Source organism: Ranitomeya imitator, chromosome 6 (assembly GCF_032444005.1).
Source record: "Ranitomeya imitator isolate aRanImi1 chromosome 6, aRanImi1.pri, whole genome shotgun sequence".
NCBI lineage: Eukaryota > Metazoa > Chordata > Amphibia > Anura > Dendrobatidae > Ranitomeya > Ranitomeya imitator.
The window spans coordinates 477,813,633-477,874,580 of record NC_091287.1 but is presented as its reverse complement, the minus strand read 5'-3'; the positions used below and the strand labels follow the sequence as shown (position 1 = coordinate 477,874,580).

At 43.1% G+C, this 60,948-nt stretch overlaps 1 protein-coding gene across 1 annotated transcript; it reads left to right on the top strand.

Moving 5' to 3' along the window:
- The first annotated feature begins 327 nt into the window (after positions 1–327).
- LOC138642938 (serine/threonine-protein kinase H1-like) lies at positions 328–40,133 on the top strand. The gene is made up of 3 exons (XM_069731568.1): positions 328–634; positions 15,056–15,722; positions 39,465–40,133. The coding sequence occupies exons 1-3, from the start codon at positions 393–395 to the stop codon at positions 39,771–39,773; spliced, it is 1,218 nt and encodes a 405-aa protein (XP_069587669.1). The 5' UTR covers positions 328–392; the 3' UTR covers positions 39,774–40,133.
- The last annotated feature ends 20,815 nt before the right edge of the window (positions 40,134–60,948 follow it).

Genomic DNA, 60,948 nt, shown 5'->3' with positions numbered 1-60,948 from the left:
CAATTTAGAACTTTTTACTGCAGTTGTACCAGGACCATAACTTAAAATCTCCATATTTAAACGACTGAACAAAACAACGTTATACATTTTTCTGCAGCTGGAGATACATTGCATAAATACATGTAGTAACAATTATCCTGTGTGAAAAAGTTATTTCGGTTAATGAAGTTTAAGCTCCATCTAAGGTTAGCTACGTTCTGCTCAACTGCCTCCCCCAACTGCAAGTCTATGTGTCACACACTATGTACTTAGCTATCAGAGGTTGTCATGGACAGTGTGTAGGAGGAGCTGATTTTAGCTGTTCAGGAAAATCTCTCTTTTTGCCTTAGGCAACTGGATGGTGATGGGTCCCAGTCTCCTCGTTTTACTCCTTTTGCTCCTATCTTCCTGAGATGGGGTGCGTAGTCAGCAGTAAGGTGCTCCCAGAGCCCATGGAACCTCCTCTCAAGAAGAACCCTTACTATGTCAAGCTGATCCGTGCCATGGTCCCTGTTCAGTTCTGTGGGGAACCAGTGAAATGCAAAGCTGAATTTTGGGGATTGCAAGAAGAGCCTAAAAGAGATCGGGAAATTGAAGAAAAAAAAAATCAAGTGGCCAGATACCGTGCAAAGTTTGACCCCAGAGTGACAGCCAGGTGAGTAACTTCAAGATGCTATGAAAACTTTGTATTGTGTACAAATACTTGCATACTCGTCTCTATATGTAAACTTGCATTAGGTCATCTCTTGATTGCAAGTCAGATAACCACTGTCTGATCTTTTTTTTTTAGATTTTAGGGCACAGTTTAAACCAGTATGACCTGAAGTCTAAGCTTGAAGGCTTTTATTCATGCAAGTGATATGTAAGGTGTTCCACAGCATGCACAGCAAGTGTTCCTCAAGTTGGTTCAGGACATGTTATGATTTTGCTTGACCTGGCCCACTTTAAAAAGAACCATACTTAGCAAGGTCTATGCTGAAATCACACACTCAGTTTTAGATGCAGATTTAAAAAAAACAAAATCAGGGATGGTTTCAAAAGAAATGTAAAATAAAAAGGAAAAACTCCCAGATTCATTGAGAGGTTCACAAACAGGGAGTTTGACAATTAATTTTGTTGTCCTAATAAAACTAAGCAAGTGGGTTCCAGTGCACCCTTAAAATAGTCACTCAAACATCAAGCACATTGTTGATGGCTCATAAACATCATGTATACTGTTGCTAAATTTCCTTCTAGCAATGATGCTGGAGAGCAGGCTTTATGGTCCGTGACTCAATTAAAATAGTTTTCATAGTTTCTGAGATTTATAGAAATATGGTTTACTTTTTTAACCAGTTTTTATATTTTATGTTGTATTTCTAAATTAGTTTATAGAAAATGGTTATCTATTTAAGAGGCTAACTTGCTATCCTTTAAAGCTAGTGGTTAAAAACCAAGGCTTTAACAAATTTTTTAAAACCAATATTTCAATAGGATCAACCTTCCTAAGCCATCTGCAAGGGCATGCAGGTAATAGAAAGCTTAATGAATTGATACCTTTATAGCTGTGATTCGATGTCTTATTCCAGAGAAGTTCAAGTTTTTCTTAGTATTTAAATGAGCTGTTAAGATCTATGGGTCAGATACAGATCTCCCTGAGGATCTGCTGCTAGAGCTTATTTTAAATAAAGGGGGGAGTTACCAGTGTGAGATAAGTAATGATTGTGTCTGCACTCTTGATCTCATTGCAGAGCTGTGTATGATTATAACTAACACAGTACAGAGGACTGAAATCTCTAATTATGAACAGATTTGCAGCTGCAGTTGTACTCTCATAGTGCTTCAGTTTCCATCTCACACAGCCAGTGTGGGGTGAAGCAAGCACAGCAGAGCTAACAGTACTGTGAGAGGACAACTGCAAATGTGTTTGTAATGAGACAAAGCCCAGTTTTCCTGTTCTATGTTATTTGAAATCAGGCACAGCTCTCCAGCATAGCTGACAACACTATGAGAGGACAACTGTTGCTGCAAAGGTGTTTGTAATGAGACATTTCAGCTCTGCTGTACTGTGTTATTTGAAAACAGTCACAGCTCTGCACTGCAATCAGGAGAGCAGACTCAGTCATTACATGTCTCACAATGGTAAGTCCCCCTTTCATTTCAAATAATCTCTGGAGGCAGATTCTCAGAGAGCTCAATGTCTGGCCCATAGATCTTAAGAGCTCATTTACATATAAAGAAAAATGTAGGTTTCTCTGAAATAACACATTAGATCAGAGATATTAACCCCTTTCTGCCATCGGACAGGATAGTACGTCCGATGGCAGATCCCCTGCAGTTTTGTACAGCTGACATGTGCCCACAATAGCGACGGGTGGAATCGAGATCCACCTGCAGCTACTAAGTAATTAAATGCCGCTGTCAAAAGCTGACAGCGGCATTTAACAAGCGCTTCCGGCCATAGGGCCGAAATTGCGAGCATCGGTGACCCCATCACGTTATCGGGGGTCATCGGTGCGTTGGCATAACAACCAGAGGTCTTCTGAAGATGTCTATAGTTGTTGATGCCGGATTGCTGTGAGCACCACCCTGTGGTCAATGCTCATAGCAGTGCAGTAAATCTGCTACATAGGAACGATCTGAGTTTTGCTCCTATGTAGCAGAGCCGATCAGGCTATACCAGCTACTAGCCTCCCATGGAGGCTATTGAAGCATGGCAAAAGTAAAAAAAAAAAGTTTTAAAAAATATGAAAAAAATAAAAAAAATATAAAAGTTTAAATCACCCCCCCTTCGCCCCATTCAAAATAAAACAATAAAAAAATTCAAACATACACATATTTAATATGTGTCAATAAAAAAAAGAATTAACCTGATCGCTAAACGGTGTAGCGAGAAAATTTTTTAAAAACGCCAGAATTACGTTTTTTTTTTTGCTGTGACATTGCATTAAAATGCAATAACGGCGATCAAAAGAACGTATCTGCACCAAAATGGTGTCATTAAAAACATCAGCTCATCACGCAAAAATTAAGCCCTGACCCGACCTGAGATCCTGAAAAATGGATATGCTACGGGTCTCGGAAAATTGTAAAAAAATTTTTTTAAAGCAAATTTTGGATTTTTTTTCCACCACTTAGATAAAAAAAGAACCTAGACATGTTTGATGTCTATGAACTTGTAATGACCTGGAGAATCATGATGGTAGGTCAGTTTTACCATTTAGTGAACCTAGCAAAAAAGCCTACAAAAAACAGGTGTGGGATTGCACTTTTTTTTGCAATTTCACCGCATTTGGAATTTTTTTCCCCTTCTCTAGTACACGACATGGTAAAACCAATGGTGTTGTTCAAAAGTACAACTCGCCTACAAAAAATAAGCACATGGCCATATTGACAGAAATATAAAAAAGTTATGGCTTGGGAAGGAGGGGAGCGAAAAACAAAAACTCAAAGCAGAAAAAAGCTCCGGGGGTTAAGAGGTTAAAATATAATTTTATTCACCTTTCTATGACTTGCATGCCCACACAGGCAGCTTGGGAGAATTGATCCTACTGACATTCCCGTTATGCAACTTTTCAGAATAATGTGTCCGGTGTGTTCATGAGGAACAACACAATTTTGTCCATTATGTGTCTTATCCTACTTTCTCAACAGTTCCCCCTCTCTGCATGCTCTGTCTGTAACTTGCAATCTACTCGGAGCTGGTTGGGGTAGAAGAACTGCAGTGATTTCTCCTATAGACATTACAGCACAGAGAGGGGAATCCCTGCTCTTCATTCACTTTTTAGCTCATAGACACAAGCTGCAGCAACATAAAGGACATTATACAGCAGAGCTGAGCCGTCATAATCTGAATCAAGCTCTGATATGAAGTAAATCACTTGTTACACAGCTCTGCATCATTTGTTTCTGTCTGACTCTGCACCCTTACCTGCTGCTCACTCCTTCTCCTCCCTTCCCCCTCCATATAGTATAATAGGCTGTGTGAAATGCCAGCTGCAGTCCATCTTCTCTGAGCAAGATGGATGTGAGCTGCTTTTTCACAGTGAATGCGAAGTTCAAGAGGTAGGGGGAGGGGTAGAAGTGTCTGGTGAGTGGAGAAGGAAGCTGATTTCTTTGATAAGATACATGACAAAGCTTCTTATAATCGATTTATTAATTAACCCCTTCATTCCGCGGCTCTTTTTCGTTTTTGTGTTTTCGTTTTTCGCTCCACTCCTTCCCAGAGCCATAACTTTTATATTTTTCCGCCAATATGGCCATGTGAGGGCTTGTTTTTTGCGGGACGAGTTGAACTTTTCAACGTCATCATTGGTTTTACCATGTCTTGTACTAGAAAATGGGAAAAAAAATTCCAAGTGTGGTGAAATTGCAAAAAAAGTGCAATCCCACACTTGTTTTTTGTTTGGCTTTTTTGCTAGGTTCACTAAATGCTAAAACTGACCTGATATTATCATTCTCCAGGTCATTACGAGTTCATAGACACCAAACATGTCTAGGTTATTTTTTATCTAAGTGGTGAAAAAAAATTCCAAACTTTGCTAAAAAAAAAAAAAAAAGCCATTTTCTGATACCCGTAGCGTCTCCATTTTTCGTGATGTGGGGTCGGTTGAGGGCTTATTTTTTTGTGTGCTGAACTGATGTTTTTAATGATACCACATTTGTGCAGTTACGTTCTTTGGATCGCCCGATATTGCATTTTAATGCAACATCGTGGCGACCAAAAAAACGTAATTCTGGCGTTTTGAATTTTTTTCTCGCTACGCTGTTTAGCGATCAGGTTAATGCTTTTTTTATTGATAGATCGGGCGATTCTGTACGCGGCGATACAAAATATGTGTAGGTTTGATTTTTTTTTATTGTTTTATTTTGGATGGGGCGAAAGGGGGTGATTTAAACTTTCATATTTTTTTTATTTTTTTCATATTGTTAAAAACATTTTTTTTTTACTTTTGCCATGCTTCAATAGCCTCCATGGGAGGCTAGAAGCAGGCACAACGCGATCGGCTCTGCTACATAGCAGCGATCTGATGTTCGCTGCTATATAGCAGAAATGCAGGTGTGCTGTGAGCGCCGACCACAGGGGGGCGCTCACAGCAGGCCGGCATTAGTAACCATAGAGGTCTCAAGGACCTCTATGGTTACCATCCTGATGCCTCGCCGACCCCTGATCATGTGACGGGGTCGGCGATAACGTCATTTCCGGCCTTCCAGCCGCCCAGCCGGAAGCGCCGGTTAAATGCCACTGTCTGCGTTTGACAGCGGCATTTAACAGGTTAATAGCGGTGGCAGAGGTGTATCTAGGTTTTCTGGCACCCGGGGCAAGAATTCAGTTTGGCGCCATCCCCCCCCCCTCAGCACATACGTGATTTGTACACTTGGTCACGCGCCAACGAGCTTCTCTCCCTAATTCTCTCAATGTTCAGTGAAAAACTGAGAGAAGCAGGATGAACACCTCATTGTCACATGACAGCAAATATGAAAATCACATATGAGTGAAGTGGCCATGTGATGGTTGCTGGAACCTGAAAGCAGAGCTTAATCCTGACAGTTAGGATATTACACGTTGTTTGGACTGGCTACAGGGCTTCATTTTATAATTAAAGGGTGCGTCCAGGTTTGAGATGAAAGTCTGCAGTCATTCTATGTGACTGCAGGCTTCTGAATTCTCACAGCGCAAGCACTGCACACTTTTAGGATTCTCCCTTGCCGGTGGCCAGAGTGGACAGTCATGCCAGCACAAGTATGTGATTTGGATAATTCTGGCCACATTCTAACTAGACGTGCCCGGCCTCGCTCAGTTCATTTTCATTGAATGAGGCCACACATGTCTAGTCAGCAAGTGACCGCATGTATGCAAACCGCCAACATCAGAGAATTATGATAGCAGTGTGCACTGTGAGAATTCAGAAGTCTGCAGTCACATAGTATGACTGCAGACTCATCACAACCTTGGACATCCCCTTTAATGTTCCTAACAAATAAAAATGAGAATTAGTATCACAAAAAAAAACACATTTACATCCAGGTACCTGATAGATGACGTTGTTTGTGGAGTCGCCTCTTTCTTTTCATCTTCACCTTGTCCAGATGCCATGATGACTCTTCTCATCCACCGGCAGAGCTCGTTTCTGCAGACTTCCATCGTCTCCTGTCTTCTGCAGCACATCCCGACACAACACCCTTAAAGATAGCAGTGTTATTATAATGCTCTGGAATAAAAATATCTGCCCTAGGCTGAGCCCCTGAGTAAATAATTGCCCCTCACTTTATTCCCAGCACATAATATGACCCTCACTGTCCCTCTTATGGTACATGCCATCCACACTGCCCTCTCTCTTTTCCATACTTCACACTGCCTTCTCATACTGTGTCCCTCCTAGAGAGCCCAGTCTCTCTACTGTGCCTACTTGGCATACTGTCTCCTCCTGGCTGTTACCCTCACACTACTCAGTATCTATTCTGTGTCCACTCACACTTTCATCCCCCCATACTGTCTGCACACATTTCTAATAGCCTCGTCATGTACATCCCCCCCCTGCTAACATACCCCTTTGCTCTCCATATTTCTTCCTCACACATTCCCCCGACTCCCCATACTGTCCTCACACATCCCATCAACCTTGCTCCCAATACTGTGTCAGCACACATTTTTCCCCTCGCTACTGTGTCCACCCCCATCTCCCCACTCACCCCCACAGAATATATCCACTCCGCTTCCGATAGAATAAATCCATCCCCTTCCACACAGAATAAATGCACCCTGCCCCACACATGCTAAATAAATTCCAGCCCCCCCACATACACACAGAATAAATCCCACACACTGAATAAATCTCCCCCAAACACACTGAATAAATCTCCCCCACACACACTGAATAAATCCCCCCCAAACACACTGAATAAATCCCCCCCACACACTGAATCTCCCTCACACACACTGAATAAATCCCACACACACTTAATAAATACCCCCACACACACTGAATCCCCCACTCACTGAATAAATCCCCCCCACTGAATAAATCCCCTCACACACACTAAATAAATCCCCCCACACACACACTGAATATCCCTCACACACACTGAATAAATCCCACACACACTTAATACCCCCACACACACTGAATCTCCCCCACACACACTGAATAAATCCCCCCCCACTGAATAAATCCCCTCACACACACTGAATAAATCCCCTCACACACACTGAATAAATCCCCTCACACACACTGAATAAATCCCCCCCACACTTAATAAATCCCCACACACACACACTGACTAAATCCCCCCCCATACACTGACTAAATCTCCCCACACACTGAATAAATCCCCCACACACATTGAATAAATCCCTAACCCCCCCCCCCCAACACACTGATTAAATCCTGACTCCCCCAAACACTGAATAAATATTCCCCATAAACCCACCCCACGCTGAATCTTCGGTGTCTTCAGCTCCACAACTACAGGAGCACTTACCACCAGGTCTCTTCTGTCTCCTGCGCGCCAGATAGTGACGTCAGCAGCGTGATCACATGATTTGATCACGCTGCTGGCGTCACTCTGACCCAGCGGTCAGAGCCTCAATTGTACTCGCAGCTGGTAGATGTCTGTGAGTACAATTGATCTCTGGGAGCCGGCGCGCTGCAGCTTCTCTGTGCCGGCTGTCAGCTTGACAGTCGGCACTGAGAACAGCTGACTCCCAGTGCGGGGGCGGCAGAATGCGCCCCCCTGCTGGCTGCATCCGGGGCACATGCCCCGGCTGCCCCCCCTAAATACGCCACTGAGCGGCGGGTGAATAGCGATGTCACCCGCCGCTACTGCACGCACATGTCAGCTGTACAAAACAGCTGACATGTCAGGACTTTGATGTGGGCTCACCGCCGGAGCCCACATCAAAGGGGGTGGCACGACATGCGCAGTACTAGTACGGTGAATGTCGTGAAGGGGTTAATAATCGATTGATTAATGCAAAGATTCTTGAAAGTACAGATCCGTTTTAAGATTCCTCAGAAACAGGTCAGGGTTTCCTTGAAAAACCATAATGGCACAAGTCAAGAGCTATCACATATTCTGTCCGAGCAAAAAACTGATGTTAAATCAATTGCAAATTTTTGATATAAAGGCTGGCAGGCAGTCAGCCACTCTCTTCCAGATCATACACCGATCAGTCTGAGCATTAAAATCACTGACAGGTGAAGCGAATAACATTGATTATCTTGTTACAATGGCACATGTCAGGGAGGTGGAATATATTCATCAGTAAAGTTGATGTGTTGAAAGCTGGAAAAAATGTATCTGATCTGACTTTCAAAAGGACCAATTTGTGATGTCTAGAAGACTGGGTCAATACATCTACTAAATTGCAGTGGATAGTTCCAACCAAAGGTGATCCAAAGAAGGATCATTAGCAACAAAGTCATGGTTGCCCAACGCTCACTGATGCATGTCTGATCAGTGGGGACCCTACCTTGGTGCTTATTACTACAGGACATCTTTAGAGGTTCTGTTGAGTTCGAGTCTTGGTGGGTCTGAGCTGACTTGGTTAGGTGGCATGTGAAGGACCTACCAAATATTAGGCAGGTAGTTTTATTGTTATCAGGACTGATCAGCGAAAAGTTGGCTAACTATAAAATTCCCACCATATACACAACTTCTTGCAAATAGTGGAAAGAGTAAGAGTTATTACTTAGGAAGATGAAAACATTTGAAACACAGGTTTAAGATATATTTTACCAGATGAACAGTCCTTGGTTTATCTTTTCTTTACTAGCTAAAGTTAAGAGTTACAGAGTTACAATAAGACACAGCTTGAAGATTTGCAAATTAGAGTTAATCCTAATTTCTTTTTTTTCGGGAGGACATCTGATTGCAAGGGGAGATGGGCGGGGGGCAGGTACTCTTGACTGAGGGACATCGTTGGGCTGCTGACCCAAATCGTGCACTGCCGAAGCTCCAATGTGAGGCAGCTTTGCCTCTGGACCAGCAGAAGCGCCTGACACTGAAGCTGGCCGGGATCAGGAGCTAATATCTCCCTCTAGCGATCGCAGACGGCCTCTGGGCAGTTCTTCCAAGCTCACTGTGAAAGAGCTCATGGGCAGTGGTCGCTCCCCTTGGCAACAAACAGTAAATTGCAAGGTTTTTGTTTTTATAAGCAGTTTTGAAATTTAGCCATCGTAGAAGATGGGAATGACCCTTTTAAGGCAGCTAAACACCAATTAAAGGGGTTGTCCGGACAAAACTGATAAGTCTGCAGTCATTCTGTGTGACTGTAGAATTAGGAATCCCCCCGACACACGCACTCTGCGGGTATTCGCCGGTTTCAGGCCTGGAACCAGAGGGTAGGTATGAGGTATACATACCCCTGTCCAGTGGGCATGGCCTCACTTTCTATATGCTTGTATGGAGCAAGGCTGCGCCCTCTAGTTGGCCACGCATGCTAGCCGTCCATGTCAATGGTCAGGGCACGGCCTAGACTGTATACAAGTGTATGGAGCAAGACCGTGCCCACTGGACGGGGGTATGTATAACTCATACATACCCTTTGTTCCCGGGTCTGAAACTGGCGAATCCCCTCAGCGCACAGCAAGATGGTAATAATGGTAATGGTGAGGGTTATTACCTGGGGTTAAACCCCCCACAATTTTTAGGATTTCTCCAATGATAAAAAAATAGAAACACCAGATGGACGAGTCCTTTGTTTGTTCTTTCTTTTCTAGTTAAAGCCAAGAGTTACAGTAATGTACATAATACAACACCAAGCCAGAGCTGTTTCTAACCACAGCAATTATTATCCATTTCACTCTTCTGTATGGCTCCATTTTCTCTACCTTTTACCTTCAAACAATACTTTTTTTCATGTTTATTTATTCTCTTCTAAAACAATTTTTTCTTCTGTATCATCAATTTTTGCGATCTCAGCACTTTTATCTGCTCACTTAAGGGCGATCACAGCAGTATTCCACACCCACCCTGCACTTTAAACATCAAGCATACTGTCTACGAAGTGACAACTTACTTACACTTCCTAAATACCTTGTTAGCACCCCTCACTATCTGAAATGATTGTTTCACGTGATCCCTAGTGGTTTGCAGCATTGTTACACTCTTATTCTTAGGTTTATGGCAACCTGAATTCTAGGACACCCGTCTTGTCTATCTACTGTTATTCAATGGTTCTGATCTGTGATTGTTCATGAGATGTGCTTATCTATCTATCTATCTATCTATCTATCTATCTATCTATCTATCTATCTATCTATCTATCTATCTATCTATCTATCTAAAAAATATGAATGAAGGCAGCACTCCATGGTCTCCAAAGTGAAAAACTGGTATATTCAGACCCACATGTCTGGGCGACGTTTTGGCTCACACTGAGCCTTTCTCAAGCTTGAGAAAGGTTCAGTGTGAGCCGAAACGTCGCCCAGACATGTGGGTCTGAATATACCAGTTTTTCACTTTGGAGACCATGGAGTGCTGCCTTCATTCGTATTTTTTTGTCTAACTTTGGGCAAATATTGGACTTTTTTGCCTAGGAGGCCTGGCACCCGCTAGTAAGCATTGTGCTGTTCCAATTTTCTGCTTATGTATCTATCTATCTATCTATCTATCTATCTATCTATCTATCTATCTATCTATCTATCTATCTATCTATCTATCTATCTATATATATATATATATATATATATATATATATATTTTTCTACTTTGCACTTTAATCCTTCTTTCCTTACTCACAGTTTATTATTTCTTTAATTCTTGCCTGTTTTTTCAGTTTACTTTATGTTGCCATTTCACGCTTCTCCAGTTACACTTCACGCTCTTTTATACACTATCAATACGTATCTTTCAACTTCTCACATTTTAGTAGTCTTTTCAATAGTTTTTTTTCACATTTGTTTTCTTTTTCTTTTTACTTCATTAACAAACAAATAAACACCTAATAAACAAATATAAAACTTTATTAACAAACCGCAGAGGTATTTTTTGTTCTTGAGCTCTTTTTGGCACTCAGTTTGAAAATACCTAGAGGGGCTGTCTGTTTGGTCCAAATTGATAAGCCTGCTGTCGCTCTGTGTGCTGTGATAATTCACTAGTTTCTGAGCTGGGAACTGCGGTGATGTATGTGATATACATACTCCCGGCCATAGCCTATGTAGAGGGCGGAGCCTCGTAACATACACTTGTACTGAGCATGCCCACGGGCAATAGACCGCCGCACCCCTAGCTCAATACAATTGTTAAGCCCATATTCACTATTCTTTGTGTAAGTCTGGTTTTTGTCTTAAAGGGAATCTGTCACCTACTTTTTCATATATGAGCTTCGGCCGCCGCCATCAGGGGCTTATCTACAGCATTCTGTAATGCTGTAGATAAGCCCTGAGGTAACCTGGAAGATAAGAAAAACAAGTTAGATTATACTCACCTGGGGGGGCGGTCTGGTGCGGTCCGGTCCGATGGGCGTCACGGTCCGAGTCCGGCACATCCCTTCTTCATGCAATGACGTGCTTCCTGTCGCAGTTCCTGGGCAGGCAGCGCAAAGAACTGCAGTGCGCAGGCACCAGGAAAGCTCAGAAAGGCCCAGCGCCTGCACACTGCAGTACTTTGCTCTGTGGCACCATAGAGTTCAAGTCCTCTTTTACTCTGAAGAGGCAATTTGCATATTAAATTACCTAGAGGAGCATGGCCGGGTGAATAAGCCTCCTTACCTTGACAAGTCAGATCTGGTATGTCACTCTCCACAAGGAGAAGCGTTACCCTTTAGACCCCAGTCCAGAGCCTCTCACATAGCCAAATTAGTTCTCATGCTTCGCACTGACGAGGGCCAACAGCCCGAAACACCGTGTCTGCGAATTGAGATACTGATTTGGCTTTTATCCTAAGTCATATTGCAAGACTCGCTAAAGGGTTGATTGTGACTTGTAGGATCGCCACTTCCAACAGGTGGTGCTATAGAGTTCAAGTCCTCTTTTTCTCTGAAGAGGCAATTTGCATGTTATAGTTACAATAATGTACAGCTTGAGGATTTACAAGTTTATTTATTTTATTATTATTATTTATTTATATAGCACCATTAATTCCATGGTGCTGTACATGAGAAAGGGGTTACGCACAGAGTTATAGATATTGTTTACAGTAAACAAATTTACAATGACAGACTGGTACAGAGGGGAAAGGACCCTGTCCTTGCGGACTTACATTCTATGGGATAATGGGGAAGAGACAGAAGGTCGGGGTGCAGCAGCTCTGGTGGTGGTGAGGCGGCAGCTCTGGTGGTGGTGAGATGGCAGCTCATGTGGTTGGTGACGCGGCAGCTCAGGTGGTTGGTGACGCGGCAGCTCAGGTGGTTGGTGATGTGGTAGCTCGGGTGGTTGGTGACGTGGCAGCTCAGGTGGTGGTGACGCGGCAGCTCGTGTGGTTGGTGATGCGGCAGCTCAGGTGGTTGGTGACGCGGCAGCTTGGGTGGCTGACGCGGCAGCTCGGGTGGTGGTGACGTGGCAGAATGTTTATTGCAGGCTGCAAGTTAAAGAGTTAATTCTATATTCTTTTTTCGGGACCTCACCTGATTACAAAAGGACGTGGAAGGGGGGCAGTTACTCTTGATTGAGTGGCAATTCAGGCCAGCAACATCGTTTTGGAGAGAATGCAATATATTTTGTGTCCAGTCATATTGTAAAATGAAGGTGTCTTAGGTCACTTAACTGAGACCTTTTCTTCTTTCTGTTGTGAAATCGTGGAACCATGAAGGGTCTTAAGATGACAAAAGATATTTTATCTGCAATCGGTTGTACAAGTCCAGACACGTAAAAGACTGTAGAGCACTTCATGGTCTATATATATCAGTGCAATATGGAAATGAGTCCAGTTCACTTTAGTTAAAGGGTTCCCCATCATCAAGTATCTTCTCAGATCTCAAGTTTTGCTGCTTCACTTCTTTTACAATGGCAGTTTTCCCAATGTCAATTTGATAAAAGTGCCGTTTTTCATGTCACTGCACTTTTGGCTAGATTGTAGTCATATCTTCAATATGTAAACCTGTGAACATTTGCTACACAAACCTGTGATGGACAAACTGAACTTTCGTAACTCAAACCTAAGGACCCAACCATCCTACGGCATGGTTATAAGCAGACACGTCAATAAAAAATAGAAATATGAACAATTAATATATTTTGGATGTAAAATGGACTGGTGCACTCAATTAAAATGTACTCTTTTTTGGGAATCTTTGCACACTAGGCCACCCCTTCTTCTCTCTCAGAGCCACTCATGTCCTTTGCCTCCCCTCCAGCCTCCTGCTCAGGGATTTTAATTGCTGTTTTATCTTTGTTTTCAACCATCAAAGTAGTTTTCTCACAAGCAACGTATATAATCTATCCATGGGATTTTATTGCAGGGGGTTCAACCAATGGAATCCCCACTGATGTTGAGAATGGAGATGCCAAATGCCCATGTCTGATTGGAGCAGTAGTGAGCATGTGCAATCGCAACTAATCACTGTTCATAGGAATAATGCTTTCTACCACTCTCTTTTCACAGACAGCTTTGCAAATAAAGTTTTCCTGCAGGTTGATTAAAGTAGTATTACATTTAAAATATGGAATGAAGTTCTTACAATAAAGTGTATCTGTAAGTAATTATACCAAAAATCAGAGTAAATGCAAGGTCTTGCTGCCCTTATTTCCCACTGCTTTTAGCTGAGTATATGCAGGAATTGCCCCAATTCTCCAGTTCTGCAACTACTCATCCAGTCTTTTCTAGTGAATGGTTTCTCTTCAATCAGCATTTTGTCAAAGCTATGGCCCCTTTTCATTATTACCTTTGCACCTGTTTTTTGGTCTAGTTTTGTGTATTTTGCCTCTTCTTTGTTTGCACCCAATTCATTATCTGCACATTTTTAAGTCTATTAAGTTTGCTTTTTGTTTGTTTTCTGGTTTGTGGGGGTTAAGCAATTCCAGAGGTTTTAGCCCGACTCATCAGTATCTACTTTTTTTCTGACTGACCGTTAATCAGAGGTAACGGTCCCAAGGTCTCAATGTAAGTCTATGAGGACCTCGTTCTCGCCTTGTTCCAGCTCTCATAGACTTAAGGTACCTTCACACTGAGCGACTTTACAACGATAACGATAGCGATCCGTGACGTTGCAGCGTCCTGGATAGCGATATCGTTGTGTTTGACACGCAGCAGCGATCAGGATCCCGCTGTGAGATCGCTGGTCGGAGCTAGAAGGCCAGAACTTTATTTTGTTGCTGGATCACCCACTGACATCGCTGAATCGGCGTGTGTGACGCCGATTCAGCGATTTCTTCACTTGTAACCAGGGTACACATCGGGTTACTAAGCGCAGGGCCGCGCTTAGTAACCTGATATTTACCCTGGTTACCATTGTAAATGTAAAAAAAACAAACACTACATACTTACATTCCGGTGTCTGTCGTGTCCCCCACCTTCAGCTTCCCTGCACTGTGTAAGCGCCGGCCGTAAAGCAGAGAGGTGACGTCACCGCTGTGCTCTGCTTTACGGCTGGCCGGCGCTGACACAGTGCAGGGAAGCTGAAGGCGGGGGGCACGACAGACACCGGAATGTAAGTATGTAGTGCTTTTTTTTTTCCATTTACAATGGTAACCAGGGTAAACATCGTGTTACTAAGCGCAGCCCTGCGCTTAGTAACCCGATGTTTACCCTGGTTACCAGGGGACTTCGGCATCGTTGGTCGCTGGAGAGCTGTCACACAGACAGCTCTCCAGCGATCACACAACGACGAAACAGCGACGCTGCAACGATCGACATCGTTGTCTATATCACTGCAGAGTCGCTTAATGTGACGGTACCTTTACATTGAGCTGTGACTCACAGATATCCAAACAAACACTGGACCAAAGCTGCGCCGATAGAAGAAAGAGAGGCTGGTAAGTCTGAGACTAGGGCAGGTAAAATTAGATTCGTGGCGCCACTGGAGCAGTAAAACAAAAGAAAACGCTGGAATGGGGCTTTAAACAAGAATAATTATTTAGGTTCACAGTTGTCATTTTATGCATGAGATAATATTTCTATTGGGCAATAATTGTTCTGAATACATTTTTTCTTTTAGATATGATATCAAGGCTCTTATTGGAAGGGGAAGTTTTAGCAGAGTGATAAGAGTTGAACACAGAGCTACTCGCCAACCATTTGCCATCAAAATGATTGAAACAAGAGCTAAAGAAGGCAAGGAAGTCTGTGAATCAGAGCTTAACATCCTCAGGAGAGTCAGCCATCATAACATCATCCAGCTTATTGAAGTGTTTGAGACTCATGACCGAGTGTACATGGTGATGGAACTAGCCACGGGTGGAGATCTCCTCGACAGAATTATCGCTAAAGGATCATTCACTGAACGAGATGCAACCAAGGTGCTTCACATGGTTTTAGATAGCATAAACTACCTCCATAGACTTGGTATAACACACAGAGATCTCAAACCAGAAAATCTTCTGTATTACCATCCTGGGGCTGACTCAAAGATAGTAGTTACTGACTTTGGCTTGGCAAACGCTGGTAACAAAGGCGGAGACTGGTCAATGAGGACCATATGTGGGACTCCTGAATACATTGCACCAGAGATTATTCTGAAAAAACCTTATAGTAATGCAGTGGACATGTGGGCTCTTGGAGTCATGACTTATTTTTTATTAAGTGGATGCATGCCCTTTGAAGATGAGAACAGAACAAGACTTTACCGGCTAATCCTTAAAGGAAGATACAGTTACTTAGGTGATGTAAGTATCCTGGGTGTGTGAAGACATTCGGTACTCTGACATGTACCTTCACATTGTGAAGGAATGCTGTCAGCACAGGATGACTGTTCAAACCAAGTACAGGTGCTCGGTAAACCCTTAGGGTGGCCAAACATTTAAGTGCATCTTCCCACCTACTTTATAAAGGCGGCGATAGATGGAAAACAAGTGGGTAGGAACGTGCAATTAAATGTTTGGCCACCCTAAGGGTGCATTAATTGCCTGTACTTGTTTTGAACGGTTATTGTGTGCTGAGAGTCTCAATTCAAAGATGTCGAGTAGACCACTACTTACACCGGTACTTGAAAGTTTGTAAACCCTTTAGAATTTTCGAAATATCTGCATATATTTGACCTTAATTAGACAAATTTTCACACAAGTCCTAAAAGTAGATTAAGAGAATCAAATCAAGCAAATGAGTCATAAATATTGGACTTTGCCATTATTTTTATTTAGAAAATGATCCAATATCACATGTCGGTGAGTGGCAAAATTCTGGGAACTGTTAGTCTGTGTTCACACACAATAGTCATGCTGCAGCATTAAACACAAAAAAGAGAAACGTCTACAGAGTTGCTTTAACAATATATTTATTGTGGTTTTTAATACAGTAGTACTATTATGCTTTAAAAATTATGTGGATTTGATCTTGTGGAAGCTCTTCAATCAAGGCAGTTTTAACCTATCGTGTAGGCAATTATAATTACAATCTATCTATATAATTGTCTAAGGTCCACTTCCATCTGTTTGTCTGTTTGTCAGTCTGTAACGGAAATCCCGCATCGCTGATTGGTCGCGGCCGGCTGGGCGAAGGCACCGTCTGGCCGCGAATTGGCTCCTCCCTTCTCCCCTCCAGTCAGTGCCCCCTCCAAACTCCCCTCCAGTCACACCCACATCGTGTTTTAGCAGTCCGTTAAACAGACTGTGTTACGCCGCGGCATAACATGGTGTAACGCAGTCCGTTAACGCTGCTATTAACCCTATAAGTGTGATCAACTTTTAATGTTAAAAATGATAATTAAAAAAAAAAATCATTATATTCTCATCTTCCGGCATCCGCGACAGCCTTTCCCGCTCCTCGCGACGCTCCGGTCCCAAGAATGCATTGCGGCAATGACCCCAGATGACGTAGCGGTGTCACGAGACCACTACATCATCACGGGTTATTGCCGCAAGGCATTACTGGGAACGGAGCGTCGCGAGAAGCATCAGTAAATGCCTCGGCTGGACCCGGGGGGCCGACGGAGGGTGAGTATATAACTATTTTTTATTTTAATTCTTTTTTTAATAGGGATATGGTGCCCACATTTCTATATACTATGTTGATGTGCTATATACTACGTGGGCTGTGTTATATACTGTGTGGACTGTGTTATATACTACGTCTTTGTGCTATATACTCTGTGGCTGTGCAGTATACTACGTGGCTGTGTTATATACTACGTGGGCTGTGCTATATACTGGGTGGTCTGTGTTATATACTACATGGGCTGTGTTATATACTGCATGGGCTGTGTTATATACTGTGTGGGCTGTGCTATATGCAATGTGGCTGTGCAATATACTACATGGCTGTGCTATATACTACGTGGCTGTGTTATATACTATATGGGCTGTGTCATATACTGCGTGGCCTGTGCTATATACTGCGTGGGTTGTGTTATATACTGTGTGGGCTGTGTTATATACTGTGTGGGCTGTGCTATATACTACGTGGCTGTGCTATATACTACGTGGCTGTGCAATATACTACGTGGCTGTGCAATATACTACGTGGCTGTGCTATATACTATGTGGCTGTGCTATATACTATGTGGATGTGCTATATACAACGTGGGCTGTGTTATATGCTACGTGGGCTGTGAGACTCTTTCGCCCGGGGCCCTCAAAAACCTGCAGCTGGCCCTGGCTTCACTGATTGGTCGCGCCCGGCTGGCCCCAAACAATCGGCCACAGACGCAGTCCGGCCGCGAATTGGTGTGGGATTTGAACCATGCTTCGCTAATTGGTCGTGCCTGGCCGGCCGAATCCTGTGTATTAATTGCATTATTCTGAAATCTTCATAAATAAACTACATACATATTCTAGAATACCCGATGCGTTAGAATCCGGCCACCATCTAGTGCTATATATTGCTATGGGACACTATAAATTCCACTCCAGATGTGGGCACGTGGTATAAATGTCTATCAGCGCTCTTCAATCAATCATTTTGCATACATAAATGCTATGTGTGATTACTGACTAGTACTATTCAGGCTACAGAGCTGTGAACAAAGCAATATAAGCTGATATGGTAGTTTAATATGGAGATGTAGGAGTTATATTTTTGTGATTTAAGCTAACCTGTCATCAGGTTTTCCCAATATAAACTACGAGCACCACATTTAAAGGGCCTATCCACTACTAGGACAAACACTCCTTTATCTGAATATTTGTCCCCATTAAAATAAAAACACCTATATTTAATTCCTATGCCAACGCTATTCCCTCAGTGTCGGCACTCGCTTTCCCTGGGATCAACAGGAAGTGAAAGCTACAACTGGTTGCTCACCCCCTTTTGGTTAATTTTACGTCCAAAACCGGGGACAGTGACACCAGCGCAGGGCTCACGTGACATAACAACCTCACAGGAGCCTCAGGAACGTGAGTGCTGACATCGTTGGTACAATGCTGGCAGGGGAGGTGAGTGTAGGTGTTTTTATTTTACCGGGGGCAAAGATTCAGACTGATAAGGGGTTGTCCTAACAGTGGACAACCCCTTTAATATCTCTTTTACAGTAGCATAGCAAGGTGTTTATAAATCCCCAACTCCCTCTGCTGATCCCAAAAATTACCTTTCATAATCCCCCTATAGGCACAGACTGGTCACAGGTCTTGCTTCGGCATCTTCTCTCTCATTGCAATTGCTATCCTCCTGCTTCCTGCATAACATGCGTCATCCACACAGTGCCCGCCAATTACGTTGCTGCCCAGGCGTAGTTTGCTATGCCCTGCTGAGGACAGAGCAAGGCACCGAAATGCGCATGCGCCAGCTTTACTTCCGGGCCATTGGTGTTCTACGGCCCCTATCGGCGCACGTGCATTGGAGTACTTTACTCTGACCTCAGCAAGGCAGAGCGAAGCACGCCTGCGCTGGAGCATGATTGGGGGACACTGTGTGGATGATGTAGGACACCTCATCCACATGAAGCAAGCAGGAGGATGGTGTTCTCAGTGACAGAGAAGATGCTGAGGCAAGACCAGCGACACGCATTGGACCAGACCATGCCATATGGGGGGATTATAAAATGTACAGTATTTTTTTGGCTATGCTGAGGGGGTGGGAACTTATATATATCTTACTAGACTACGGTAAAAGAGGCATTAACGGTGGTGGCTATAGTTTATATTGGTAAAACCTGGTGACAGGTTGCCTTTAAGATTATATTGCGATATACTGGTGAAATTAATGGTCACACTGAAAGATGATGGAACCTTTTGTAGTTCAAAATCACCAAGTTCAACAAATTTATCAAAAAAATTAAGTTTGCAGCAGATGCATTCATCATGTACTGCAGTGCTGAAAAGCCCTCAGTCGCCCTAAATAAATGTGTGTAACATACTGAGTAGGGTTGAGCGACTTTTTTACTTTTATAGGATCGGGTCGGGTTTCACGAAACCCGACTTTTTCAAAAGTCGGGTCGAGTGAAATCGGCCGATCCTATAAAAAAGTCGGGGTCGGGGTCGACCGAAACTCGAAACCCAATGCAGTGCATTGGGATTCCAATGGTTCCCAGGGTCTGAAGGAGAGGAAACTCTCCTTCAGGCCATGCGATCCATATTTAAGTGTAAAATAAAGAATAAAAATAAAAAATATCGCTATACTCACCCTCTGACGCGCCCTGGTACTAACCGGGAACCTTCCTTCCTTCGAATCAGCTTTGCAGGACTTTGCGGTGACGTCGCGGCTTGTGATTGGTCGCGCGGCCGCCCATGTGACCGCTCGCGCGACCAATCACAAGCCGCGACGTCACCGTGACGTCACGCAAGGTCCTGCAAGCGCTGATTCTTAGGAAGGAAGGCTGCCGGAAAGAAGCAGGGCGCGTCCGAGGTTGAGTATATTCCTATTAGGTATATACTCACCCTCGGACGCGCCCTGCTTCTTTCCGGCAGCCTTAAATCTGAATTCCGATACCGATTCCCGATATCTTAAACATATCGGGAATCGGTATCGGAATTCCGATCCCAGATTCAGAAGATGGCCGACCCCACACAGGGGTCGGGTTTCATGAAACCCGACTTTGCCAAAAGTCGGCGACTTCTGAAAGTGGCCGACCCGTTTCGCTCAAGCTTAATACTGAGGTCTCCTAGGACTGTAGCCAACCCCTTTCAAGCTGTTTAACATGAACATAAACATCCAAAGTGAACTGGTCATAGAAACAGATGACAGTAACTGCTAGTAACTAACAGCCCATTTAATAACAATGACAGACTTTTCATGTTTTTTTTTTTAAATAAAAAAAATGTCCAAACATTATTCCTCTTTGATAAGGCAGACTTTGCTGTGTAGACTAAAATTGACGATGTCGCTGTGAGAGGTAAAAATCACCTGTTGTAACTGAAATGAGTGATGCACCATATACAGTAGCATGTAAAAGTTTGAGCACCCCTGGTCAAAGTTACTGTTATTGTGAATAATTAAGCAAGTTGAAGATTAAATGATTTCTAAAAGGCCTAAAGTCAAATATGACACATTTCCTTTGAGCTTTAAGCAAAAAAATATATTTTTTAAACTTTTACATTTTAAAAATGACAAAAAGGAAAATGTGGCAAACGTTTTGGCACTCTGCATGGTTAGTACCTAGTAGCGCCCCCTTTTGAAAGGCATCTTTCCTGACCATCAGTCAGCCGGTGCTCCCATACATTTTGGACCATCAGTCGATACCATTGATATTGGTGGGTTTGGACGACATTAGTCTAATGTGTATCGGGTCTTTGAGACTAGGGTCTAGTTTAAGTTTATATTGTCTCGGTAATAGACATCACATCATTAATAAATCTGCCCCTGTGTATGTGTGAACATGGCTTTACTTCAAAATTTCTCACGATCTTTCAAAGCTTCTGTTAGACTAGCATCACTGAAATGTTGTCTATGCTTTGTGCTTTTAGACAAAGATCTTTCAACATAAATGGATGATCCAAGTATTTATTATCATCAAACGTAAAAGGCATCTCACATCTTAAGGGGAACCTGTCACCCAATTCATGCCACCCGAATCACAGGCAACATGAATGCAAGATCTGCTCCCTCATTACAAACAGTTGTGATCAATTCTAAAACACCATCTTCAATTCCTGATTAAACATAATTAGGCTAGTTTCCCACTAGCATTTTGAGGAGCTGCGGAGGGCTGCGGACTTCCTCCGTGAAGCCCCGCCCTCGGCTGCTCCTCCACCGCCAGCTCCGCCTACTTCTGCATGCGGCCTGCGTACCTATCTTTAACATTAGGTACGGAGGTCGTGCCGCTATATGCGGATGCTTCCACATGCGTCGTTTTGACGATGCGGCGACCAGCGTAAGACGCAGCTGGTTGCAATTTCTTTTTTTCTCCACATCGTCAAAACGACGCATGCGGAAGCATCCGCATACAGCGCACGACCTGTGTACCTAATGTTAAAGATAGGTACGCAGGCTGCATGCAGGCCACATGCAGAGGTAGGCAGAAGGTAGAGGCGGAGGTGCGGCTGAGGGCGGGGCTTCACGGAAGTCCGCAGCCCTCCGCAGCTCCTCAAAACGCTAGCCTTACCAATTGCAGTTGGGTCATTGCCAGCTTCTCTGCACCCTGCTCAGCAAGACTGACTTGATTTCTCCCTATGCATACATGTCAGTCTAGCTGAATTATAATGAGAGGAATGTTTGATGTCAATTTTGCTTGTCTCCATATTGCCGTTATTTGTGTCAAATTTATCAAACTGTTGCACTCAATAAAGTTCACCTGATGAAGGCAGATTCACCGCCGAAAAGCTTTGTGAAGAGATAATGACCAAGTAAAGAAGTTTCTTTTCTATCTAAAATGAGTGTCTGTCTTGGTCTGAGGGCCCTAATCAGCCGTACTTTTCCTGCTTTGCACTCGATAAATTTGGCACATCTCTGAAAACGTCAGTCTACAGCTGATTTTCGACCCTATATGCCACTTGCCTAAAGGGTTGAGTGCAGAAATCATAATTTTGACTTGAACTTTATTTGCATAGCTAACTACACTCTGATAGCACTCACTTTTAAAAAGAGGCAAAACCAACATAAAAAGCCAAAAATTGCAACGTTTTTTGCACAAAAACAACAAGCAACAAAATGTGATTTTTTTTTTTTGTTCCTAAAAATTGTTTACCCCTTTTAAAGGGAACTTGTCACCCCCAAAATCGAAGATGAGCTAAGCCCACCGGCATCAGGGCTTATCTACAGCATTCTGTATTGCTGTAGATAAGCCCCCAATGTATCCTGAAAGATGAGAAAAAGAGGTTAGATTATACTCACCTGGGCGGTCCGATCAGATGGGCTTCGCGGTCCGGGGCCTCCCATCTTCTTACGATGATGTCCTCTTCTTGTCTTCACGCTGCGGCTTCGGCACAGGCGTACTATGTCTACCCTGTTGAGGGCAGAACAAAGTATCGCAGTGCGCAGGCGCCGGGAAAGGTCAGAGAGGCCTAAGCAAATACATGTCGCCACCAATTTAGCCAAGACAATTTAGACATGCTTAGAGAAAATCCAAGAGACTTCTATTCTCAAATTATTACAGTTGATGAAACATGGGTACACCACCATGATCCTGAGACCAAACATTGTCTCCATGCAGTGGAAACACAAGTGATCACCAACTCCAAAGAAATTTTGTGTCTAGCAGTCAGCTGGAAAGGAAAAAGGGAAAAAATGCAGTTTTATTCTCCCCGCAGCTGCTTGCTTCCAGTCATAGGAGTAGTGCAGTGAGCCGAGAGACCATGCTGTGATCACTCCCCTGCGCTTTAAGTGACAGTCTGCCGTGCATACGCACTTCTGTAAAGGTGCTGCAGAGCTGGCTGTCAATCAATTTGCCAATAAGTGATTACTGGGCGCTCATTGTATTGTGAGGGCTGAGTGTAATACATCCCTGCATTACCTCACTGAATGGAGGCGAGCGGCTGCAAGGGTAATTAAACTTCATTTTTTCCCTGTACCTGCTGCTACAGTAAGATGATATAAGCATGATTTACCTGCAGATTATTCCAATATCTCTAGGTAAATATTGTTTCTGAATGTGACAGGTTCCCTTTAAGGGCAAATAATGGATAGGGTACACAGCCAATATGGTAAGTCAGGGTGCTACATCATGTATCAAAGCAAACCACAACCATAAGGAAAAGCAATACAATAGCTATGAGCACAGCTTAAGTAATGATAATTTGATAATTTTATTGGACAACCTGTACAAATAGAAAATTATTAAAATTGCCTAAAATTATCAATATACACACACACCGACATCCACTGTATACAGTGAAGAAATGGGCCAAAAGTGTAAATATTTATCATATGTAAGAAAACTTAAAAAATTATGAATATATTGTGCAGACCGGCTATGTGTACATGTGCAAAAACAAATATAGAAAAATAATCTGTGAAAAAGCTTTTAAAATATTCAAAAAATAATGTCACTAATAATGTATCCTGTGAACTAACCCATAAGGTGATACAGCAGACAAGTGTGATAAAATAGTTGTGCGGGTAATAAATATGGCCAAGTGCTAGAACCAATATGAAAACAATAAGTATCAGATAAACCCATAAAATATAAGGCAAAGCAATAAACACGGCCAAAATGAAGCCAAAAAACAAACAGTCATACATGGTAAGAACAAAGCCTAAATATCAGTAAACATAAAGGCAATAATGGAATCCAAATGGATGAAAACATAGGCCCCGGTATCAGGAGACAAACCCCATGCGTATCGCTGCATATCACAGCTTCATCAGGGGACGTGCAGGTGAAATTCAGCCACAGAATACTAAAATAGTAAAGGAGAGTAAATAATTCATTACCGGTGGTTGGCGTCACGCAGACAGAAAGAGAAGTGTCCGTCCATATTATAAGAACATCCGGCATACAGGTGTGCTTGCCTAAACAATCCTAAAAGGCAAAACAAGCCCGGTTCATTGTTGCTGCACAGCGGTTGCTAGATGCTGAAATCAAAGTTTCACATACTTTTGCCAATCACAGACTTGATATTGGGGCAAATTCTAATATTTTCAACTCATTGGTTTGATTTTGTTCTCTTTATATACTTCTAGGACTTTTGAACATTTTTTCCTTTTTTGTTTTTTTACCAAAATAATGCATTTTTTTTGTATTACAACGTTAAAAATATAGATAAAAGCAAAATGTTCATCTCACATATTACATATATTAATAATCATATGTGTTATAGGAAATATACACATAAAATCTTCATTTGGCTATACAATTATGCCCATTTATAGAGAACAGTATGTATGTGAATTTTCCCATAAAATAAAATGAAAATGTAATAATTAAATAGTCAATACAATATAGACACTTATAAACTATAGGATCATATTGTCTTTTAAATATGTCCTAAAGCCCCCTGAGATATCTATATAGACATGAAGATCACAGGAAGTTGAATAAAATGACACATTGATATCTGTTACACAATTTCTTATTTCCAAGAAATAAACATTTTCTTATACAAAAACGAGCTGTTAAGATCCATGGGCTGACATAGATCTCCCTGAGAATCTGCCTCCACAGCTTGTTTTAAATGAAAGGAGAGTTACTAGTGTAAGACATGTAGATCACAAGAACAGACTGTCAGTCATTACATGTCTCACACTGGAAACGCCCCCTTCATTTAGAATAAGTTATGAAGGCAGATTCTACTGACAGATTGTCTTTTATGCCTTAATGCAGTGTTCCCCCACTCCAGTCCTCAAGAGCCACCAACAGGTCATGTTTTCAGGATTTCCTTAGTATTGAACAGCTGGTAATTGCAAGCAATAATTTTTTTAGGGTTTAGTTTCACCTTATGGCTAAAGCGGACTTAAACATGCACTAAGCTTAAAGGGCTCGGCCAATACCTTACATATCTGTTTCATTTCTCCTTATCTATCTATTGATCCATCCCATCCATCCATCTCAACCATGTCACTGAGGGGGAGCAGGGGATAATGGTGCTTTGTGCATTACTTCTATTACCTGCAGTGTCCTGTACAGGAGATGGGGCTGATGCTATGTGTGACTCTCGGGACGAGTGGGAAGGGTTAGGGCGTAGTTATAGGTCTGTGCTCACTGCTGGCTTGAAGCCCAGAACAAGGAATCATGGGAAATGTAAGAAGAGAGCTGAAGATTCTGAAGAGCAACTCATTGCTATAACAAAAGAGTTAGTGCCAGAGCACAGGAAGCAAAGCAAAAAAACATAAACAACATGAACGTTGGCAGAAAAGGTATATTGGGCTATTTATACTTAGTCTTACGCATTTATGGCAAAATCAGTAACTAACTCAGGGTAGTGGACAACATCTTTAAGGCCTCATTCAAAGAGCACTTTTTTGTCACATACATGAAGAAAAAAAGGTCTGATTTTCATTAGTGTTTGGTCAGTTTGTTCATTTTTACCATCAGCGTTTCATCAGTGTTTTTCTTGTGTACAAAAACAAGAAAAAAAAAAGGAAATGCAAACCTTCTCCTAACCATTGCAATTGTCACGTAGTGCCTAGGTACGGTGAGCACCTACCTGATCCCTTGAACTAGGGATCCCTTGAACTGTCCCCCAAATTACCCTGGAAGATAAATACACCAGGGTCCTATACTTTGCTATGCTCCTATCTTAATCCTCATCTGTTCCCTCCCCCACTCAGGGAGATGTAGGGCTGAAGTGTATATGATTACACTAAACAGACACAGACAAGGGTAGACAGACAGGGATGAAAGAAAACTACAATCATACAAACATACTCACAAAACAACAGAGTGGAACACAGGTGAGGGATAGGCAGGGGAAACTAAATAGGAGAGGATGAGGATCAACATATAAACCAACTCCAAGCAGAAATCTCCTGAACAACTCTCCAACCACCTACTCTAAACACTGAATTTCTCCTCCAAATACAGAGAGCCTTTATTTTGAGATCACACATCCTCTAGGTGGTAGCTCTTTTGAACAGGTGTTTGAGCCGGTGTGACTGGCTCACATTCTGCCAGAGCTGTTCACTCCCAAGTTCAGCAGGGGTCAAGAACTTGGAAACACCACATCTTTTGTCCAGCAAGCGTATCAGTAGTATTACACATTGTACGCTATACAGTTCATAAGGCAGGTAAGATTGAGTGTTCCACTTGGTCGTTTTTAGCGCATACAATACTACAAGAATCATAAATTATTGTTCCTATGAATATGAAAGTGGACTCTTCTGGTAGGTTGAATTGATGTTTGCTGCAGCTTATTGTGTGCTATCCTTGGAAGACAGGGACACAGGGTCATTGAACAATCAATTTTGCTAATATGCTAATTACCCATTGTACCAGGCCATGCAGTTTGTTGACTTGAAAACACTGGAGGATAAACTATGAAACCTCGAGCAATGCGAGATGAGCTCCTGCTACCTTTTCCCATTCCTATGGAAAATGCCTGATTAAGGGCTGTGAACCCTTAAAAAAGGGGACCTGCCTCTGTTTCCTGGGTGACTTGAGAGAACAACAGACAAAACCATGACTCCATGAAGGAGAGTCTCTACAGAACATAAGCCAAGGAACCGTGGCACCATCAAGTGGAACACAGATTTGACATTTGACAGGATGCAAACTTAAGGGACCACAGCCTTAGCTGGAAGAATACAGATCTGCTCCATTGACCATCACTGACCCCATGGTTACATTTGGGGAAGCCAGATTGGAACCCTCCCATCACTTGGACTCATGGAGACTTTCAGAGAATCCAGGTTGGGACTCTTCAGTCACCTGGCCCCATGGAAACTATTGGAGAAGCCAGGTTGGGACCCTCCAGTTACCTCACACCATGGAGATGTTCAGAAAAGTGAGGATGGGACCCTCCGGTCACCTGGCCCCATGGAAACGTTAGGAGAAGCCAGGTTGGGACCCTCCAATCACCTGCCCACATTCCTTAGTGGACTGTCAGATTCCTAAGCTTGTCATTACCTCCTCTCTGTGAGTGCCCGGAAGGGTGAGACTCTGTAATTTGCACCACCTTGGGTATTTTTCTGACACTGTTCTACATGTTATTGTCTATTTGGTGGTTAAATAAAATATTGCCACACTGTTTTACCTTTACCCTGTGTTGTCTGGGTGGTATTATGCCCACAGGAAATGAGAGCGGACGTTCAGTGGGATGAGCCCAGGTCTACGCCGTCTCGGGCTAGCGGACGAGAGCACTCACTGACCCCAGTCTTTCCACAATGGGTATGTCTTCAGTTTCTGATAAACATCGATAAAACACGTATATGAAAAATTAATGTCTAAATGAGGTCTAAGATAACAGGCACACAAATCTGATTAAAAAAAGATGTGTAAATGGTTTCTCTATAGGTCAGTGTACTGTCCATTTCAAAAACATGCAGCACGGAATAACGCATGTTTGGCCCCATTTTTGTGAAAATGGGAGAAAAACACAAACTTTAAGTTTGACCAGACTTACAAAAGTAAAACTTGCTCATGGTATTTCTCAGAGCTCCATGGTTAAAGACGGTACTAGTGATGAGCGAGTGTGCTCGTTACTCAAGATTTCCAAGCTTGCTCGGGTGTTCTCTGAGTATTTTGGGTGTGCTCATAGATTATGTTTGTGTTGCCACAGCTGCATGATTTGCAGCTGCTAGACAGCCTGAATGCATGTGAGGTGTTATGTTTGCTAATGACAGGTGTTTATGAAGGCAATCCAGAAACACAGTGTGCTTAGCGATCAGAGCGCACACGGTGATCTGACAAATACCCAAAAATACAAGAACGAGCTCTGAGACGTGGAAACTCTGTAGACTGCACACCTGATCCTATCCTAAACACAACTAAAAGCGGCTGTGGATTGCGCCTAACAACTACCTAGGCAACTCGGCACAGCCTAAGAAACTAGCTAGCCTGAAGATAGAAAAATAGGCCTGACTTGCCCCAGAGAAATTCCCCAAAGGAAAAGGCAGCCCCCCACATATAATGACTGTGAGTAAGATGAAAAGACAAAACGTAGGGATGAAATAGATTCAGCAAAGTGGGGCCCGATATTCTAGGACAGAGCGAGGACAGTAAAGCGAACTTTGCAGTCTACAAAAAACCCTAAAGCAAAACCACGCAAAGGGGGCAAAAAAAACCCACCGTGCCGAACTAACGGCACGGCGGTACACCCTTTGCGTCTCAGAGCTTCCAGCAAAACAAAAGACAAGCTGGACAGAAAAAAAGCAACAAAAAGCAAAAGGCACTTAGCTATACAGAGCAGCAGGTCACAGGAACAATCAGGATAAGCTCAGATCCAACACTGAAACATTGACAAGGAGCAAGGATAGCAGCATCAGGCGGAGTTAAGTAATGAAGCAGTTAACGAGCTCACCAGAACACCTGAGGGAGGAAGCTCAGAAGCTGCAGTACCACTTGTGACCACAGGAGTGAATTCAGCCACAGAATTCACAACAGTGAGGATTCCCTAACAAACAGGCAATCCCTGCATGTGTTCAGGTTGTCTAACAGCAGCAAATCATGCAGCTGCGGTGACACAAACATAATCTACGAGCACACCCAAGATACTCGGAGAACACCTGAGTATGCTTGGAAATCTCGAGTAACGGGCACACTCGCTCATCACTAGAAGGTACTATTGTACGTGCAGTGTATTTACCTAATGGTATTGATAGTTTGTTGAAATGTGAGGAGGAGACGAGATCTTTAATTCATATTTAGTGAGGTTGTTGAGGGATAAACTTTTTTTGGGGGGGTAAAATTCTAAACATATTATGCATATTCTGTAAGAAGGGTCACCAATACCTCCAAGGTTGTATTGTTATCCCTAATTCCAAGATCTCAGGCTCAGGTAAAAAAAAAAGGCATCTTGAGACATTTCCTTACCTGTAAGGATTATTATTCAACGGTACTGGAAATTCAAAGTGATTCCTAATGCTCATCAGAATTTGCGGGTGTCAGTGTTTTGCCTAGTATTTGGTAATTCATATGATTACCACCTGATAAATGCTCTTGTTTGGAGCCGAAAACTGGTTTTGTGATCTGTAAACTGTGGACTTCCACTAAAGGTAACAAACAATTCGCTGCCTTATTATACCTCTATATCAGGCAGTGCACAGACACCTCATCACTAATTATATCAATTGGTAACTCACTAATTTCCTGAATGGGTTTCCTCCTGGTGCTCTTTCCCAAGCCTAAGGTGAAATTAGTTAATCACCTAACCACCTTCTATTCCATCACCTGAGCACCTTAGGATAGTGCAGTGCTGGTGCCCCTGCACGTATCCCCTTCCAGCCCCCTGCAGAGACACCTGCATGTTTACTAATCTGTATGTGCTCCATCTGTGTCTGTTTCCTCCCAAGTCCGGCGCAGGAAATGCAGATCTTTTGGAAGCATGCTTAGGCTGCGCACAAGTTCTCAGGCTCTGAAAGGGCCAGCATGCATTGCTAAAATCGTCCACAGCCAATGGCAGGGAGATGTCTAGTATTTAAGGCACCCTCCCCTATTGGGAGGTGCCTTAGCAGTTTCAGTTATCAGTCTACATCCTGTCTCCTAGTTGTACCTGTGCTCTCTGTATCTGTTCCTGTCCATCCTGCTTACCTCATAATGTCTGCTCAGTCTGCTCCTGATCCTGCCCTTTCTGCTGTATCTATACCCAAACCCGTACCTGTAGCCATTCCATGTTCCTGTACCAGTCCTGCTTGTTCCTGATCTCACTTCCGTCTACCAGCCGGATACATCCTGCTAACCAGTTCCTGCTTCCCTGTCTCCTTGGGGGTCTGCAGCTACGGCTGCGGGGACCGACTTGGAGTAGCACCTGGCATCCACCTAGGATCAAGTCGACCACATCATAAGGGGCTCTAGTGAAAAACAAGGTGTTCGCTTAGCTATACCCCCCTAGGCTCTCCCCAGACAGTGACACAGTGGTTTCGCTATTACGCTACACTTTATTTCCTGCTAATGCACATTGTCGTTTAGGCCCATTTAATTCCATATTGTTCCTATGGCAATATTTTATGTTCACCCCTCAGTTGACGTCACTTCTAGGTTGAGCTTGCCACAACAATGATTTAGCAGCATTATCTTCTTACTTTTGGCTTCCACAGGCATCACCCTTTCCTCCTACTATGCCATTTCTCATTGTTCCTTTCTTCTCCTTTCTTTTTCTTCCCTTCTTTCTTTCATTCACTGAGAATCTTCACATCATTGTATTGACCTGTTATCGATTTTTAAAGTTCTGAATATTAATAATGGTGTTTGTAAACCGAGTTATATATCTTAGTACTTTTTGCTTGTAAACTCCATCTTTATACGCTTATTTATAACCAATAAAAAAAGAGAAAAATAAAACATATAGCAATATGATAAGAAAGGCAGATATGTGAATGTATCCCTAGGGCAGGGCCGGACTGGGACTAAAATTCAGTCCTGGCATTGAAGTTACACAGGCCCACTTGTCACATGGTGATGACTGTATAATATCTTTGTACACTTGTAGGCAGGGCCGGTTTTAGGCAAAGTGGGGCCCTAGGCAAAGTTTAAAATGGGGCCCCAAATGCTAACATATTGCACATCACACAAAAGCATTTCTGCTGTATTTACATGCGCTGAGTTCAGGCCGCTAAATGAGTTTGATCGACAATACTGAAGTTGTTCAACACTTGTTTCCCGGCCTCTTTCCACCTGCTGAGGAATAATGATGGGACAGAACGATCACTAGTAGATCACTAACAGATCACCATACAGTATCATGTTATCAGCAGCACATCCACAGTTTACACCGGTGATGTGCTGCTGAGAACAATGTTTTTTGTTCCAGCAAAAACAATCTGAATATGCAGCATTTTACTTGTTTAGTAAAAAACCCCATAGTCCTCCATATATTATAATGTGCACCACAGTCCTCCATATAGAATAATACACTCCCTATAGTCCTGCATATATTAAAATACACTGCTCAGTCCTCCATATAGCATAATACACTTTGGGGGGTTGTTTTGGTCAACAACCCCCAGAACCCTTTCTCCCGACTTCCCAGCCCTCCACCTCCAAAACCAACTTCTCCACCATTACAGAAGATCAACTCTCCACTCTACTCTCAAGATCGCATCTCACCACCTGTGCACTTGACCCGCTGCCATCCCACCTCATCCCAAACCTCACCACAGTCTTCATCCCAACCCTAATTCATCTCTTCAACCTATCACTATTAACTGGTGTTTTCCCCTCAAGCTTTAAACATGCCTCCATCACACTTATCCTCAAAAAGCCCTCTCTTGACCCATCCTCTGTATCTAGCTATCGCCCTATATCACTTCTCCCTTATGCCTCCAAACTACTGGAACAACACGTTTACCTTGAACTGTCCTCCCATCTCTCTTCTTGCTCCCTCTTTGACCGCTTACAATCTGGCTTCCGGTCACACCATTCCACTGAAACTGCCCTAACTAAGGTCACCAACGACCTCTTAACCGCCAAGAGCAAGCGACACTACTCTGTCCTCCCCCTCCTCGACCTGTCGGGTGCCTTTGACACAGTGGACCATTCCCTATTATTACAGACCCTCTCATCCCTTGGCATCACAGACTTGGCCCTATCCTGGATCTCATCATACCTAACAGACCGGACATTCAGCATCTTCCACTCACACACCACCTCCTCACCTCTCCCCCTATCTGTCAGAGTCCCACAAGGTTCAGTCCTTGGGCCCCTGCTCTTCTCCATTTACACCTTTGGCCTGGGACAGCTCATAGAATCTCATGGCTTTCAGTATCACCTCTATGCTGATGACACACAGATCTACATCTCTGGACCAGATATCACCTCCCTACTAACCAGAATCCCTCAATGTCTGTCCACTATTTCATTCTTCTTCTCCGCTAGATTTCTCAAACTTAACATGGACAAAACAGAATTCATCATCTTTCCCCCATCTCATGTGACCCCCCCCAACTAACCTAACCATTACAGTAAATGGTTGTCCACTCTCCCCAGTCCCACAAGCTCGCTGCCTCGGGGTAATCCTTGACGCTGATCTCTCCTTCAAACCACATATCCAAGCCCTTTCCACTTCCTGCCAACTTCAACTCAAAAATATTTCACGAATCCGTTCATTCTTCAACCAACAATCTGCAAAAACTCTAGTCCATGCCCTCATCATCTCTCGCCTTGACTACTGCAACATCCTGCCCTGTGGCCTCCCCTTGAACACTCTTGCACCCCTCCAATCTATTCTAACCTTTGCTGCCCGACTAATCCATCTGTCCCCCCGCTATTCCCCGGCCTCTCCCCTCTGTCAATCCCTTCACTGGCTCCCCATTGCCCAGAGACTCCAGTACAAAACCCTAACCATGATGTAGAAAGCCATCAACAACCTGTCTCCTCCATACATCTGTGACCTCGTCTCCCGGTACTTACCTACACGCAACCTCCGATCCTCACAAGATCTCCTCTACTCCCCTCTTATCGCCTCTTCCCACAATCGTATACAAGATTTCTCTCGCGTATCACCCCTACTCTGGAACCCTCTACCACAACACATCAGACTCTCGCCTACCATCGAAACCTTCAAAAAGAACCTGAAGACCCACCTTTTCCGACAAGCCTACAACCTGCAGTAACCACCGATCGACCAAACCGCTGCATGACCAGCTCTATCCTCACCTACTGTATTCTCACCCATCCCTTGTAGATTGTGAGCCTTCGCGGGCAGGGTCCTCACTCCTCCTGTACCAGTTATGACTTGTATTGTTTAAGATTATTGTACTTGTTTTTATTATGTATACCCCTCCTCACATGTAAAGTGCCATGGAATAAATGGCGCTATAACAATAAATAATAATAATACACTCCCCATAGTGCTCCATATAGTATAATGCACCGCCATAGTCATCCATGTAGTACAATTCACTTCCCATTGTATAATGCACCCCATAGTTCTTCATATAGTATAACGTATTCCCCATAGTCCTCAATACAGTATAATGCAGCCCACATATATTATAATGCAGCCACCACCCTACAGAATATAATGCAGCCACCCCAGAGTATAATGCAGCCACCCCATAGAATATAATACAGTACACCTCCCCATAATATATAATGTAGCTCCCATAGAATATAATGCAGCCCCACATAGTATATAACACAGCCTCCCCCATAGAATATAATACATCCACAATAGTATATAACACAGCCAGATAGTATATGACACAGCCTCCCCATAGAATATAATATACCCTCATAGTATAGCACAACCCGCATAGCAGATAACACAACCCACGTAGCAGTATACAGCGCAGCCTGTTGTGAATTCTGTTGTCGAACTCCCTCCTGTGGTCGTGAATGGTACTTCAACGAGTTCTGTCTATGGGCTCCCTCTGGTGGCTATGAGTGAAGCTGCTGCTTCTGAGGTTCCTTCCACAGGTGACGTGGTTTATCCTTTGGTTGGCTTCTCTATCTAACTCCACTCAGATCGTTACTCCATGCCAGCTGGCAATGTTCCTGCATTGGTTCTTCGCGCGAATTCCTTGTTTGTGAAGGGGTCAAAGTGTCTCTTTGGAGTTCAGAAGGTTTCATTTTTGGGTTTCATTTTTTCCCCTTCTACTATCGAGATGGACCCTGTTAAAGTTCAGGCCATTTACGATTGGACTCAGCCGACATCTGTGAAGAGCTTGCAGAAGTTCCTGGGCTTTGCTAATTTTTATCGTCGCTTCATCGCTAACTTTTCCAGTATTGCTAAACCGTTGACTGATTAGACCAAGAAAGGTGCTGATGTGGTCAATTGGTCCTCTGCGGCTGTAGCGGCTTTTCAGGAGTTGAAGCGTCGTTTTGCTTCTGCCCCTGTGTTGTGCCAGCCAGATGTTTCGCTCCCTTTTCAGGTGGAGGTTGATGCTTCTGAAATTGGAGCAGGGGCTGTTTTGTCGCAAAGAAGTTCTGATGGCTCGGTGATGAAACCCTGTGCCTTCTTTTCTAGAAAATTCTCGCCTGCTGAGCGCAATTATGATGTGGGCAATCGGGAGTTGTTGGCCATGAAGTGGGCATTCGAGGAGTGGCGACATTGGCTTGAAGGAGCTAAACATCGCGTGGTGGTCTTGACGGATCACAAGAATTTGACTTATCGCGAGTCTGCCAAACGGTTGAATCCTAGACAGGCTCGATGGTCGCTCTTTTTCTCCCGTTTTGATTTTGTGGTTTCATACCTTCCGGGATCTAAGAATGTGAAGGCTGATGCCCTGTCAAGGAGTTTTGTGCCTGACTCTCAGGGTGTTCCGGAGCCGGCGGGTATTCTTAAAGAAGGGGTAAATTTGTCTGCCATTTCCCCTGATTTGCGGCGTGTGAGCCAAAAGTTTCAGGCTGATAGACCTGACTGTTGTCCTACGGAGAAACTGTTTGTCCCTGATAGATGGACTGGTAGAGTTATCTCGAAGATTTATTGTTCAGTATTGGCTGGTCATCCTGGAATCTTTGGTACCAGAGATTTGGTGGCTAGATCTTTTTGGTGGCCTTCTTTTTCACTGGATGTGCGTTCTTTTGTGCAGTCCTGTGGGATTTGTGCTCTGGCTAAGCCCTGCTGTTCTCGTGCCAGTGGGTTGCTTTTGCCCTTGCCGATTCCGAAGAGGCCCTGGACGCATATTTCCATGGATTTTATTTCTGATCTCCCTGTTTCTCAAAAGATGTCGGTCATTTGGGTGGTTTGTGATCGCTTCTCTAAGATGGTCCATTTGGTACCCTTATCTAAACTGCCTTCCTCCTCTGATTTGGTGCCATTGTTTTTCCAGCATGTGGTTCGTTTGCATGGCATTCCGGAGAACATCGTCTCGGACAGAGGTTCCCAGTTTGTTTCGAGGTTTTGGCGGTCCTTTTGCGCTAAGATGGGCATTGATTTGTCTTTTTCTTTGGCTTTCCATCCTCAGACTAATGGCCAAACTGAACGAACTAATCAGACTTTGGAGACATATCTGAGATGCTTTGTTTCTGCTGATCAGGATGATTGGGTGTCCTTCTTGCCTTTGGCTGAGTTCGCCCTTAATAATCGGGCCAGCTCGGCTACCTTAGTTTCTCCTTTTTTCTGCAATTCTGGTTTCCATCCTCGTTTCTCTTCAGGGCAGGTTGAGCCTTCGGACTGTCCTGGTGTGGATGCGGTGGTGGACAGGTTGCAGCAGATTTGGACTCATGTGGTGGACAATTTGACATTGTCCCAGGAGAAGGCTCAACGTTTCGCTAACTGCCGGCGTTGTGTTGGTCCCCGACTTCGTGTTGGGGATTTGGTTTGGTTGTCATCTCGTCACGTTCCTATGAAGGTTTCCTCTCCTAAGTTTAAGCCTCGTTTCATTGGACCATATTAGATTTCTGAGGTTCTTAATCCTGTGTCATTTCGTTTGGACCTTCCAGCTTCTTTTGCCATCCATAATGTGTTCCATAGGTCGTTGTTGCGGAGATACGTGGAGCCTATGGTTCCCTCCGTTGATCCTCCTGCCCCGGTGTTAGTCGAGGGGGAGTTGGAGTATGTGGTGGAGAAGATTTTGGATTCTCGTGTTTTGAGACGGAAACTCCAGTACCTGGTCAAGTGGAAGGGTTATGGTCAAGAAGATAATTCCTGGGTTTTCGCCTCTGATGTTCATGCTGCCGATCTTGTTCGTGCCTTTCATTTGGCTCATCCTGATCGGCCTGGGGGCTCTGGTGAGGGTTTGGTGACCCCTCCTCAAGGGGGGGTACTGTTGTGAATTCTGTTGTCAAACTCTCTCCTGTGGTCGTGAATGGTACTTCGGCGAGTTCTGTCTATGGGCTCCCTCTGGTGGCTATGAGTGAAGCTGCTGCTTCTGAGGTTCCTTCCACAGGTGACGTGGTTTATCCTTTGGTTGGCTTCTCTATTTAACTCCACTCAGATCGTTACTCCATGCCAGCTGGCAATGTTCCTGCATTGGTTCAGTTCGCTCCTGGATCTGCCTGGTGACCTGTCTTCTCCTGCAGAAGCTAAGTTCCTTATTGTTATTTTTGCTCATTGTTTCTTTGTCCAGCTGGTTATCCTGATTTTGTCTTGCTAGCTGGAAGCTTTGGGATGCAGAGTGGCTCCCCGCACCGTGAGTCAGTGCGGAGGACCCTTTTGCATACTCTGCGTGGTCTTTTGTAGGTTTTTGTGCTGACCGCAAAGATTCCTTTCCTATCCTCTGTCTATTTAGTAAGTCTGGCCTCCCTTTGCTGAAACCTATTTCATTTCTGCGTTTGTGACTTTCATCTTTACTCACAGTCATTATATGTGGGGGGCTGCCTATTCCTTTGGGGAATTTCTCTGAGGCAAGGTAGGCTTTATTTTCTATCTCTAGGGCTAGCTAGCTCTGAGGCTGTTACGAGGCGCCTAGGGAGCGTCAGGAGCGCTCCACGGCTATTTTTAGTGTGTGCAATAGGATTAGGGCTTGCGGTCAGCAGAGCTCCCACATCCCAGAGCTCGTCCTGTATGAGTTTAACTATCAGGTCGGGTGCTCCAAACCACCAGGTCATAACAGCAGCCCATGTAGCAGTATACAGCACAGCCCATGTAGTATACAGCACAGCCCAAATAGTATACAGCACAGCCCACACTGTAATATACAGCACTGCCCACACAGTAGTATACAGCACTGCCCACCCAGTATGTATACAGCACTGCCCACACAGTAGTATACAGCACAGCCCACATAGTAGTATACAGCAGAGCCCACATAGTAGTTTACAGCACATCCCACACAGTAGTATATAGCAGAGCCCACATAAAAGTATACAGCACAGCCCACACAGTAATGTATAGCAGAGTCCACATAGAAGTATACAGCACAGCCCACACAGTAGTATATAGCAGAGCCCACACAGTAGTATACAGCACAGCCCATACAGTAGTATATCCCACCTTGGACAATATCTGCAAGGAGTTTGTATGTTCTCCCCGTTTTTGCGTGGGTTTCCTCTGGGTATTCCGGTTTCCTCCCACATTCCAAAGACATACTGATAGGGAATTTAGATTGTGAGCCCCATTGGGGACAGTGATGATAATGTGTGCAAATCTGTAAAGCGCTGCGGAATATGTTAGCACTATATAAAAATAAAGATTATTATTATTATTATAGCAGAGCCCACATATTTGTATCCAGCACAGCCCACACAGTAGTATATCGCAGAGCCCACATAGTAGTATACAGCACTGCCCACACAGTAGTATACAGCAGAGCCCACATAGTAGTATACAGTTCAGCCCACACAGTAGTATATAGCAGAGCCCACACAGTAGTATACAGCACAGCCCACACAGTAGTATATGGCAGAGCCCACATAGTAGTATATAGCACAGCCTACACAGTAGTATACAGAAGAGCCCACATAGTAGTATATAGCACAGCCCACACAGTAGTATATAGCAGAGCCCACATAGTAGTATATAGCAGAGCCCACATAGTAGTATATAGCAGAACCCACACAGTAGTATACAGCACAGCCCACACAGTAGTATATAGGAGAGCCCACACAGTAGTATACAGCAGAGCCCCCATAGTAGTATATAGCACAACCCACACAGTAGTATACAGCAGAGCCCACACAGTAGTATTCTGTAGAGCACAGCCCACATAGTATACAGCAGAGCCCACATCTCTCCTCCCCCCCCTAGAATGGCCCCATAGTCCAGTAAAAAAAAAAAACACACTCCTCACCTCCCCTCGAGCCTAGTTGCTTCCTGCTCCTGTCTCGGCGGCTGCCACTGTACTGCCTGGGACACAGTGAGTGTGCACGCACCCGCAGTGTCAGAGGCAGAGCGGGGAATGATGGGAGAGGAAGCGTCAGGTGACGCTCTCTCTCCTCCATCATTGCATTCAACTGTACCGGCGTCATAGATTCTGGTATAGTTGAATGCGGTGGCAGCGCTGGGGGGGGAAGGGTGAGTCAGCGCACAGCGGCCCACTACTGGCACCGGCCCTTCTGGCATTTGCCAGAACTGCCCGATGGCCAGTCCGGCCCTGCCTTAGGGCAACATGGACACACAAGCTATTAAAGAAGACCTTTCACAGGACTTATGTAATTGAAATCTCCAATTGGTGCTGCTCCACTGTTTCTGTAACAATTTTTCTTATGTGCCTTTCTTTTCCAAAGTTATGACACATGGTAATAAAGAAGCAAATTTTTTATTCAAACATCTCGACGTGTACCACAGAACTTCTCTACAGGCTTGGCCATTTTATGATTGGCTGTCATCAGAGAAGAAAACGCAAACACCCATAGAGAAGTTCTTTGGTATATGCCCAGTTGGTTCAAGGTAAAATTTGCATCATTATTACTGGGGAGCATAAGTTTGTGATGTAAGTGACAAGAAGAAAAAAAAATTGCAGAGTAATTGGTTCAGCACAAATTAAAGGAGGTAATCCGTTTAAATAAAAGAAGTCCATTGAAAAATCCTCTTTCAAGAGATTGTCCCACAAAGTGAATTTTAATTAATAGATCCTGTAATACTAGCAATTAAATGTGTTAAAAATATTAATGTGCTGAGATAATGTTATAAATGTGCCCCTGCTATGGACTGTTATTTTCTGTGTATGACTATGAAGAGCACTTCAAGCTTATGGTCAGCACATACCACAGCTCCTGGCCAGGGAAGAAGCATAAGTTACTTATGATATGTGAGTACACAGACGCTACTGCTTTCTAAGGTAATACATTTCGCATCCTGTTTTGTCACAGGAGTGAGTGTTCCTGCCTTGTCTCCAGCCCTCTGAGCTCATGACAAGTCAAATCGGGGGATGTGAAAGCTCCAGCGGCTGCTGAGCTTATATGTGACTGACTTTATTTATGATGAGCTCACAGGAATGGTGAAGAGCAAAAACACTCGCTCCTGTGATAAAACAGGCATGGAAAAATGTGATCTCTCAGGATGCAGCCGCTCTGAACCCCTGCTGTGTCATCTGAATACTCACTTATCACAAGTGACTAATGCTTCTTCCCCTGACCAGGAGCTGTAGTATGTGTCAATCATCTCCTGGAACAGAACTGCATGGTCAGAAACAGCCACTACACAGTACATAGCAGGGGCCCAATAATAAAATTATTTCTCCAATTGTGGAAATTAATCTATTAATTAAAATGTCCTTTGTTTATGGGACAACCACTTTAAGCCCTCCCTTTGTCCCTTTTAGATCTATAGTTGCCATAGCAATCTGTGGGTACTCCATGTTCCTAATGGTGTGACAGAGGGAACTAACTGCATCAAAAACTTAAAAAATGTATTTTATTGTGTATCTTTACGTCCCTATTGAACTCAATGGCAAAGTTTGACAAAAAATGCAGTTTATCCACAGCTGTCAGTTTCTGAAATGTAAAACGCTGTGGACTTTCTGCCAAAAAATCTGGATGTGTGGAAGTCACTGCTGAGACAATATTCTCACTTTTTCAAGTTCACTTCCATTGCTCTCTGATATCCCACTAATATTTGTTATCATTATTGCTCATATGATATTACTAATATATTGTAAAAAAAAATGTTGTTTTTTCCTTCCAGCCATGGCCAAGTGTTTCCAATCTTGCAAAGGACTTTATAGACCGCCTGCTCACTGTAGACTACAGAGACCGGTTATCAGCCGGTGATGCCCTACAACATCCCTGGATCAAAACTATGGCGGCTTCATCATCTATGAAGAATCTTCAAAGATCCATCTCACAAAACCTGAGAAACAGAGTGTCATCTCGGTGTCAGAGCATCAAGTCAGAGCAGTCGATGAAATCCGGCAACTCCAACAAATCCCGTAGGATGAAAGAGATCAAGGAACGCAATATGCGCTATCATGCACATATTGTGGGTGGTGACTGAGGCATCGCATTGAGCACTTCACGCATTGCTATACCACTACCACATGTTTTTTATTTAATGTCTAGTTTACTTTTCACACTTAGACTTTTATTTAAAAACTCAAAATATATTGATGAGAAAAAACCATAATCCCGCCATTGTCACCTATGTTCCTGAATTATTCCTGTACATATGTCCCGAATGTCACTATCTGTGTGTCTATGTGGGTAAGGGATGGGGAAATATCTGTTATTTTGTCAGTTTCTTTAATGTGGTATATTACATCATCTCTTTATGTATTTTCTTTTGCAAATGTATAACTTATTGCGTTATGCTTTTCTTGCTTTTTGTTAATTCTTTATAAAACCTAATTATCATTTCTATATTTGTGATATGTTCATTTATATCTGCATACTTGCATTGAAGTCTATTCATAGCTCATACATGAGGAGTGCCGCACAGAAGTTTCTAGATATCTGCCTTGCCCTTAGATATAGGTTCAAGAGAGGTTGGGGTTCAAGAGAGGCCTGGATGTCTTCCTGGAGCAGAACAATATTGTATCATACAATTATTAGGTTCTGTAGAAGGACGTAGATCTGGGGATTTATTATGATGGAATATAGGCTGAACTGGCTGGACAAATGTCTTTTTTCGGCCTTACTAACTATGTTACTAGGTGGAGCCCAAAAAGAGCCACGAGTGCCCTTGAATTTTGACTAGCGCAATTGACTTACCACCTCACGTCCAGTCTAATGGTAGACATCACTCTGTCGTCCCCTTATTCCTGTGATAAACCCAAGGCAGCTCAGTAATGACAAATACGTAACCTAGCCCTTCACTCACTTTAACCATCACATACACAATAAAATACCCCAATAACCACAATAGCGCCAACTTTTCCCTAGTGTCAGCCACAGTGTTCCCTGAACAGTAAAACCTAGTATCCATAAAACAGTACCCGCTTAAGTGTCCCTGAAACAGTACCATGACGAGCTACCATAAAATTGCCCTTCGTGCCCCCATCTCCCCCATGGTATGGCTGTCTCAGTATATTTATAATAGAGCCAGTCCCAGTGTCTCTATATGAATGCTATAATAATGCCAGCCTTAGTGTCATTATAATGTATATATTCCAATGTAGAACAATAGCATATACACAATATATATATATATAAAACAGTAAAATAGTATATAGTAATAATTAATGGACAATGTGATGGTAATAGGTGAAAACTCAGGGCAATAATAATCTGTAAGAAAAAAATCAAATGCATATTAAATTAAACATAGATCGGGTGAAATAAGTATTGAACATGTCACCAATTTTCTAAGTAAATATACAGCTCTGGGAAAAATTAAGAGACCACCACATCAAATCCCTGTCATGGGCAGCCCAATCTCCAGACCTGAACCCCATTGAAAACCTCTGGAATGTAATCAGGAGGATGATGGATAGTCACAAGCCAGCAAACAAAGAAGAACTGCTTACATTTTTGCACCAGAAGCAGTGTGAAAGACTGGTGGAAAGCATGCCAAGACGTATGAAAGCTGTGATTAAAAATAATGGTTATTCCACAAAATATTGATTTCTGAATAGTGATGAACGAGTGTACTCGTTGCTCGAGTTTTCCCGAGGACGCTCGGGTGACCTCCGAGTATTTGTTAGTGCTCGGAGATTTAGTTTTCATCGCCTCAGCAGCATGATTTACAGCTACTAGCCAGCTTGATTATATGTGGGGATTCCCTAGCAACCAGGCAACCCCCACATGTACTCAGGCTGGCTAGTAGCCGTAAATCATTCAGCTGCCAAGATGAAAACTAAATCTCCGCACACTAACAAATACTCAGAGGTCACCTGAGCGTCCTCGGGAAAACTCGAGCAACAAGTACACTCCTTCATCACTATTTCTGAACTCTTCCTGAGTTAAAACATTACTATGGTTGTTTCTAAATGATTATGAACTTGTTTTCTTAGCATTATTTGAGGGCTGAAAGCACTGTTTTCTTTTTAAATTTTGACCATTTCTCCTTTTCAGAAAAGAAAATACAAAATGTATTGCTTGGAAATTCGGAGACATGTTGTCAAAAGTTTATAGACTAAAAGACCAATTTACATTTTACTCAAAAATGTACATATAAAGAGAAAAATCAGACAAAGTGAACATTTTGCAGTGGTCTCTTAATTTTTGCCAGAGCTGCATTTCTAAAGGTGCTATTGAAATGAAATTCTCACCAGATGTTGGTAACAACTCATCCAATCCGCACAGGCAAATAAATCAAGCCATAGATGTCCATAAATTATATGTAATAATGAGAAATGACCCAGGGAAAAAATATTGAATACTTTTACTAAAATGTAATTGAATTCACTTTTTCTAATTTTATATTACAGCCACAAACTTAAATGCACTTTGTTTGAAATTTATGTGATATACAAACTCAAAGTAGCAAGTATTTGTAAAGGAAATGATACACGATTTTCGAAGTACCGTATATACTCGAGTATAAGCCGAGATTTTCAGCCCAAATTTTTGGCTGAAAGTGCCCCTCTCGGCTTATACTCGAGACACGGTAGCGGTGGGGTCGGCGGGTGAGGGGGTGAGGGTGCTGAGGTATACTTACCTAGTCCCAGCGATCCTGGCACTCCCCCTGCCGTCCCACGGTCTTCTGTGCTGCAGCTTCTTCCCCTCTTCAGTGGTCACGTGGGACCGCTCATTAGAGAAATGAATAGGCTGCTCCACCTCCCATATTCATTTCTCTAATCAGCGGTGCTGGTGACCGCTGATAGAGGAAGAGGCTGCAGCACAGAAGACCGTGGGACAGGCGGGGAGCGCCAGGATCGCTGGGACCAGGTAAGTATGTCATATTCACCTGTCCCCGTTCCAGCCGCCCTCTGCCTGATCAGTCAGTGCAGAGAGACGCCAGGACCGGACGCAGAGGAGCTGCAATCAAGAGAGGTGAGTATGGCATTTTTTTTTTTATTGCAGCAGCAGCAGCAGCGGCACAGATTTATATGGAGCATCTATGGGGAAATATGAACGGTGCAGAGCACTGTATGGGGCACAGCTATGGGACAAAAATGAACGGTGCAGAGCATATATGGGGCACAGACATGGGGCAATATGAACGGTGCAGAGCACTATATGGGGCACAAATATGGGGAAATATGAACGGTGCAGAGCACTATATGGCACAGATATGGGGCAATATGAACGGTGCAGAGCACTATATGGCACAGATATGGGGCAATATGAACGGTGCAGAGCATATATGGGGCACAGATATGGGGCAATATGAACGGTGCAGAGCACTATATGGCACAGATATGGGGCAATATGAACGGTGCAGAGCACTATATGGCACAGATATGGGGAAATAATGAACAGTGCAGAGCACTATATGGCACAGCTATGGGGAAATAATGAACGGTGCACAGCACTATATGGCACAGCTATGATGAAATAATGAACGGTGCAGAGCACTATATGGCACAGCTATGGGGAAATAATGATCTATTTTTATTTTTGAAATTCACCGGTAAATGCTGCATTTCCACCCTAGGCTTATACTCGAGTCAATAAGTTTTCCCAGTTTTTTTGTGGCAAAATTAGGGGGTCGGCTTATACTCGGGTCGGCTTATACTCGAGTATATACGGGTATTTTAAAAAATATACATCTGAAATTGGTGACGCGCATTTGTTTCTCCTCCGGTAGTCTGATACTTTGTAGGACCACCTTTCACTACATTACTGCTGCAAGTCTCTTGGGTTCTGTCTCTAATAGCTTTTCACATCTAGAGGCTGACATTTTTGCCCATTCTTCTTTGCAAACTATCCCTAGCTCAGTGAGATTGGATGGAGGCATCTATGAGCAGTAATTTTCAAGTCTTCTGATTCTGAATGGGATTTAGGATGGACGGTGACTGGGCCATTCGCACACATGAATATGCTTTGATGTAAACCCTCCATTGTAGCTCTGTCAGGATGTTTAGGTTCATTGTCCCAATTCAAGGTGAACCTACACCCCAGTCTCGAGTCATTTGTAGCCTCTAAGGCTGGTTTCACACTTGCGTTTTCATCTGCATGCGTTTTTAACACGTTTCAAACGCATGCAAAAACGCATGTAAACGCATGTCAACGCTGCGTTTTTTTGCCGCATGTGTTAACGCATGCGTCTAAAAAAACGCCGCGTTTACACGCATTTACATGCGTTTTTGCATGCGTTTGTGTTTTTTTTAGCAGAAGTCCAAAATTATCACAGGAGCCAAAAAAAGATAACGTGACACCACCAATGGGAATAGAGAGGGCGTATATGATGGGCTCTCTATATATAGACCCTAGGGCTACTGAAATGTTAACTGCTTGCTACTGTTTCCTGTGTCATGATGGATCTTAGCATGGAGAGCTTTTATTTCAACCTTGATTTCAGCTTCAAGATTTTTCTGGCCTGTGCTTTTGCTTGGGAGCAAGACCGAAACTGTGAAAGATGGAGAAGGAGACAACGTCGGCGTTTTTGGAGGCACCCCATAATAGAAGTGCGTGAGAGCCGTGGAGCCTATCACACGCTCTATGCCGAGCTGAATGCCAACCCGGAGAAGTTCCAGGAGTACACGAGAATGTCACAAGCATCGTTCCGGGATTTACTGTCTCGTGTCCAAGGAGTCATACGGCGCCAGGACACCCAGCTCCGTAGAGCGATACCACCCGAGGAACGTCTGCTGGTGACATTAAGGTACGTTCAAAATCTGAACCAATGATAGTCCTTTTTTTTATTTTTATTCTGACAGGTTTTTTGTTTTCTTTTTTTTTTTTTTTTTTTTTTTTTTTAAACCACACCATAAAAAGAGTAGATTGTAATGTTTTTTTGTGTGTTTTTCTTATAGATTTCTTGCGACAGGGGAGAGTTTATCTTCACTCCACTTCCAATACCGGCTTGGAATACCCACCCTATCCGGAATAGTTGTGGACACCTGTCGGGCTTTATGGAACGTACTACGGGAGGAGTTTATACCAGTACCCACCGTGGACATGTGGCGTGAAATTGCAGATACATTTTTGAATGTGTGTGATTTCCCCAACTGTTTAGGGGCGGTGGATGGAAAGCACATCCGCATTATCAAACCTGCCAGAACCGGATCGGAGTTTTTCAACTACAAAAAATATTTTTCTATAGTGCTCATGGCAATAGCTGATGCGGACTGTCGCTTCATCGCCGTGGACATAGGAGCTTTTGGCCGTGGCAATGATTCCCAGACTTTCAGAAGCTCTGATATGGGCCGTCGTGTGTATGGCAACAATTTTAATTTTCCTCCTCCACAGCCTCTCCCCAACACTCAAGGCCCACCGCAGCCATTTGTTATGGTTGGGGATGAGGCCTTCCAGATGTGTGAAAATCTACTGAAGCCATATTCCAGTCGGGACTTGGACCACACTAGAAGGATCTTCAACTACAGACTGACCAGGGCCCGGAGAACAGTAGAGTGTGCCTTTGGCATTCTGGTTGCTAAATGGCGCATTCTTGCAACCGCCATAAATCTAAAAGTGGAAACAGTTGACGAGGTGGTCTGAGCCTGTGTGGTTCTCCACAATTACATAATTAATAAGGAGCGACCCCGCATTGAGCTGGATGAACCAGTTGCACACCCTCTGCCTGATTTTCAGCATCACCCGCTGCGGTCAACTGCAGCCGTTGGTCTCATGCGGGACCAATTTGCGGCCTATTTTGTATCAGATATTGGACGTGTGTCATGGCAGAACAATGTTGTATAAATGTCCTGTGGTATATTTTTCTTTAACAATAATTTTCTACAATGAAAAAAAAATGTCAAATCAATAAACTTTAGTGTTGGTAACTGTGTCTCCTATCTTTTTCTTCTGCAAAGAAAGGTGGGCCAAAAACGGCCAGTACATATGTATGTAATTTCATTTTTTGTAATCCAAAATCAGGAGTGGGTGATAGAGGCAGAGGTATTAGTTATTATTTTATTATCATAATTGACCTCTTATTGTTTCACTCCCTATTTTGGTTTACAAATAAAGATATCAAACACTGGCCGCATACTTCTAAAAATGGCAAACATGCTGATTTATTGGTAACCTCGTTGACGTCATTGCGTCGACACTGTGACAATTCTTGTCACGCTATCTATACTCATCAAGTAATGTGTCAGAAATAATGAATTCATAATAAATATAAACAGCCTCATGAATTCACTAATTCTTACACCTGGGCAGGCGAGCATAGATATGTAGCGTGTAACAACAATTGTCACCTCAATTGGTGTGAAATACCATAGGTAGAAAGAAGAGAATATGGTGAATATACAAGGCAGTTATCAACTCAATAGGTCAGGTGTCCTAACTTATTAGTTTTTTTGACACCTGACCTATTGAGTTGATAACTACCTTGTATATTCACCATATTCTCTTTGTACTGTCACACTATGCATATACAAAGACAGAGTATGGAAATAAATGTTATATTTTTTGTGCCACCTCATATCTCCATACTAAAGACACACATATAGCTGCTGTCTAGTATTTTTAACTACTGGAGATATGTTGTGGCCCAAAGAATACGTGTATGGGGAAGTTTCGTGGTGGGGGCGATAAACACAATAAACCAAACATAATTGAGGCAAATAAAACTTTTTTTATTTATGTAACAAATAGTAAAATTTATTTTTTGGTACCGCGACGGCTTGTGCCGCTACGGCTTGGGGTAGAGTGATGTAAACGGGGGGTGTGAAGCACTGAGGCCTGGCTAACCGTGGACGACGCTGAGGTGGCAGGAGAATGGGCAATGAAACTGGATGGGTCTAGAAGCTCGGGGATGGGGCTTGACACATGAGAGGCTTGAGACACACTGGAATGGTGAGACAAAACTGACAATACAGACACATCGGTAGGTGAAGGGGGAGGAATACTAAGTGTTTTTTTTTTTTTTTAATTAGTTTTTGTTTGGGTTTGCCTGGTAGGGGGACGTCTTGGTGGGCTCATATGCTGTACCGTGGTGGCGGGAGACACATCAGGGGCCGGCTGCACTGTGTCAAAGTCCATTACGTTTGACGATCGCTCGGCCTCGCCAGAGTCCTGCTGCGTCGTAGGGGGGGACATAAAGCCCTGCCAGGGTCCTGCAGCATCGTTTGGGGGGGAACATAAAGCACTGCCAGGGTCCTGCTGCATAGTGGTGGTGCCGTCCCGATAAGCCATGCCTGGGTCATGCTGCATGGGGGGGGACCTGCCCGGAAAACCATGCCTGGGTCCTGCTGCATCGGGGGGGGGGGTCCTGCCCAGAAAGCCATGCCTTGGTCCAGCTGCATCGGGGGGGCTCCGGCCCGGTAAGACACGCCAGGGTCCTGCTGCATCAGGGGAGGGGTCCTGCCCAGAAAGCCATGCCTTGGTCCTGCTGCATTGGGGGGGTCCAGCCCGGAAAGCCACGCCAGGGTCCTGCGGCCTCACGGTGTCAGTGGAGGAGGTCCAAGCCGGAGCAGCGGTTGTCATGGTGGTGGCGGTGGGATGTCCAACAGCACTGGTAAAGGTGTTGCCGCTGTAGTGAAGTCCACCTGTGGAAGGAATAGAGGTGGCCGTGCAGTGGTATGCAGCAGAGGTAGGAAGGGATGTTAATCGTGACAGTGACGGCACAGTTGGATATGACGCCACTGTCTGCTGTAAATTGCGACTCTGCTGCATAGCTTGCACAAAAGCAGCATTGCAGACCTGCATCACACGGAGCTGGAGATCAGGGCTAAGGTGTTCCGACATGCCCTGTTCAATTTGGTTGAAAAAATGATGAGCTGGCCTCTGGAGGTCAGCTTTAACTTGATCAAGGCTTTTGGTGACATCCTGGATACGGCAATTTAACAGATTATGAGACACATCCATTCGGTCACCTAAAGCCTTGATTGCTTCATGTAAAACCGAGCTCAAGTGCAAAAACTCGGGCATGAGTGACGTATCCGCAGCCCTCTGTCGCTGGCGGGATGTGCCCGCATAAAAGGGTGCAGTGGAAGAGGACTGCGAAAGGGGAAGACCTGATGGGTCAGCTCCCTGGTCTCCAGTGAGTGTGGAAGGCCCACCTGCTGCTGCGCTGCTGGATGGCTGGGACGGGTCCGTGGCTGCCGGCTGAAGGACCGCTCCAGAACCTGGGGCGACAGTCGTGCTGTGTGTGCTGTGAAAAAAGGAAACAGAAAATTAATACCAAAAAATAACCAGATGCTAAATCCTGTGGCATTTGAAAATACATATTATGTTAATGCAATACAACCGAAAGCATGTGAGAAATACTTACGTTCTCATGAGAAGGACCGGTCTTAAAAAAGACAGCACACGGTGGTACTTGTACGGTCTGATCCTTGCTGCAGAACCACTTGCAGCACGATTCTCTTCGCGCAGGTCCTTGTTAAAGCGGTCCTTCATGGAACGCCAACGTGTTCTTAGTTTTTCCACTGTGAAATAAAAATAAAATATTATGATCAGTAAATGGACTTTTGGCCGCACAAAGACAACTATGTGTGATGAAAGAAACTACGCAGAGTTTCTTTCATCACACACAGTCAAGAGAGCACGGCCAAGGTCTCTGCTGCTTCACACTGCATTGCAATACTTACCAAATGCACAACTGACCCGTGGCGGGGCATTGTCCCAGCCATCCCACAACGCTTGGGCCACCTCACTCCACAACCGACGGAGCGTACTGTTCACTGCGTGCTGTGGATCCCGGCTGTCCCACAACGGGACTCGCTCCTGGACAAGGGTTATCAGGAGGTCATCCTCTCATCGTCCCGTCGTGAAACCTATAATTAAAAGAACATAATTAAAGTTTGCTCAATCACATAAGGAAAAGAAAGAGAACAGATGCTGAGAAAAGGCATGAATATAAAAGTCAACATACAAAAGGATTCAAGATGAAAAATTAAAAGAAATACGAGTGTAAAGAAAGGAAGATTCAAGATTATAACAATGAGGACAGTCAGCCTTGTATACGTACCCACTGCCGTCTTTCCACCGGACCTTGACTCCGCTGCTCCGGCCCAGTCTGTGCCTCAGTGGAAGTGCTCTAAAAAAAAGGAAAAATTCAAATTGTCACATGTGTCGGTGTGACAGTGAATACTTACCCAGCTGACGAAGCAAATACTAACCTCACTGACATGCTCCACTTCCGATTGGCGTGGCTCAAACTCCTCACCAGATGAAGACTCCGAAGAAGACATTCTGACGCATTTGAAAAAAAATAAATGGAAGAAATTAGGACATGTAGAGCAAAAAATTACAAAATAAAGGCATTGGTTAGGATATACTCACATTGTCCTGTGTATTGCCCTCTAAAATGTTGTCCGACAGTGTCTTGTCTTCTTGGGAGTCTGATGAGAAGTGTGCTTAAACTTCCCCCAACCTCCCTTTTATCTTCTTGAAGCAAGGGGGTGGCTAATCAGTGTCTAGACATCCTTATCTTAATGAAAACGCATGCGTTCAAAAACGCATGCAAACGCATGTACATAAAAAACGCATGCGTTTCCATTGACTCCAATGCATTTTTTTCCCGCAAAAAAAACACATACGAACGCATGCGTTTTTTGCGGCAAAAAAAGCCTCTTAAAATTACTACAGGTTGCATTTATGCAAATGAATGCATGCAGAAAAACACACATGCGTTCAAAAACGCGACCAAATGCGTACAAAAAAACGCATGCGTTTTTAATGTTAAACATAGGCAAAAAAACACATGCTTTTTTTAAAGGGACACTGTCACCTGAATTTGGAGGGAATTTTGGCTGCAATATTGGATTGAAGTTCATTCTCTGTCCTCCATAGCAGGGGTCCCCAACTCCAGTCCTCAAGGCCCACCAACATGTCATGTTTTCAGGATTTCCTTAGTCTTGCCCAGGTAATAATTGCATCACCTGTGCAATGCAAAGGAAATCCTGAAAACATGACCTGTTGGTGGGCCTTGAGGACTGGAGTTGGGGACCCCTGCTCCATAGTACACGCCTGCGCAAGGCAAGATTGCCTTGTGCAGGCATGTACTACAGAGGACAGAGAATGAACTTCAATCCAATATTGCAGCCAGCATGCAGCCAGCGGGTAAGAAAAGGGTGAATCAAAAACCCAAAAACCCCGCCTCCATGGCTGAAGATTGTTCCCTCCAAATTCAGGTGAAAGTGTCCCTTTAACCCTAGAACGCATACCCATAGAAATCTACACATTCACGCACCTGGGGCCTTTTAGGCCTGTTTACAATTATCATGGAATAACTCAAATAAAAATACTTTTCAAAGTTTATTGCAAAGTAAGGATGCATTCCCACTAGTGCAGGGGTCCACCAGGACGGGATTCCGTAATGGATCTGACCTCCTGGTGACCCCAGCTAAGGCTGGCGGACACATACCTGGGGCCTCGCAGGCCTGCCAGGTTACTTGTTTTCTATTTTCTGTAAAAATACTTTAGTTAGAATTTTGAAACTCTAGGTATTCCTCAGGTATATAGTTGTTAGTAATTTCCAGTTGTTCATATATTTTTATGTTATAGGCATTTCGGTATAACAACCTTTTTTTGGGACTACCCCATATTCACGCACCTGAGGCCTTTTAGGCCTGTCTGCAACTAACACGGAATAACTCAAATAAAAATACTTTTCAAAATTTATTTTACAAATGCAAGGTAAGGATGCATTCCAACTAGCGCTGGGGAATCCCGCCATTCCGGCAGCCTTAGCTGGAGTTACCAGGAGGTCAGATCCATTATGGATCCCCTTCTGGCGAAGCCCAGCGCTACTGGGAACACAGCCTAAGATGTGTATATTTCAAAACATAAATATGTGCATAAAACAACAAAAAAGTAAGTAATCGGGCACGCCAAATATAGGCATTCTATATGCAATTTTGTTATGAAAACATTTTTTGGTTGTAGCAAACTTGGTGCAGGAATATTTATTTGTAACTTTACATATTCCCCCGACAATTCTCGCATATTATTTTTTCGGCTGAATGTTCCTTGCATACATTTTGTCCGCAAGTAGAACAGAAATGCTCCGATTTTCTTTCCTTCTTTGCTGGACAAATATAGCAGCGCTTTCTTTTTTTTTCTCTTTGCTCTGGATGTTCCAGAAAGTGTATTCCACATCGGATCATAGCCTCTGTAATTTGCCTTGATAAGCATATCATGCTGCTTCTCTCCATCATAGTAGGCATCAAAAGTTCATTACAAAGTTCTGTCAAAAATAGACGTCTCTTGTCTTTCCTGTTGGCATGGAATTCTGGATTAGTTTGACAGTAAACAATGTAGCTATCGAGGGCTGACACATCAAGGATATTGGAAAAAAGGGCAAAAGGCCAACGTTTAGTCTGCCTTTTGCACGAATACTCTCCAATCATTTTGTCCATCTTGTCGACACCTCCTTTTGTCTTATTATAATGCAGTATGATTTCAGGATTTTTTTCCTGTCATTGGTGTCAATACTTCCATCATGATGCATTGCACTCAGTAATATCACGGATTTTTCTTTCTTGGCTTTATAAGACACCATTGTTGCTTGATTGCAGAAACCGAATACACTCTCGTAGATTGTTCGCTGTGCATTGTGCTTCATGATTGGGGGAATGTTGCGGCGGTTTGGCCTCATAGTACCAACAATTGTAAGTTTCTTTTGAAGCAAAAAGTTGGCCATTTCAAAATTGGTAAAGTAATTATCCATTGTAATATTTTTTCCTGAATTGAAAATTGGTAGAGCAAGTGTTTTTACTATGTCGGAACATAGGTCTTTCTGGACTGGAGCATCAGCTTCTTTGCCACAGTAAATCACATGACCATGTTGTCATGCAGAATCCACACTCTTCCCAGCAATAGCAGAGTCATAAAAGTTCTTCACCAGCAACAATACAGACAAAAAGACTGAGTATCACATGTAAACCTAGTACAGGCCTAAAAGGCCCCAGGTGCGTGAATATGGGGTAGTCCCCCAAAAAAGGTTGTTATACCGAAATGTCTGTAACATAAAAATATATGAATAACTGGAAATTACTAACAACTATATACCTGAGGATTACCTAGATTTTGAAAATTCTAACTAAAGTACTTTTACAGAAAATAGAAAACAAGTAACCTGGCAGGCCTGTGAGGCCCCAGGTACGCGTTCTAGGATTAAGTACAAACGCTGCAGATGAAAACGCAAGTGTGAAACCAGCCTAACAGGTTTTCCTCCAGGATTGCTCCGTATCCCAATAAAATAGATTAACATTTGTGGGTGTAATGTAAAAAAATGTGGAAAAGTTCACAGGGTATGAATACTTTTTCAAGGCATTGTATAAATTCATGTATATGTACAGTACATCTATATTCTTTTACGGAGAATCTGTTCCCATAAAAGAGATTGTGTCTGTAGTCTTGTAATATGGAATATAACAGCTTTGCTCCTTGAATTGAATACTAGGTCACCATCACACTATCAGGATTGGGTCAGTATTTTACAGCAGTATTTGGAAGGCAAATCCAGGAGAGGAACAATCAGAGGAAAAATATAATAGAAACACGTCACCACTTCTGTATTTATCACCCACTCCTGGTTTGTCTTTCAAGTAGTGATGTAAAATACCGACCAAATACTGAACGTGTGAACGTGGCCTTACTCTCCTCCTGAATGTACCTCTTATGGCATAAGAGGTAATGGGTAAGGATTAAGTACAGTAATGTTATTAATTTTTCTAAAATCCGAACAAGGACACAAACCTCTATCTTTTTTGTTAACCTCTTTCTGCCAGCTGACGGAATAGTATGTCAGCTGGCAGTGTCCCCCGCTTCAGGGTGAGCCCACCTCAAAGCCGCGACATGTCAGCTCTTTTGAACTGACAGAAAAAAGACTGGCACATCCAAACTAGTGTGAATAGGTGCAAACCAGGAGCAGCTACCTCCATATATAACATACAAAAAAAGGTTGCACTCTATCGTGCCAAAACACGTCAAATATGAAATACATGAAATATGAATAGCAAAATTGCTTTTTGAACATTAGGAAAAAATTTTGAATCGCGATCCACTGGTGCCTATTAACTAGCTAAATGCTGCGGTCAAACGCTGACAGCGGCATTTAAAAAGCGCTTCTGCCATCGGGCTGGAAATACGCGCATCGCTGACCCTGTCACGTGATCGGGGGTCATCGGTGCATTGTCATCACAACCACAGGTCTCCTCGAGACCTCTACGGTTGTTGACGACAGATTGCTATGAGCGCCACCCTGTGGTTGGCGCTCATAGCAATACTGTAATTCTACTACATAGGGGCGATCTGAGCATCACCTCTATGTAACAGGGGCGATCGAGTTATGGCAGCTTCTAGCCTCCCATGGAGGCTATTGAAGCATGGCAAAAGTAAAAAAAAATATGTTTAAAAATATTAAAAAAAAATAAAAGAAACATAAAAGTTCAAATCACCCCCCTTTCGCCCCATTCAAAATAAAGCAATAAAAAAAAAAAATCAAACATACACATATTTGGTATCGCCGCTTTCAGAATCACCCAATCTATCAATTAAAAAAAGTATTAACCTGATGGGTAAACGGCTTAGCGAGAAAAAATCAAAAAGCCAGAATTATGTTTTTTTGGTCGTCGCGACATTGAATTAAAATGCAATAACGGGAGATCAAAAGAATGTATCTGCACAAAAGTGGTATCATTAAAAACGTCAACACGGCACGCAAAAAATAAGCCCTCACCCAACCCAAGATTACAAAAAATGGAGACGCTACGGGTAACGAAAACTTTTTTTATTTTTAGCAAATTTTGGAATGTTTTTCCACACTTAGATAAAAGAGAACGTAAACATGTTTAGTGTCTATGAACTCATAATGACCTGGAGAATCATAATGGCAGGTCAGTTTTAGCATTTAGTGAACCTAGCAAAAAAGCCAATCAAAAAACTAGTGTGGGATTGCACTTTTTTTGCAATTTCACTGCACTTGGAATTTTTTTCCCGTTTTCGACTACACGACATGGTAAAACCAATGATGGCTTTCAAAAGTACAACTCGTCCTGTAAAAAACAAGCCCTCCCACAGCCATATTGATGAAAAAATAAAAAAGTTATGGCTCTGGAAAGAAGGGGTAGGGGAAAACGAAAAAACGAAAAAAGCTCCGGGGGTTAAGGGGTTAAAAAAGAAAAATCCCACGATGACTGGTGAAGTGAAGGCCTTATGTGACCCTTGGAGAGACTCTTTTCAATGTACTCTTTCAAGGCATCTCTTTCAGAAAGAGAGAGGTTAAACAGATGAGATTTAGGCAATTTGGTCACTGGCATAAATTCAGTAGCACAATCATATGACCATTCTGTAATGCTGTAAGAAAAGCCCCCGATGTATCCTGAAAGATGAGAAAAAGAGGTTAGATTATAGTCACCCAGGGGTGGTCCCGCTACGGTCCGGCCCGATGGGCATCGCGGTCCGGGGCCTCCCATCTTCTTACGATTACGTCCTCTCCTGGTCTTCACGCTGCGGCTCCGGCGCAGGTGTACTTTGTCTGCCCTGTTGAGGGCAGAGCAAAGTACTGCAGTGCGAAGGCACCGGAAAAGGTCAGAGAGGCCCGGCGCCTTCGCACTGCAGTACTTTGCTCTGCCCTCGACAGGGCAGACAAAGTACGCCTGCGCCAGGGCCGCAGCGTGAATACAAGAAGAGGATGTCATCGTAAGAAGATGGGAAGCCCTGGACCAGACCATGACACCCATCGGATCGGACCGCCCACAGCGCGTACATCCAGTTCCAGCTAGCAACTACATATAGTAGAGCCCAGCAAGTACACAAGATGGTGCAAATGACAGAGTCTCACCCTTCTCCTGGCTCAGAGGAGATTAGAATCTCTTTGACTTTGGGGCATCCACGACCAATTTCCCAACCAATAGCACCCTGCTTTTCGTGGGCACCCACAGAAAGGAGGTAGGAGGTTGACCAAGCACAGTGAGGTATATGGCCAGGTGACCTGATTATCCCAACATGGGTTCTCCAAATGTCTTTGTGGGTTCAGTGATGGGCAGTAGAGCAGAACCTATTCCACCAGATGGAGCAATGGTTTATTGGGCTAATTTTGTAGAGTTTCTCTGTAGATAGACGCAACCCCTTTTTTATATTTCACAGCTCTCATTCAGGGCATTTAATGACAGGATTGGGTGAAGGTGGGTGGAGGTAATCCCTCATTGTTCAATTGCTCAATTAACTCGTGTATTTGTCCATCAAGGTGTGTAGTCTAGTAAACCGCAAAAGGCTGATGCAAAACCTAATCAGCAGACTTTCCTCTGATTAACATACAACAAGAGCCAATGTTCAGGCTCATATGAAACAATGCCTCATGTCCAATGACTGGCTCAATAAAGGAACAATACTTCCACCATAATTAGGAATAACTCATCCCCTGCACCAGGCCAGGGTGATGCTGTGTTGTCGCAGGGGTTGTCATACATGAGCCCCAGAACAGAGAAAAATGTGTCAACTAAGGATAATGCTGGAGCTTCCTCAGGCAGAGAAAATGCCCAAGTCAGAGGATCGCCATGGAGCAACAACAGAACAATACCCCCACGTTGACTTTCTCCTACATATGAGGCAGGATAGAGACAAAAATACTACTTACATGAAGAAAGAAAGATGAAAGCTTATTTTGGTCCTTGTCAAAACAATCCAGTAAATTTACCTTAATCTTAGAAGACTGTTTTGGGTGGAGTATAACCTGTGTAGCGTTGGATAACGCATGCTGTTGTTGCTGCTTGATGCCTTTCACCTCCAAAGACATGGACCGCAACTGCATGGTCAGGAAGTACACCACATCGTTGATGGCATCTCAGCACACAAAAAATGTGGTAGACTGGTGATAATGTTATGATAGTGTAGTAACTAGAGATGAGCAAATATTTCAATTTTCAGTTCTGATTACAATTGCCGTATTTGCAATATTCGCCGAACACAGCCGAACACCATTGGCGTCAATGGAAGTACAGATGAGCGAATATGTTCGGAAACGATTGTCAAACATAAATTCGCACAAATATGGTATGAATATGGCAAATTCGGATTCAATAATGTTTTTCCAAACATATTCACTCATCTCTAATAGTAACTCACTCGGGAAAATAGTTAACACATTAAAACTGCAAGAATGATCCACGGATATACAAAACTTCTTCTTTATTGGTGCGAATAGAAAACAATTCGGTCGGTAAGTCTAAAATGCCACGGTCATGGGTAAAACAATATGTTTCAGGAAGTTAAACTCTTAATCATGTTATCAGACAACGTTTTCACTTTTATACCTAATTAACAATTAATCAGGTTAACCCCTTCACATGCACTGAAAACAAAATGCATGATACCCTGACAAAAGCAAATCACACATGGTAAATTAGATGCAAAAAGTACAATATATACAATGTATATGATAAATCTGCAATACAATTAATAAACTATACAAAACAAAAATGCAAAAAATGTGTCATGTATTCAAAATTGTGCAATCATTTTTACAAAAAAAAGCATAATAATGCATTATATGTAAGATTTCTATATATTAACAGTATGCAAGGTAAATGATATATTGTCACTGCTATTGAAGAAGTACATATGTAAACAGCGTGGATTAATGATATTTTCATAAAAAAGTTCTAATTATTAAAGTATTTTTATTATCTGTACACAGTTGTGCTCCAATGTAACATGAGCAGTGAGAAAATCATTTACTTCAATGGAAAATATAAATGGTTAATAATGGAGCATAATGTCCTTTCTATGATTCAGGCCCATTGGTAAATTGTGCTCAGATTAAATATCCACCTCGCCTCACATCTTTTCAAAGCAGCCTCTCTGTTTCCCCCTCTGTTACTGATAAATGCCTGTTTGATGGCATAAACTATTATGCCTGATATGTCATTATGATGTTTTTCAATAAAATGCTTTGATGGTTGAAAATTTCTCTTTCGAGAGTTTTCACGGTTGTGTATGTCGTAGATATGATCCCTAATGCGGACCTTTAGTTGGCGAGTGGTGCAGCCAATTATATATATATTTTTTTAATGAAAGTCTTAATTAGAAACTCAGCTTTGTTCAAGGAATCAGAGAAACTCTTACATTTTTTGTTATACAAGCACATATTACAAGATTTGATGCCATATCTAAAGAATCCAGTGGTTGATAACCAATTTTTTCTGTTGTTAAACTTGGAGTTTTTTACTTCACTCGGTGAAAGGATTTATCCCAAGGAAGGAGCTTTCCTTGGGACAACACGATGACCTTATTTTATAACTGCCGCTGATTTCCAATATAGAAAGATTTTTGATGAACAATTTCTTACTGGCAGAAAATGTATAATTTTATTCCAGAGATAAGGTAATGGGTGTAAGATGTCCATCCGTGCTTTCTTCATTACTAGAAGATTTGATCCTAGATTTTTATCAATAATGTTCTTTGCTCTAGTGAACATCCACTGTTTATAACCCAGTCACTAAGACTTCTATTCATTTTTATAGATTCATTTTCATCTGATGTAGCAGAGTTGCGATTCGTTTTAGCTCATGTGAGCTCACGTTTTGGGATTGGTTTAATAGTATGCATGGGGTGGTGATTGCTAGCATGCAGGATGGTGTTTCCCGTTGTCTCTTCCCTAAATGTTTCTATAGTAATTATTTGACCATTGATACCCATTGGTTTTAAATCCAAAAAAATCAATATTGGTTTTCTCTATATTACAAGTGAATTTTAGATTGAATGGGTTCAGATTCATCTAATTAATGAATGATGATACGGCAGATTCATCGGACGCCCATATGAGAAGCAAGTCATCGATGAATCTGCCATACCAGAATATTCAGTCCAGAAAATGGTTGGTGACATTAGCGATTTAGCATTCCTCCCACCAACTCATGGTTAAGTTGGCAACAGAAAGTAAGTACTTAGCAACCATAGAAAAGCCTACAGCTTGTATATAAAATGTGCCATTAAAGTTAAAGAAATTGTTTTTCAGCCAGCCAGAGAGAGAGACAGCCAGAGAGAGACAGCCAGAAGAAGAGAGACAGCTAGAGAAAGAGACAGCCAGAGAGAGAGACAGCCAGCCAGAGAGCCAGCTAGTGACAGAAAGAGACTCTCTGGTTGTCTGTCTCTATTTCGCTTTGGCTGTCTTTCTCTCTTTGGCTGTTTCTATCTCTCTGGCTGTCTCGCTCTATGGTTGGTTGTCTCTATTTTGCTGTCTATCTCTCTGGCTTGCTGCCTCTCTGCCTGGCTGTCTCTCTGGTGGGATGTCTGGATGTCTGTGTCGATGATGAGGAACATGTTTGTGCTTCAGGGCGGACTCTGTGTACAGTCTGGCCTCGGAGCACAGGCATATTATTAACTGAAAACTTCTAACAATGATTACACAAGAACCACAAAACAGATTTCTTCACCCCAAGTATCATTTTAATCAGTGTAACAGCAACAACATGACACTGCCTGTAGTTTACTTAGCAAAATCCTGCTGACAGGTTCTCTTTAGACATTTACATTTTCCAATAAAGTAGGTGAATGAGTGGATTCAGACCATATTTTTCCTATTTTTCTCACTGCTCATATTGCACTGAAGCACAATTGTGTACAGATAATAAAAATACCATAATAATAAGAACCTTTTTATGAAAATATTATTAATCAATTCTGTACACATATGTACTGTATTTTTCGGACTATAAGACGCACTGGACCATAAGACGCACCCCAAATTTGAGGTGAAAATTGCAGAAAAAAAGATTTTTTATAAGATGGGGGTCCGTCTTATTGTCTGAATTTACAGTATCTTACCTGAGGGCTGATGGCGGCAGAGCAGGATCACGGGAGGCATGGTGTCGGCAGAGGTGTGTTGATGCGGTGGGTGATATGGCGTGCACCTGAGCAGGGTCCCTTCGTGTTTAGGTGGGTGATGCCATGGTCTGGTGTCCATGGGGGGTTGCAGTAGTGCTGTGGTAGCGGCAGAGGTGCAGGGATGATGAGGCGCAGTGAGCGGTATGGCGTCAGATGAGGTGACGCAGCGGCCCGGTATCCAAGGTAAGCAGCAGAGCCGGGTGAATCATGGCTTTATCGGTGGTGGCAGCCATCTTCCTGAGGCCTCGCGTGCACAGATGATGTCCTCTGCTTCCAGAGGCTTCAGGAAAATGGCCGCGGGAGGCAATGCGTGCGCAGATGGAAATCACGGTGGCCATTTTCCTGAAGCCGAGTTCGCAGATTTAGATCTCGGCTTCAGGAAAATGGCCGCCGCGATCTCCATCTGCGCACACGCGGCTTCCCGCTGCCATTTTCCTGAAGCCACGGGAAGCAGAGCACTCCATCTGCTGCTTACCTTGGATACTGGGCCACTGCGTCACCTCACCTGTGGAAGGGACCCCGCTCACGCCATACAGCTCACTGCGCCTCATCATCCCCGCACCTCTGCCGCCGCCGCACCTCTGCCGCCGCCACACCACTGCCTGTAAGTCTGCATTCCAACTATAAGACGCACCCCCCATTTTCCTCACAATTTTTTTTTTGGGAAAAAGTGCATCTTATAGTCCGAAAAATACGGTACTTCTTCAATAGCAATGCCAATATATCATGTAAATTGCATACTGTTCATACCCTGTACGTTTTAGATATTATACATTTTTATGTTGTTTTTTGTGTGTAATTATTGCATACTTTTGTAAACAAGACACATTTTTTCCATTTATGTTTGGTATATTTAATTCATTTTATTGCAGATGTATCATAAACATTGTGTATTTTGTACATTGAGCAGGGGGTTGTAAACAATGATCCTGGAGGTCCCTTCCATCTCTAACATTCTATGATTCTACATTTTGAATCTAATTTACCATTTGTCATTTGCTTTTGTCAGTGGACCATTTGTTTTGTTTCTATGCATGTGAAAGGGTTAATCTGATTAATTGCTAATTAGGTATAAAATGTGAAAACCGGATGCTGCCCTTTATGAGTTCCAATTGTTCCTATTGTATGGTAACATGATTAAGGGTTTCACTACCTGAAACGTGTTGTTTTACCCATGACCATGGCATTTTAAACTCACTGACTGAATTGTTTTCTATTCACACCAATAGAGAAGAAATTTTGTATTTCTGTGAAGTTGGATCTTTCTTTTTTTGCAATTTCTTACGTCCAGGCACAGATGGCTCCTCGGCTCCAGATCTTCAAACAGTGCATGTGGGTGAGCTGGACTCTATTCTTCCCACACTAAAATTGCAACTGACACTGCAGATTCCTGTACAGACTGGAAATTCTCACCCAGCAGTTACCAGTCGTTCCTGCGTGAGCTGAGATAGCCCTAACAACAGACTAAACAATGGCAACTTGGAGCTATGCTGCCTGAAAGGTCGTCGAGCACTTCACGTTCCTCTTAAAAAACTGGAGTGCAAAGACCACAGAGTCAGTAAAACAAAGCACGAAATGCAAAATAAAGGATTCAGTTCATAGTGTTAGAGAATATGCCACCTGCTAAAAAGAAACAGAACATAGGTGCAGGGTAGAGAACATAAACAGCAGAGAGATAAACCCTAGCTGGTCTTTCATTGACTCGTTTAAACTACAGCAGTATAGGTGGACATCCAAATGAGACTATCACCAGCAGGAAATACCAGCAATAGAAAAGTATATAAAGCCGCACCCGAAAGGTGTAGAGCAGATAAATAAGTAAATGAAAACACCTGTTACCCTAAAAAACTGAAGCAAGGATAACAGAAACTAAATATCCGGAGAAACGGTGTATTTGCTGTGGCTCTGTGGACAGAGGAGTGAACCACAAACCACGCGCTCAAGGTTTCGAACCCAGAACCATGACAGACCGCTTCAAGACGCCTCCTGTATGGACAAATTGGTCACATTCATTGCTCAGGTGTGATTTTGGCAAATTAGTTCCTTCCTTCCATAAATTTTTAATTGGATTTAGGTCAGGTGACTGGCTGGTCTGTTCTAGCAGCTTTTTTTCTTTCTATGAAACTAATTGAGAGTTAACTTGGTTGTGTTTTTGGAATCATTATCTCGCCGAAATGCCCACCCTCGTTTTATCTTCATCTTGGTAGATGGCAGCAGATTTTTTTTTATCAAGAATGTCTCTGTACATTTGTCTATTCTTCATTCCTTCAATTATATGAAGTTTGCCAGTGCAGTATACTGGAAAATAGCCCCACACCATGATATTTCCATCTCGAAATTTCACT

Coding starts and splice junctions, on each gene's coding strand:
- LOC138642938 (XM_069731568.1), top strand. CDS start 393: ATGGGGTGCGTAGTCAGCAGTAAGGTGCTCCCAGAGCCCATGGAACCT. Junction 635..15,055: donor GACCCCAGAGTGACAGCCAG/GTGAGTAACTTC, acceptor TTTTTCTTTTAG/ATATGATATCAAGGCTCTTA. Junction 15,723..39,464: donor GATACAGTTACTTAGGTGAT/GTAAGTATCCTG, acceptor TTTTCCTTCCAG/CCATGGCCAAGTGTTTCCAA.